At 45.7% G+C, this 67,928-nt stretch overlaps 3 protein-coding genes across 3 annotated transcripts; all 3 read left to right on the top strand.

Annotated features, from left to right (window-relative positions):
* The first annotated feature begins 7,315 nt into the window (after positions 1-7,315).
* On the top strand, positions 7,316-13,298 carry polr1c (RNA polymerase I and III subunit C). The gene is made up of 9 exons (XM_034552856.1): positions 7,316-7,422; positions 8,396-8,467; positions 9,236-9,343; positions 9,478-9,610; positions 10,539-10,670; positions 10,780-10,932; positions 11,981-12,130; positions 12,371-12,487; positions 13,000-13,298. Exons 1-9 carry the CDS (start codon positions 7,351-7,353, stop codon positions 13,116-13,118), a joined length of 1,056 nt encoding a protein of 351 aa, XP_034408747.1. The 5' UTR covers positions 7,316-7,350; the 3' UTR covers positions 13,119-13,298.
* A 5,921-nt stretch (positions 13,299-19,219) lies between these two features.
* On the top strand, positions 19,220-24,140 carry fbxo28 (F-box protein 28). The gene is made up of 5 exons (XM_034552725.1): positions 19,220-19,413; positions 21,069-21,178; positions 21,721-21,859; positions 22,767-22,962; positions 23,049-24,140. The coding sequence occupies exons 1-5, from the start codon at positions 19,225-19,227 to the stop codon at positions 23,561-23,563; spliced, it is 1,149 nt and encodes a 382-aa protein (XP_034408616.1). The 5' UTR covers positions 19,220-19,224; the 3' UTR covers positions 23,564-24,140.
* Positions 24,141-34,076: 9,936 nt separating this feature from the next.
* Positions 34,077-67,358, top strand: si:ch211-250c4.3 (uncharacterized protein LOC100535981 homolog). Its single transcript, XM_034552176.1, has 7 exons — positions 34,077-34,197; positions 42,492-43,291; positions 54,974-55,135; positions 58,989-59,151; positions 62,777-62,904; positions 63,326-63,447; positions 65,647-67,358. The coding sequence occupies exons 1-7, from the start codon at positions 34,119-34,121 to the stop codon at positions 65,741-65,743; spliced, it is 1,551 nt and encodes a 516-aa protein (XP_034408067.1). The 5' UTR covers positions 34,077-34,118; the 3' UTR covers positions 65,744-67,358.
* Positions 67,359-67,928: the final 570 nt, after the last annotated feature.

The raw sequence follows: 67,928 nt of genomic DNA, 5'->3' as shown, positions 1-67,928 counted from the left end.
TGTTGACATGTTGTATGTGCATGTTGAATGTGTATGTTGACATGTTGAATGTGCATGTTGACATATTGACATGTTGTATGTGTATGTTGACATGTTGAATGTGCATGTTGACATGTTGACATGTTGTATGTGCATGTTGACATGTTGAATGTGCATGTTGACATGTTGAATGTGCATGTTGACATCTTGACATGTTGTATGTGCATGTTGACATGTTGAATGTGCATGTTGACATCTTGACATGTTGTATGTGCATGTTGACATGTTGAATGTGAATGTTGACATCTTGACATGTTGTATGTGCATGTTGAATGTGTATGTTGACATGTTGAATGTGCATGTTGACATGTTGAATGTGCATGTTGACATATTGACATGTTGAATGTGCATGTTGACATATTGACATGTTGAATGTGTATGTTGACATGTTGAATGTGTATGTTGACATGTTGAATGTGCATGTTGCATGTGTATGTTGACATGTTGACATGTTGAATGTGTATGTTGACATGTTGACATGTTGAATGTGCATGTTGACATGTTGAATGTGTATGTTGACATGTTGAATGTGTATGTTGACATATTGACATGTTGAATGTGTAAGTTGACATGTTGAATGTGTATGTTGACATGTTGACATGTTGAATGTGTATGTTGACATGTTGAATGTGTATGTTGACATGTTGAATGTGTATGTTGACATATTGAATGTGCATATTGACATGTTGAATGTGTATGTTGACATATTGACATGTTGAATGTGTATGTTGACATGTTGAATGTGTATGTTGACATATTGACATGTTGAATGTGTATGTTGACATGTTGAATGTGTATGTTGACATGTTGAATGTGCATATTGACATGTTGAATGTGTATGTTGACATATTGACATGTTGAATGTGTATGTTGACATGTTGAATGTGTATGTTGACATGTTGAATGTGTATGTTGACATATTGAATGTGCATATTGACATGTTGAATGTGTATGTTGACATATTGACATGTTGAATGTGTATGTTGACATGTTGAATGTGTATGTTGACATATTGAATGTGCATATTGACATGTTGAATGTGTATGTTGACATATTGACATGTTGAATGTGTATGTTGACATGTTGAATGTGTATGTTGACATATTGACATGTTGAATGTGTATGTTGACATGTTGAATGTGTATGTTGACATGTTGAATGTGCATATTGACATGTTGAATGTGTATGTTGACATATTGACATGTTGAATGTGTATGTTGACATGTTGAATGTGTATGTTGACATATTGACATGTTGAATGTGTATGTTGACATATTGACATGTTGAATGTGTATGTTGACATGTTGAATGTGTATGTTGACATATTGACATGTTGAATGTGTATGTTGACATGTTGAATGTGTATGTTGACATGTTGAATGTGCATGTTGACATGTTGAATGTGTATGTTGAATGTTCATGTTGACATCTTGACATGTTGAATGTGTATGTTGACATCTTGACATGTTGAATGTGTATGTTGACATCTTGACATGTTGAATGTGTATGTTGACATGTTGAATGTGTATGTTGACATGTTGAATGTGCATGTTGACATGTTGAATGTGTATGTTGACATGTTGAATGTGTATGTTGATATATTGACATGTTGAATGTGTATGTTGACATGTTGAATGTGAATGTTGACATCTTGACATGTTGTATGTGTATGTTGACATGTTGAATGTGCATGTTGACATGTTGACATGTTGTATGTGCATGTTGAATGTGTATGTTGACATGTTGAATGTGCATGTTGACATATTGACATGTTGTATGTGTATGTTGACATGTTGAATGTGCATGTTGACATGTTGACATGTTGTATGTGCATGTTGACATGTTGAATGTGCATGTTGACATGTTGAATGTGCATGTTGACATCTTGACATGTTGTATGTGCATGTTGACATGTTGAATGTGCATGTTGACATCTTGACATGTTGTATGTGCATGTTGACATGTTGAATGTGAATGTTGACATCTTGACATGTTGTATGTGCATGTTGAATGTGTATGTTGACATGTTGAATGTGCATGTTGACATGTTGAATGTGCATGTTGACATATTGACATGTTGAATGTGCATGTTGACATATTGACATGTTGAATGTGTATGTTGACATGTTGAATGTGTATGTTGACATGTTGAATGTGCATGTTGAATGTGTATGTTGACATGTTGACATGTTGAATGTGTATGTTGACATGTTGACATGTTGACATGTTGAATGTGCATGTTGACATGTTGAATGTGTATGTTGACATGTTGAATGTGTATGTTGACATATTGACATGTTGAATGTGTAAGTTGACATGTTGAATGTGTATGTTGACATGTTGACATGTTGAATGTGTATGTTGACATGTTGAATGTGTATGTTGACATGTTGAATGTGTATGTTGACATATTGAATGTGCATATTGACATGTTGAATGTGTATGTTGACATATTGACATGTTGAATGTGTATGTTGACATGTTGAATGTGTATGTTGACATATTGACATGTTGAATGTGTATGTTGACATGTTGAATGTGTATGTTGACATGTTGAATGTGCATATTGACATGTTGAATGTGTATGTTGACATATTGACATGTTGAATGTGTATGTTGACATGTTGAATGTGTATGTTGACATGTTGAATGTGTATGTTGACATATTGAATGTGCATATTGACATGTTGAATGTGTATGTTGACATATTGACATGTTGAATGTGTATGTTGACATGTTGAATGTGTATGTTGACATATTGAATGTGCATATTGACATGTTGAATGTGTATGTTGACATATTGACATGTTGAATGTGTAAGTTGACATGTTGAATGTGTATGTTGACATATTGACATGTTGAATGTGTATGTTGACATGTTGAATGTGTATGTTGACATGTTGAATGTGCATATTGACATGTTGAATGTGTATGTTGACATATTGACATGTTGAATGTGTATGTTGACATGTTGAATGTGTATGTTGACATATTGACATGTTGAATGTGTATGTTGACATGTTGAATGTGTATGTTGACATCTTGACATGTTGAATGTGTATGTTGACATGTTGAATGTGTATGTTGACATCTTGACATGTTGAATGTGTATGTTGACATATTGACATGTTGAATGTGTATGTTGACATGTTGAATGTGTATGTTGACATGTTGAATGTGCATATTGACATGTTGAATGTGTATGTTGACATTTTGATATATATGATAATATATATATATATATATATATATATAATAACCAAACCCCAAACTTCATTCTGTGACAACAATTAAAAATTTATTATTTATTATTCATATTACAAAAAAAGTAGTTTTAATTATTAAATCATTAAAGGCAATCCAGTAAGCAATAGTTAGAGTTACACTCTTTTTTGTCTTAAATTTAAACATGTTCTGTGTTCTTCGTGTGAGATATCCACACTCACTGGTTTTATTTCTTCTTCAAGGTTTTCCATGGCAGAGTCCAGGCGTCCTGGGTCAGAGCCGCTCCCACTAGGAGGAGCTGCTTCCTTGGACTCTACCGTCTGTGATCAGTCTCTCTTTGACTCCTCCAAGAGCTCTACACAGACGATAACACCCCCCAGACCGGCAGGAGGACCAGGTAGCACCTCCCAGGAGGAACCAAAGAAGGTTGTCAGAGAACATTCAGCTACTTCCCCGACCAGAGAAACCAACTGCAGCAGTCTGAGGGTTTCCGGCGGGCCTGGTGACCAAGAACGGGGGCCGCCCGAGGCTTCAAGCCCCCTCCATGGTCTGGCTGAGACACCTACACCCTCACATCAGGGAGCGGCCCCCCAGGCTCCAGTCAGCGGGACTCAAGAATCTGCTTACCGCGGTGGGAATAAAAGCATCCAAGAGATGCTAGCCTGCAAGCAGTCCATGCCAGTGCAGCAGCGCAACATCATCACCACCGTCTGCAGAGGGGAAGGTGGTGCCCAGCAGCCTCAGGGCCGGTGTGTCTGTGTCTCGTCCCCCAAGTCAGCACAAACGGGTCCTCTTCCCCCTCAATGTGACATGGCGCTCTGCTACGGCTCTTACAACCATCGCGTTAACTTTGAGGACACGTTCGCTGCCTACTGCCACCCCCAGCCCATCCCAGCCCCCCCCCAGCTGCTGCCACGCCCGGCCGGCGTGGAGCCAGACTACGAGGTCCAGTGTGCGGCGGCCCGTCCTTCAGCGACGTACCACCTGCCCCTCCCTCGCCTCATCTCCTCTGTCAGCGAGACGTGCCTGGATGCCAAACACCTGCTGCGGTGCTGCAACCTCAACTGCTCTTGGATCAGCTCGCTGCCTCCTGGTGCCGGGCCGCAGTCCCAAAAGCACTTTAGTGGGGAAGAGTGCTGCGTCAGTCCCGTTAGCCATGCCGGAACCGGAACTCGGGACGCGGGCACGATGACGGCACCCAAAGAGCTGAAGGATGTCGGCGTGCAGACGGGACAGGTCAGCACGCCTCATGTTTTCCCCCAGATCTGCCTGGCGGAGGAGAGCAGGAGGGAGACGTCCTGCAGCCGGAGTCTCAAGAAGCCGGGCGGCGCTCCCAAGTCACCGGTGAAGGAGGTGAAGTGGGATGCAGAAGGGATGACGTGGGAGGTGTACGGGGCCTCGGTGGACCCGGAGGAGCTGGGCGTGGCCATCCAGAAACACCTGGAGCTGCAGATCCAGGAGACAGCGAGCCATGCGGCCAAGCTGTTGCGTCAGGACGCCGACGCCTCCCAGCAGGTCGGGAACGGCGGCTGTCAGAGGAAGAGGAGCAGGATGATGGGCTCCATCCCGACGCCGACCTGCTGCGCTCGCAGCACCACGGCCGTCGACTAGCGGGACAAGAACCCGAACAGCGTTCGGTCGCGGGGTGAGGCTCATCTGAGGAGAACGCCCACCTCAGATGGAGTAATATACATACGAGGGCCGATGAAGATATGGCATGGCGATTAAAGATTTGTGGTACAAATAAAAAGCGCTGAGAAGGAAACAAACGATAACAGCAACATTATATTTCATCATTTTTTTGTCGAACGGTTCAACTCTCGGAGTCATGATTCCTGCAGCGATGCACTGCCAGTGTGTTCAGAGGGCCTTCAGGTGTGTCTCCATCACATCAGGACAACAGTACTGCAATAAGTGCTCCTCTTAAAAAGCTTATAATGAACGAGTGGGAAACGTAAAGTATTTCAACCCTTGGTCTGAGCCCCTGCTCCTCCTCCTCCGCCCGCCCCCTCCACGTTGTGGTCTTGGTGTTCCTCCTCCGAGCTACCTGGGGCTCCACGTGATGTGGCACCTGGCAGTCCAACCTCTCCTCACAGAGCATCACCACGTGTGGTGTGCTGTTGTTTTTAAATGGCACACGGCAGTAACATCCCATAATCAGTAGTAATACAGCGAGTATCGGTCAAGTGTCAGAAACACTGGAAAATACATCCTTTAAGAGATCTGATAAGTGAATGAAACATGTTCACGTCATAGAGCCACTGTGAGGCTGATCTGAACGAAGCGGAGCCTGAAACGTGATTGTGCATTAAGTGTTTAACACACTGTGAAACACACACATTTGGTCCAGTATTCCTCCTACTGGTGAAACATCATATTTTAGAGACTTTTCTGTTCATGATTCCATAACATTGTCATTAGGAAAGAAGCCTTGAATAATGAAACGATGAACAAGTTATCAGGTTTTATTTAGTGTAAAACATGTTGTAGTTTCCTCTATATAATACTCCTGTGGACTTATATGAATGTATCGCTGCTTCCTTTATTCAGTTTCCTTTCTGTCTGTTTCCACTCGTGTGGAGCCGGAGGAAACAGGAAGTCCTGAAGTCCTGAACACGACACACATGACGGCTGCGTGTGGCCTCTCTACACACACATCCTGGTCAAGGCGCTGTCACTCACCACGAGCTTCATTCCATGAGGACGCTTGAGAAGAGCCTTCTGGGAGAGCAGTTGTTTGCTTCTGATTGGCTTCAGCTGGACAGCCAATCAGAGTCCTCTTCTCTGGTGCGCTAAACACACAAATGGCCTGCTGGATGTTTTAATGGACAGTTTGCCATTCGGAGAAATCCGTGGGAACTCTTTGGCCATCTTCCCCCAGATGAGAAGATGCATATCAGTTGCATCTCTTTATGTCCAGTACAGAGACAGAGTGCTTTAGGAGGTGTTCTGCCTAGCTTAGCTTAGCTTAGCTTAGCAGGCCTCCATCCATCAACGGAGAAACATCTGGAACACAACATGAGCGTTACCTGATATCTGCAGCGGGCGACACCATTTTACAGTGGACCCGATGTTCTGTTGTGTTGAGTTCCTACGTTGGACTCACTTCTATTGTCTATTGTACACACTGCAGGGTGTTGTGTGTGTGTAGAGGCCATAACACACACAGGAAGTAGCGCCCAGCGTCACTGAGTGTTTGTCAGTTCAAAGTCTTGTTGTCTAAATTGTGTCGAGCAGTTTGAGTGTCCAAATGATAATACCAGCAATAAATGACTGAAACTCTGTGGTGACTGTGGATGAGTGCAAAGGTCAAACAATCCCAAACGTGTGAAATCTGATGGTTCAGCATAGAGATGAAGTCATAGAGCTGAAGTCATATAACTGAAGTCATATAGATGAAGTCATAGAGCTGTCATAGAGCTGAAGTCATATAACTGAAGTCATATAACTGAAGTCATATAACTGAAGTCATAGAGCTGAAGTCATAGAGATGAAAGAGACCGTGATGATGTCAGTGAACCGCTCTCCCCCGACCCGGAGATCGATGCACCGGGCTTTCAATCATTCAAGGATGATTCAATGATAATTTATTGTCATTATGCCAAAATATTGATGCACAACAAAATACAGTTATAGCCCACTTGTAACACAATGAACACACAACACACAAACACAAACAGTAGCACATTCCTGGAGAGCATCTTCTTAAATTAGCATCATAATGAATGTCAACATATTTAATAAAATACAGCCGACATCTTCACATTAACAACTCACATGGTCCATCACCTCTGACTCAGAGAGCACCAGCTCCTCTCTCTCTTTCTTTAAAAAGAGAGAGAGAGAGAGAGAGAGAGAGAGAGAGAGAGAGAGAGAGAGAGAGAGAGAGAGAGAGAGAGAGAGAGAGGGAGATCAATACTATACAGGACTAAAGATCACATTATTTAAAGGAGGAAAACACAATAAGCGTGTTATGGATTATTACACTCCATACCGATTGGTGGCAGTAATGTACCACGTGACCACATGTGAACCATTAAAACATGGAGCGGAAATGTGGGCGGAGCTAAACGGAGTCTTAGGAAAATGGCGGCGACCATGAGCAACGTGGAAGAAATTCGGACTCGAGTAATACTGGGGGAATATGACATAAAGAATGTAAGTCCGGTTTTATTAATGCTTTATGACAACATAACGCGCTAGTTGCTGCGTTCAGGGTCCTCTGAGCTGCTCACGGTCACCTCACGAGAGCTGCACACTGACCGTTACTGTCGCGCGCTCGAACGTGTTTGATGGGCAAGATTATGTCTCTTCATGTCACTATTTCACCAGTAAATACTGTGAACCTGAACGCATCTTCATGTCACTATTTCACCAGTAAATACTGTGAACCTGAACGCATCTTCATGTCACTATTTCACCAGTAAATACTGTGAACCTGAACGCATCTTCATGTCACTATTTCACCAGTAAATACTGTGAACCTGAACGCATCTTCATGTCACTATTTCACCAGTAAATACTGTGAACCTGAACGCATCTTCATGTCACTATTTCACCAGTAAATACTGTGAACCTGGACGCATCTCCATGTCACTATTTCACCAGTAAATACTGTGAACATGAACGCATCTCCATGTCACTATTTCACCAGTAAATACTGTGAACCTGAACGCATCTTCATGTCACTATTTCACCAGTTTAACTGAATTTTAAAGTATTTAGTTTACTGTCGTCATATTACTTTTTACTCAAAACATTCTGACTTGTCGGAACATAACTTGGTGTTATACGTTTTAAATTATTAGAACATGTTCAACGTGAGTAGAGTCTTTCTGACACACACACGGATTATTAAAGTCATACATGTGTAACATGATGTCATGTGTCATTGAGGTGAACAGGTGCCTGTAATATGGTCAGTTATATTTTGAAGCACCTGCATTTTCTTTTGAAGTTTTACTTAACATAAATAAAGACATTTCCATTGGTGCATAATACATATCCCCCCCAGACCCCCCACCATAAAACTTACCATTGACTCGAGGTGTGACGGTTATGACACCAATGCATAAATGTTCCCTTTGAGAACCTTCTGCTCATTGATTGGATGCTTATCTGTTGCTTTTAGGTCCACACGTCAGATTATCCTGGAAACTACCCCGGCTACGATGACACCTGGGACATGCGGAAATTTCAAAAGGTAAATTTTTGTTATATGAATCAAAGCCTAATATCTGGGCTCCTGTCCTAAGGGCCGACACAAGTCACGGGTTAGAAAGCACTTTACATCCATATCACTTAACATGCGTAGAGACTGTAAATGTACATCTCTAAAATTATGTTCGCACATAAGAAATGAGAAGCTAAGAAGAACATGAGAAGATTAGGATGGTCACACTGAAACATGATATGTTTTATGTCTGGAAAGAACTAATGAAGGTGTCTGTCTGTCTGTCTCTGTCTGTCTGTCTGTCTCTGTGTGTCTGTCTGTCTCTGTCAGTCTCTGTATGTCTCTGTCTGTCTGTCTGTGTCTGTGTGTCTGTCTGTGTGTCTCTGTCTGTGTCTGTGTGTCTCTGTCTGTCTGTGTCTGTGTGTCTCTGTCTGTCTCTGTCTGTCTGTCTGTGTCTCTGTCTGTCTGTCTCTGTCTGTCTGTCTGTGTGTCTCTGTCTGTGTCTGTGTGTCTCTGTCTGTGTGTCTCTGTATGTCTCTGTCTGTCTGTCTGTCTGTCTCTGTCTGTCTCTGTCTGTGTGTCTCTGTCTGTCTGTCTGTGTCTCTGTCTGTCTGTGTGTCTGTCTCTGTGTGTCTGTGTGTCTGTGTGTCTGTCTGTGTCTGTCTGTCTGTCTGTCTGCCTGTCTGTGTCTCTGTCTGTCTGTCTGTCTGTCTGTCTCTGTGTCTGTCTGTCTGTCTGTCTGCCTGCCTGTCTGTCTGTCTGTCTGTCTGTCTAATGCCGATGTCCTCTCTGTTGCAGAACTTCAGAGTTGACCTGGTGCATCTGAATGAGAGCAGCATGGAGTTCGACATGGTGGGGATCGACGCAGCCATCGCCAATGCCTTCAGAAGGATCTTACTAGCTGAGGTATGTGGACCCCACAAGACCCTTCAGGTCGACTCGTTTCTAGTCCTAATGTTCACAGATTGTACATTTTGTTGCAGTTTCTAAGAGAAAGTGGACATTTTAATTAATGCAAGTTGCATTATTCTTGGTTGTAGGTGCCGACCATGGCCATAGAGAAGGTGTTCATCTATAACAACACGTCCATCGTCCAGGATGAAGTCCTGGCCCAGAGATTAGGCCTGGTCCCCATCAAAGCTGACCCCCGTCTGTTTGAGTACCGGAGCCCAGGTAAACACCCCCTTAAAGCCACACGAGGGGCTTCTGGGTTGGATCGTCATCATCATCCTGTATCCAATCAGAATCTCCTCTTATGACTTGTGCAGTCTTTTCAACATTGGAGAGTAACTGAAGGTATAAAGACCAGAAAGATTGTGTTTAAGTGTGTATTCCATAATACAGAAACCCATTTTATTTAGATTTCGGTTGACGACCCGTAGCTCCAACTTGACAACCGAATGGACAACAGCTCCAAATACTGGAGTAGTTGAGTTTATGATGAGGGACGCACCGATGCCACTCGGTCTCAGATCACGTACGTGTACAATAACTTACATTTGGGTACTTTCCTATACCGAGTACCAATATGAGTACTTCATAATACCATGGCAGTCTTAACATTGACTTTGACTCCATGCTTTGTGCTCATCAGAAGGTCCTCATGATTGTTCTTCCTGCAGAATATGGTTTTCTAAATATTTAAATTATAAATAACTCCTAATCCAGTTCTGATTTAGTTTTATTTTTAATTCTATATATGTGTTTAAAATTAAGTATTTAGTCATGGAGAAGAGTATTGCTATAGTAGCTTCTTGTAGTAATACAATCCTAAAGATACTCTCTACCTGAAGGAAACTAGTTCTCTCCATGGACTGGGAGCTGGTTGCAATCTGAAACTCCCCACTAGGTGGCACTACATCTCAAACACTGTTCCTTTACAGATATATGGCAAACAACAGTTGAAAAGCTGTTATCATTAAATAACAACCACGACTTATGAGCTGCAGGGAGCTATATTGCTTTAGAATATATATGGTGGATCGGATCAAAGTAGAAAATCAAACGTTCTCACATCGGTCCATAGGCCAGATATCGAGATGCGTACTGAATGGTCTTCAGAGCAGAGTTTCACACCCTAGTTATGGTTTGTTTATTCCAGGTGACGAGTCTGCAGAGGAGGAAGGTTCAGAAATAGACACAATTCAACTGCAGCTGAAGATTAAATGCAGCAGGAACCCCAGAGCCAGCAAAGACTCCGCTGACCCTCGAGAGCTGTATCTGAACCACATGGGTAGGTTTCAGGAGGCACAAGGGAATGAGGACGTGCTGGTGATGTTTACAGACACAGAACCACAGACAGGAATGGACACTCCTGATCTCCCCGTGCTGTCTTGTCTCAGTTTATTCCAGCGACATCAAGTGGGTCCCCATCGGGAACCAGGCCGACGTCTTTGCCGACTCCGTCATCGGACCGGTGCACGACGACATCCTGATCGCTCAGCTGCGACCGGGCCACGAGCTGGACATCGTGATGCACTGTGTCAAAGGACTTGGTGAGAGTCTGGATGGAAGATCTGGCAAAGGAATGTTACCATTTAAGCACATGCAGTCATCAGAGTGTCTAATCATATGGTGGATGAATACAAAGATTAGTTATTAATATCAATTAATTTGATATAACACATTGCGCTATTTTTTTAATCAAAGACAGTGATTTGACACAATTATAAAACAGTCCATCCATTATTGTTTCTTGGTTGACTAACGAAGAAACAATAATAACCTCCCCCGAGGTTCTCATTGGTCGAAAGGAGTCGCCCCCTGGTGGTCAGGAGAGAGAATGCAGCTTTAACACGTGAAGCATAGACTTCTATACAACCAGAGGAGTCGCCCCCTGGTGGTCAGGAGAGAGAATGCAGCTTTAACACGTGAAGCATAGACTTCTATACAACCAGAGGAGTCGCCCCCTGGTGGTCAGGAGAGAGAATGCAGCTTTAACACATGAAGCATAGACTTCTATACCACCAGAGGAGTCGCCCCCTGGTGGTCAGGAGAGAGAATGCAGCTTTAACACATGACGCATAGACTTCTATACAACCAGAGGAGTCGCCCCCTGGTGGTCAGTAGAGAGAATGCAGCTTTAACACATGAAGCATAGACTTCTATACAACCAGAGGAGTCGCCCCCTGGTGGTCAGGAGAGAGAATACAGCTTTAACACATGAAGCATAGACTTCTATACAACCAGAGGAGTCGCCCCCTGGTGGTCAGGAGAGAGAATGCAGCTTTAACACATGACGCATAGACTTCTATACAACCAGAGGAGTCGCCCCCTGGTGGTCAGTAGAGAGAATGCAGCTTTAACACATGAAGCATAGACTTCTATACAACCAGAGGAGTCGCCCCCTGGTGGTCAGGAGAGAGAATGCAGCTTTAACACATGAAGCATAGACTTCTATACAACCAGAGTCGCCGCCCCCTGGTGGTCAGGAGAGAGAATGCAGCTTTAACACATGAAGCATAGACTTCTACCAGGTTGCACTCTTACATTTTCCAGTCCGTATTTTCTGCTGCCGGACACTGAAGCGTGACCTCTCTTCAGGTCAGGACCATGCTAAGTTCTCTCCAGTGGCCACAGCCAGCTACCGCCTCCTCCCAGAGATCACCCTGCTGGAGCCGGTGGAGGGTGAGATGGCGGAGCGCCTAAAACGCTGCTTCTCCCGAGGAGTGATAGACATACAAGACGTTGATGGTAAGAAAGCTAAGCTCACAAATCTGAAATCAAATAACAACCTGCTCTTCAGAGGGCATGAAGAAACAACGTAATACTATACATCTGTTACTCTGCAAGCATGCGGCACATTTCCACATGTTTTCTTTTATCTGAGCTTTTAAACAGACAAAATAGTATAACCTTCCAGTTAGAATTCCACATTATTATTCTGTGTTCAGTCTGCTGTGAGTCCCTTAACTGTGAATGTAACCTTCTCAGGGAGAAAGGTGGCCAAAGTAGTGAACAGTCGCTTGGATACATGCAGCAGGGAGTTCCTCCGACACGACGACCTGAAGAACGTGGTGAAGCTCGGGAGACTTCGAGACCATTTCATCTGTAAGTTCACCCTCACCCAGCCACCATAGAGCTCACAGGGTCTAGTGTCAGAATCAACGTTCTCAAAACCTTATTGGTTATGTATTTAATAGAGATTCCAATCAAGCGGCCACTAAAAGGAGGAGGAGTTAAACACTGCAGACCACTGATTGGTCAGAGAACCTTCACTTGACACAGGACCGTTTTTAATTAATGTGTGTGTATACTGTATATACACATCGGCTCCTGGTCAAATTCAGGATAGACTTTAAAATACTACTCACCACCTACACAGTCCTAAACAACCTGGCCCCTCCCTACCTTTCAGACCTCCTCCCCCTCCCAACCTGCTGCCTCAGGTCTGCCAGAGCAATCACTCTTAAGACCACCAGGACCAAGCGCCGGACCTGGGGCTACAGGGCCTTCTCAGCTGTATTATTATTGTTATATATATATATATATATATATTAATGTTGTCATGTGACTCTTGGGAGCGTCCCTGCAGTCTTAATGTGGTTCTTCCTCTCCTCCAGTTACCGTGGAGTCGACTGGCATCCTGCCTCCAGATGTTCTGGTCACTGAGGCCATCAAAGTCCTCATGGTCAAGTGCCAGAGGTTTCTCAGTGAGCTGGACTCTCCTGAGCTGGAGTGAAGTAATGACTCAGAACCACCACGCTGGAGCGCGTGTGTCGGGACGTGCTCCTCGTGGCTGTATTGATAAAAAGCCGACTTTGTCGTGGTCTTTCTTGTAAGTATGTAAATATACGGCTCCAGTATTTTGTGAACCCCTCTTGATTCCTCAAATAAACATGCTGAATCAAATAAACATGAACACTGGAGGTTTCTGTATGGATTTCTGACCATTAAAGCATTATTATTATGATTAATGTATTACTGGATGATCAGTATATATATATAGTATTATATAAAGACTCATTATCATAACTAGATGTGATCTCAGCGCTCTGGTTTCCAACATGACTCCTCTCAGATATACCAGACGATGTTCTAATTAAGTTTGTTCCTTCTGTAAAATGTCCCACTACGTGCACGACGGCCCACGTCAACCACCATTGAAGGATTTGACCAGACACGACATTTTGATCTGTAACATGTTGTGCCATGAAAATGTAAATTATTCACGGTTCAAAGCCTTCTTAAAAGTATATTTACATTTCAGTAACTCACATTATAGATTCAGTACACACTGGGTGATGCATGTCAAGTGTTTATTCTTTTAATGTGGATGATTATGGTTTACAGCGAATGAAAACCCCAAATTCAGTAACTTAGAGTATTGTGAATAAGTTCAGTATTGTAATCGGCTAATGAACTGAAAACACCTGCAAAGGTTTCCTGAGCCTTGAAATGGTCTCAGTCTGGTTCAGTAGGCTCCTCCATCATCAAGACCTCTGACCTGGTCCACAAGGAGGGTCATCCACAGCAGGTCATACCTGAAGAAGCTGCTCACAGAGTGCTGTATCCAAGCATATGAATGGAGAGTTGAGTGGTAGCAACAGGGATAACCACATCCTCGTGAGGCTTGTGAAGCAAAGCCATTCAAGAACCTGGGGGAGATCCACCAGGAGTGGACAGCAGCCGGAGTCAGAGCTTCAAGAGCCACCACATTCCTGGTGTCCAGGCCCTCCTGAACCAGAGACCACAACAGGACCGGACTGTTGCTCCGTGGTCCAAAGCCCTCTTTACAGATGAAAGTACATTCTGCATTTCATTTGGAAATCAAGAGAGTGGAGAGGCACACAATCCAAGTGGCTTGAGGTCCAGGGTGAGGTTTCCAGTCCGTGATGCTTTGGGGAGCCATCTCCTCTGCTGGTGTTGGTCCACTGGGTTCCCTCAAGTCCAAAGCCAGCGCAGCCGTCTACCAGGACATCTTGGAGCACTTCATGCTTACCAGCTTGATGGAGATGCTGATGTCATTTTCCAGCAGGACCTGGCACACTGCCAACGGTACCAGTACCTGGTTTCACGACCACGGTACCGCTGTGCTTGATGGGGCCAGAGAACTTGTCGCCCTGAACCCAAAGACAACCTGTGGTTTAGTGAAGACGAGCTGACGGCCGCTATCAAAGCCAGCTGAGCCTCCATAGGAGCCTCCATAGGAGCTCAGCTGGCCACGGGCTGATCTCAGGCAGTAATTCATGTAAAAGGATCCCCGACCGAGTAGTGAGTGCATACTGTACACCAGTGGTTCTCAAATGGGGGTACGTGAGATTACAACACATATACTTAAAATTAGCCTCCATTCCAACATCCATTAAAGATAGTTATTTAATAAATATTCAATAAAATATAAGTGTAAATCCATGAACTAAATTGAATATATTCTATATTAAATCAGACACTGATGGCACAGCGCTGTGTATTACATTTGTTCTTCCAACCAATGGTTAGGGGGTACTAGGCTGAAACCACTGTACACAGTACATGGACATACTTTTCAGTAATGAATATATATATATATATATATATATATATATATATATATATATATATATATATGGCCTCTAGTGGTGAGGTTGCAGATTGCAACCAAGTGAACACCCCTCTGGCCTTCAGGTGTCCGTTCAGGTGTGGGAGAGCTGCGGTGGCCTTCAGGTGTCCGTTCAGGTACTGGAGAGCTGCGGTGGCCTTCAGGTGTCCGTTCAGGTGTGGGAGAGCTACGGTGGCCTTCAGGTGTCCGTTCAGGTACTGGAGAGCTACGGTGGCCTTCAGGTGTCCGTTCAGGTACTGGAGAGCTGCGGTGGCCTTCAGGTGTCCGTTCAGGTGTGGGAGAGCTGCGGTGGCCTTCAGGTGTCCGTTCAGGTGTGGGAGAGCTACGGTGGCCTTCAGGTGTCCGTTCAGGTACTGGAGAGCTGCGGTGGCCTTCAGGTGTCCGTTCAGGTGTGGGAGAGCTGCAGTGGCCTTCAGGTGTCCGTTCAGGTACTGGAGAGCTACGGTGGCCTTCAGGTGTCCGTTCAGGTGTGGGAGAGCTGCGGTGGCCTTCAGGTGTCCGTTCAGGTACTGGAGAGCTACGGTGGCCTTCAGGTGTCCGTTCAGGTACTGGAGAGCTACGGTGGCCTTCAGGTGTCCGTTCAGGTACTGGAGAGCTGCGGTGGCCTTCAGGTGTCCGTTCAGGTACTGGAGAGCTGCGGTGGCCTTCAGGTGTCCGTTCAGGTACTGGAGAGCTGCGGTGGCCTTCAGGTGTCCGTTCAGGTGTGGGAGAGCTGCGGTGACCTTCAGGTGTCCGTTCAGGTACTGGAGAGCTACGGTGGCCTTCAGGTGTCCGTTCAGGTGTGGGAGAGCTGCGGTGGCCTTCAGGTGTCCGTTTAGGTACTGGAGAGCTACGGTGGCCTTCAGGTGTCCGTTCAGGTACTGGAGAGCTGCGGTGGCCTTCAGGTGTCCGTTCAGGTACTGGAGAGCAGCGGTGGCCTTCAGGTGTCCGTTCAGGTGTGGGAGAGCTGCAGTGGCCTTCAGGTGTCCGTTCAGGTACTGGAGAGCTACGGTGGCCTTCAGGTGTCCGTTCAGGTGTGGGAGAGCTGCGGTGGCCTTCAGGTGTCCGTTCAGGTACTGGAGAGCTGCGGTGGCCTTCAGGTGTCCGTTCAGGTACTGGAGAGCTGCGGTGGCCTTCAGGTGTCCGTTCAGGTACTGGAGAGCTGCGGTGGCCTTCAGGTGTCCGTTCAGGTGTGGGAGAGCTGCGGTGGCCTTCAGGTGTCCGTTCAGGTACTGGAGAGCTACGGTGGCCTTCAGGTGTCCGTTCAGGTACTGGAGAGCTGCGGTGGCCTTCAGGTGTCCGTTCAGGTGTGGGAGAGCTGCGGTGGCCTTCAGGTGTCCGTTCAGGTACTGGAGAGCTGCGGTGGCCTTCAGGTGTCCGTTCAGGTGTGGGAGAGCTGCGGTGGCCTTCAGGTGTCCGTTCAGGTGTGGGAGAGCTGCGGTGGCCTTCAGGTGTCCGTTCAGGTGTGGGAGAGCTGCGGTGGCCTTCAGGTGTCCGTTCAGGTACTGGAGAGCTGCGGTGGCCTTCAGGTGTCCGTTCAGGTGTGGGAGAGCTGCGGTGGCCTTCAGGTGTCCGTTCAGGTGTGGGAGAGCTACGGTGGCCTTCAGGTGTCCGTTCAGGTGTGGGAGAGCTATGGTGGCCTTCAGGTGTCCGTTCAGGTACTGGAGAGCTACGGTGGCCTTCAGGTGTCCGTTCAGGTGTGGGAGAGCTGCGGTGGCCTTCAGGTGTCCGTTCAGGTGTGGGAGAGCTACGGTGGCCTTCAGGTGTCCGTTCAGGTACTGGAGAGCTGCGGTGGCCTTCAGGTGTCCGTTCAGGTGTGGGAGAGCTGCAGTGGCCTTCAGGTGTCCGTTCAGGTACTGGAGAGCTACGGTGGCCTTCAGGTGTCCGTTCAGGTGTGGGAGAGCTGCGGTGGCCTTCAGGTGTCCGTTCAGGTACTGGAGAGCTACGGTGGCCTTCAGGTGTCCGTTCAGGTACTGGAGAGCTGCGGTGGCCTTCAGGTGTCCGTTCAGGTACTGGAGAGCTGCGGTGGCCTTCAGGTGTCCGTTCAGGTACTGGAGAGCTGCGGTGGCCTTCAGGTGTCCGTTCAGGTGTGGGAGAGCTGCGGTGGCCTTCAGGTGTCCGTTCAGGTGTGGGAGAGCTACGGTGGCCTTCTGGTGTCCGTTCAGGTGTGGGAGAGCTACGGTGGCCTTCAGGTGTCCGTTCAGGTACTGGAGAGCTGCGGTGGCCTTCAGGTGTCCGTTCAGGTGTGGGAGAGCTGCGGTGGCCTTCAGGTGTCCGTTCAGGTACTGGAGAGCTGCGGTGGCCTTCAGGTGTCCGTTCAGGTGTGGGAGAGCTGCGGTGGCCTTCAGGTGTCCGTTCAGGTGTGGGAGAGCTGCGGTGGCCTTCAGGTGTCCGTTCAGGTGTGGGAGAGCTGCGGTGGCCTTCAGGTGTCCGTTCAGGTACTGGAGAGCTGCGGTGGCCTTCAGGTGTCCGTTCAGGTGTGGGAGAGCTGCGGTGGCCTTCAGGTGTCCGTTCAGGTGTGGGAGAGCTACGGTGGCCTTCAGGTGTCCGTTCAGGTGTGGGAGAGCTACGGTGGCCTTCAGGTGTCCGTTCAGGTGTGGGAGAGCTACGGTGGCCTTCAGGTGTCCGTTCAGGTACTGGAGAGCTACGGTGGCCTTCAGGTGTCCGTTCAGGTACTGGAGAGCTGCGGTGGCCTTCAAGTGTCCGTTCAGGTACTGGAGAGCTGCGGTGGCCTTCAGGTGTCCGTTCAGGTGTGGGAGAGCTGCGGTGGCCTTCAGGTGTCCGTTCAGGTACTGGAGAGCTACGGTGGCCTTCAGGTGTCCGTTCAGGTGTGGGAGAGCTGCGGTGGCCTTCAGGTGTCCGTTTAGGTACTGGAGAGCTACGGTGGCCTTCAGGTGTCCGTTCAGGTGTGGGATAGCTACGGTGGCCTTCAGGTGTCCGTTCAGGTGTGGGAGAGCTACGGTGGCCTTCAGGTGTCCGTTCAGGTGTGGGAGAGCTACGGTGGCCTTCAGGTGTCCGTTCAGGTGTGGGAGAGCTGCGGTGGCCTTCAGGTGTCCGTTCAGGTGTGGGAGAGCTGCGGTGGCCTTCAGGTGTCCGTTCAGGTGTGGGAGAGCTACGGTGGCCTTCAGGTGTCCGTTCAGGTGTGGGAGAGCTGCGGTGGCCTTCAGGTGTCCGTTCAGGTACTGGAGAGCTGCGGTGGCCTTCAGGTGTCCGTTCAGGTGTGGGAGAGCTACGGTGGCCTTCAGGTGTCCGTTCAGGTGTGGGAGAGCTGCGGTGGCCTTCAGGTGTCCGTTCAGGTGTGGGAGAGCTGCGGTGGCCTTCAGGTGTCCGTTCAGGTGTGGGAGAGCTACGGTGGCCTTCAGGTGTCCGTTCAGGTGTGGGAGAGCTGCGGTGGCCTTCAGGTGTCCGTTCAGGTACTGGAGAGCTGCGGTGGCCTTCAGGTGTCCGTTCAGGTGTGGGAGAGCTACGGTGGCCTTCAGGTGTGAGCCGCTCCCTCTGAGACATGGAGGCTCATTCTAAGCTCACGAAAACACAAGCTTTCAGTTCATTATACACAAAAGAAAACCACAGTTGAATATTACATTTCTCACAACTGATTCCCTATCACACACTGGACCTTTAGCCCTATAACAATGCAACACCACTCTACCCCGACGGGCTGGTGGAGCACCAAGCTCGCCATCTATTATTGGTAGGACTGGGATGGCCACCCTCCTGTGGTCCTTCTGCACTGCTGTCATGGGGTCCTCAGAAACCTCGGACACCGATGGACTTGGTGTTTGGGGCCCCCCTGAACCTGCCCGGGGAAAGGAAATGGATTACTACCGCGGGCTGAAAGATTGCCTACAGGTGGTGCATGTCCTGACTACACCTGTGAGGCCGAGGCCAACTCAGGGCTGATGACACGCGGTGCCGGGGGCCAGGCCTTCAAGCCAGGGGACAAGGTATGGGTGTATTGCCCCGTCTGCTGGGGGAAGCGTGTACCGGTTGCACATGCCGGCCCGTGCTTTTAATATGTATGTTATTTAGAAAACATTTAACATTATGAGAGAAATGGAGCACCTTAAACTACCTTCATGAAGACAAACTGGAAGAATAGAATAAGTATATACATGTAAGTAGTTTCTAGTAAAATAATCTTTTTAATGAACTAAGCCACGCCCCCGGTCCAGTGTCTCGCGGACCCTCAAGGTTCCCCTCGCGCTCATTTGTTTACACTTAGCTCCTCTCTCAATCGTCACTTCCGTCTCCTCCTTGGCGAAGCAAGATGGCGGCCGTCGTAGAGAGAGTCGATGGATGTGTCGGGTCCTTGGACTCGGACGCGATGTCGCCGAGACAGTGCAGCCCTCCGCCGGACCAGCCGCACCAGAACAACCCGCTGCTGGGTCTGCCCATCGTGGCCATCGAGGCCGTCCTCAACTTCCTGTCGTACGACGAGATCAGCCTGCTGCGCTCGGTAAGGACGCGGCGAAGCTAACGCTAGCCACATGCACTCATCTTCATGCCGTCACGGGCACCGCGTCGGTATTTAAAGCCGGTGTGACCGCGCGGCGGCCGTCGCCCCGTTGGCCCGCCGCCGACACACGCATGTTGAATTGTTGATGAGAGACGGCATGAAGCGGACTGGTTTAGTCCGCTGGAGGGGGGGTCTCGTGCGGTTCCTTCCCGAGGAGGTCGTTCGTGAGGTTCGCTGTGGACCGGCCGCCGCCTGCAGGGAGAGCCGTCAGGGCTTCGGGTCCTCAAGGTCACCTCGACGGTTGTGTTCCTTTTTTATTTCGAGTTATTGACGTGCAACGCGTTCAGCCTCAGTCTGTGTTGCATGGGCGGATCAAGAGCAAACGGGCCCCTGGGCAAAGACGGGGCCCGGGGCCCACCCCCCCTGCCCCACGTTGTGCGCGTGTGTGTGTGCGCGTGTGTGTGCCTGGTGTTTTGCAGGTTTTACCGACACCATTAAGTGTTGTTGAAACGGTTTGTTTACAGGCGTCAACCTTCGGTTCTGCAGAGGTGTCTTACAGCTGCATTCTCTCCTCTGACCACCAGGGGGAGGCGGCTCTGTTTAGAAGTATTGACAACAAGACTGTTCATTTGGTAAATGATGGTCCATTTAGAGTCAAATGGACCATAAAGCAGGGTATGCTTTAGGGCGGGGCTCCAATGTGATTGACAGGTTTCTACCAGAGACTTATGGGCTATCCTCCACATTCAAATATGGTACATTCTGTTCATTGGTTTCTTTTAATGACATCCACACAGTGTGCATGTTTTGTCACTGCAGTGTAATTTTCCAGGTTTTTTTGGAAGAACATTTCCAGAGCCTCTCGATATGCAAAGTCAGAAACGTCTGGCCCATTTATTGAGACCTGCAAGCAGGCGGCCAGATGGTCTCCTTGCAGCCTGTTGCGGATGCTTTAAAAGTGATGGGGCTTAAAATAGTGATGGCTTAAAGCAGCAAATCCCATTGTGAAAAGTGTGTGTTACCCCGAGTCCCTCTCACAGTTTACCCTGCTGACGCGACTGTCGGGGCAGTGGCAGCCAGCAGGCTCACTGTTGGGTACGAGACGCCAAACTTCTCATATTTTGAAGACAGTTTATTTATCATTAGGGTGCCCCCCCTAATATAATGGTAGCGGAAACTGCTATGCACATAATTTGGGAAAAAACGTGAAATGATGATCCAATTTGGTATTTAATGTTTCCCCAACTGTCTTCATCATTCTGAAACCATAACACATGCTGAGGGTGCCTTGACGATGCCAAGTTCAATTACATTTTTGTATCTTTTTACAAACATTCTGCAGCGCATTTTCATCACATGTACAGATAATTTGCATCAGGAAGCAACATCACAACCCACCAGTCACTGCACTGATCCGTAGTAATACATGCTTTCACTTAAGTTTTGAGTTTTACTGGAGGGAATATATTTGAGTTAACCAACAGACAGTAGCTTCAAGCAAAGTACACAGTTTACACACTTTCTGCTAGTCTTTGCCCGCCAGCTGGCACCATGTGTGACGTAGCTTGTTTGTGCCTGATATTTGTCATAGTGCATCGTTGTCATATATATGGACATACTCTTGTTGTTCACCTGTTTTCTGTTGTCTTCTCCAGGTGAGTAAGCGTATGGACGTGATCTGCCAGCGTGTCCTGAATCAGGGCTTCCTGAAGGTGGAGCGGTACCACAGTCTGTGCCAGAGGCAAGTCAAAGCCCAGCTGCCCAGGTCAGTATCGCCCCAGTGCCAGCTCTGTGGTGAGGTGAAGCCACAACATGTGCAGTAACATTGGCATCACGCATTTGCACCGGATTAAACATCAACCTCATGTTAATTTTTTAATAATTCAATAGGAGACTGCTGCTGCCCAGGAGCTTTCTGAATCCAGTAACACTTAACCCAAGTCAAAGCTCTAATGAATATTTAAATCCCGCATGACTAAATTATACAAAAATGTGATTTTTATTTTATACCAGCTGATTGCCGGATAGGCCTTTCCACCTAGACCCAGTGTTTGTGTGTAAGTGACTAAAGGGAATAACTGCTTTGGCAACCGGTCCAGTATTGGTATTAACGGTATATATCCATTTGTAATTGTCTCACAAGGCATCTCAACATTTGGTTACATAAAAAGTATGAAAGCAGTCGACTACTACTGAACCCTCTTAATTCTGACGTGTGCGTTATTCCCTCTTTTTGCTGATGCGCATTGCATTGTGGCACCAGGGCCCGCCTCCTGACCGCTGCGCTTGTCATGAATTTGTCTGCAGGCGAGAGTCGGAGAGGAGAAACCACTCGCTGGCCCGCCACGCCGACATCCTGGCTGCCGTGGAGACGCGCCTCTCTCTGCTCAACATGACCTTCATGAAATACGTCGACTCCAACCTCTGCTGCTTCATCCCCGGAAAGGTTAGCAGCATGAGTAGTACAGACGGAGGGTGCAAGGCCTCCGGAGAAAGCTTCTTTTCCTCAGCAGGAAGCTCACGTTCATGTCCTGCTTCGTAGATTACTCCCAGTGGAGGTTTGGGTCCAGCGTAGAAGACGCATTCTAAAGATATATCGACCACTTTTCCTTAATAGTAAAAACCTAGTTTCAGCTAACATCCTCTCAACTTGAACGTGTCCTTCATGCTTCTTTCATAACCAGCTGGTCTGAAGCGCATATGCTCCACAGTTAACAGGATTGTTGATTATTGACTACACAACAGGAGGTTAGTGAGGGTGATTCAAACCGCCCACATCATCTTTGGTACCCATCTCCTGAGCTTCTGTGATATTGGTGACAAGAGGAGCCTGCAAAGGGACGCTCTAAGAAGTGAAACAAACAAGGCAGGGGTCATGTTTGTGGGTCAACTCTACACCTGGCAGTGTATTGGAGGGGTCAGAGGTTAAACCTGAGAGCACGTATGGCTGTAGAGCACCACTGACTACCAGTCAACAACCAACAGTTCTCCTCTACTCAATATTCTCTCAGCTCCTCTGGTATACGGTGGTGTCTCTGCTGTCTGCGTGGAGACTGTAGAGGTCCAGTGAGTAGCATTTAGATGGATCTAGAATAACTAGAATATGATATCGGTGTGTAACAGACAAACCAAACCCTGACTCTAGATCAGGCCGTCCTCCGTAGCGCTGCTTGGCACGTTTCAGCCGTTAGATGCTGCAGGACCTTACAAACCGGACCAATCGGACTCCTGCAGCATTCTCAGACCTGGCCACCAGGGGAACAAAAGCCCTCAGTGTTGTCGGTCTTCTTTCAGCCTCACCTGTTGTGCGTTCTGTTTTCCCCTCTTATTTGCGATGTTGTGTGTCTTGTCAGGTGATCGATGAGATCTACCGCGTGCTGCGCTATGTGAACTCCACCCGAGCCCCCCAGCGAGCTCACGAGGTCTTGCAGGAGTTGAGGGATATCTCCTCCATGGCCATGGAGTACTTCGATGAGAAGATTGTCCCCATCCTGAAGAAGAAGCTGCCGGGGGCCGACCTGTCCCACCGCCTCATTGGCTCTACACCAGGTAACGCACAGCAGGATCTCAGCGTTCTTCTTTGTGTGTCGCCGTACGTTCCCGACGCCCTCTGAACCTCTGCCCTGTTCCCTCAGTGGCAGGCCCATCTACCTCCCTGACCACCATGTCCCTGCTGGCCAAGAACACGCCGTCGCGGTCCGAGATGACCAAGGTGCAGCAGCAGGTGAAGATGAACGGGGCGTCGATGACGGTGCTGCGGAGGGAGATGCAGGAGATCCGGGTGAAGCAGCTGGAGCAGCAGAAGCAGCTGCAGGACCAGGAGCAGAAGCTGCTGGAACAGACCCAGGTGATCGGCGAGCAGAACGCCCGCCTCGCCGAGCTGGAGCACAAGCTCCGCGAGCTGATGGACAGTAGCGCCGCCGCCATGGGAGGGCCCCGGCCCGGCGCGGCCGCCCCCGCCACGTCCAGCGGCGCCACCGTGTCTTCCACCGTGGCCACCGGCGCGTCCGGCGCCGTGTCGGCAAGCGGCGGCGTGGCCACGGCCTCTCTATCCAGAGAGCCGGAGGGCGAGGGCTCGCTGTCACTCAAACGCACCAGAAAGCGCTCAGACCTTCCACGACAGTCCAAACGGCTGCGCAGCAAGAAATAAGACTCAGTGTGTCATTTAGTTAAAGCTTTCTGTTTGGTTTCCAAGTCCGACTGATCACACCCCCCCACACACCAAGAGTCGGGAGTATCTCTCTTCTTCCCCCCCCCCCCCCCCCCCCAAATCAGAATATAGGCAGGTGGCCGCCCCGTGCGAGACTATTTATTGAAGCTTGCATACAATGACTGTATTGCTTTAACGTAGAAGCTTTTCTCGGAGGCTTCGATGCTTCCAGAAACTTTTGGTATGTCTCCACCAAAATTCAGGTGGTTGGTAAAATTGGTCAACAGCTGTCAAGTTGTACGTGTTATTAATGTAATCCCTGTTTCTGGGAAAAGGAAGAACAAAAAGATCTGCCACGATATTTTAATTTCAGAAACGTACACAATTATATGAATTGTCACAGTGAATCATGACGGTCCTCAACTCGAGTTCGAACCTCATAATAAACCAAACTGAAGTTGCATGTTATGGGAAATTAGTGATCTCCTTTCCATTTTCACATGGGCAGGAACTCCACGAGCGTTCATTTCATTTCTTCTTTCTCTGGCTAAGTGCAATAAAAGTCATCTGAAAAGTACGCCGGGAGTCATATTCCTTGATAAGGTCCTTGAGTCGGCTGACCCGGGGGATGGGGGGGGTCTGGAAGAAGGAAGAGTTCAGGTGGCGTCGGTCCCGTGTTTCCAGGGAGCGCCGGCGCCAGCTGTTCATACCAGTGCTCCTCTGGTTGTATAGAAGTCTATGCTTCATGTGTTGAAGCTGCATTCTCTCTCTTGACCACCAGGGGGCGACTCCTCTGGTTGTATAGAAGTCTATGCTTCATGTGTTAAAGCTGCAGTCTCTCTCCTGACCACCAGGGGGCGACTCCTCTGGTTGTATAGAAGACTATGCTTCATGTGTTAAAGCTGCATTCTCTCTCCTGACCACCAGGGGGCGACTCCTCTGGTTGTATAGAAGTCTATGCTTCATGTGTTAAAGCTGCATTCTCTCTCCTGACCACCAGGGGGCGACTCCTCTGGTTGTATAGAAGTCTATGCTTCATGTGTTGAAGCTGCATTCTCTCTCTTGACCACCAGGGGGCGACTCCTCTGGTTGTATAGAAGTCTATGCTTCATGTGTTAAAGCTGCATTCTCTCTCCTGACCACCAGGGGGCGACTCCTCTGGTTGTATAGAAGTCTATGTTTCATGTGTTAAAGCTGCATTCTCTCTACTGACCACCAGGGGGTGACTCCTCTGGTTGTATAGAAGTCTATGCTTCATGTGTTAAAGCTGCATTCTCTCTCCTGACCACCAGGGGGCGACTCCTCTGGTTGTATAGAAGTCTATGCTTCATGTGTTAAAGCTGCATTCTCTCTCCTGACCACCAGGGGGCGACTCCTCTGGTTGTATAGAAGTCTATGCTTCATGTGTTAAAGCTGCATTCTCTCTCCTGACCACCAGGGGGCGACTCCTCTGGTTGTATAGAAGTCTATGCTTCATGTGTTAAAGCTGCATTCTCTCTCCTGACCACCAGGGGGCGACTCCTCTGGTTGTATAGAAGTCTATGTTTCATGTGTTAAAGCTGCATTCTCTCTACTGACCACCAGGGGGTGACTCCTCTGGTTGTATAGAAGTCTATGCTTCATGTGTTAAAGCTGCATTCTCTCTCCTGACCACCAGGGGGCGACTCCTCTGGTTGTATAGAAGTCTATGCTTCATGTGTTAAAGCTGCATTCTCTCTCCTGACCACCAGGGGGCGACTCCTCTGGTTGTATAGAAGTCTATGCTTCATGTGTTAAAGCTGCATTCTCTCTCCTGACCACCAGGGGGCGACTCCTCTGGTTGTATAGAAGTCTATGCTTCATGTGTTAAAGCTGCATTCTCTCTCCTGACCACCAGGGGGCGACTCCTCTGGTTGTATAGAAGTCTATATAAATGACTCTACTTCTCTTGATTTATTCCCTCAGTAAACATTGTAAACATGAGTTTATTGTCCCAATCTCTAGTTTCAAGTCTTCTTCAATACAGCGTGATGTTCATTTAGTAAATTATGGTCATTTAGAGTCAAACAGACCATAAAGCAGGGGATGCTTTAGGGCGGGGCTACAAGGTGATTGACAGGTTGCTACCATGGGGTCGACCATGTTTTTCGTCTTAGAGCTTAAACCCTTTCAGTGTGTTGTTCCAACATGAAAGTTAATTGGAGAATGCGGCGTTGTAAAATGTCTCTGTGGTTCTTAGCTCCACCCTCTTGTGTCACTTCTTGTTGCCAAAAACACCAAAATGGGACGCTTCAAAAGGAGGACTGGGGTAAAGTGCCATCCTCCTGCCTCGAGGAGTGTGCTGCTCACCTGGAACCTGTGGTTTTGGGAGCTCTGACTCCATCTAATGACAGGCCCCCGGTCCAACAAGCTCACACACGCTGCAGCAACACACACGCCGATGTAGCCGCTCATGTTCCTTTGATGCTCGGCGCTTTTAAAGAGCGGTTATGTGTGAGGAGCAGATGTCCTCAGGATACATTTACTGTGTGCTCTTAAGTCAAAAGTGGAGCCAAATAGTGGCTTTGAAAGCTGGGACCTTGAAGCCCTCCTTGGTCTTTTCTCTTCTTTAAGGGTGTCAATTTGATTTAGATCTCTTATTTTTATTTTTCCAACACACTTTAGATGTTGATGAATCCAGAGAGTTAGGCGTTGTTGTGTTCTATGAAGCTCCAGATGAACTGGGAAGAATCACAAAGTCCATCAACCAACCTCCACTCTGCCGAGGAGGCATTGTGAGTATCTGTAAACTCATATCTCTTATTCACGGACTACTTTATGTACACGCCCTGTAAAGAAACGAGTCACGTATGTATTACACTCATTATAAATACACAACGGCTGAATATCCTAAACACCATTTGGAAACAGGGAAGGTCTGAGGGGGAGTGTGACACAACCCGACCAACAACAACCTGTGATGTCATCAAGGCCTGCAATGAAACAATGACAGCATGCGTCGGCTCTGTTATTGTGAATTGTTCACATTGCCTCACTCACCACTAGCAATCCACTCCAGACAGGATGCAGTAAGACTTTGTATAATATTTCACCCACTAATATACAAACGGATTAGTTCTTAAGTGGCGTTTAGGAAGGATTTTGGAGAACTTGCAATATTTCTCTATATGAACACAAGTTGTTCCAGGAGGACTCGTGTGCTGTTATCGAAGTCCAATATATTTGTACTAATGGATAGTATATTTCATTACTTTGAAACCCTGATATAAATCACACTTATAATGATGTCCTGTTTATAGATTGTTATAATTCTAAATGTGTTCAGAGACCAATGATCTGGTGATGTGGTTTCTGTAGATGGCATTGCCCTGGCATCCAACACCATGTAAAGAGTCTCTAGTTATCTTTGACCGAGACTTGTCCTTTAACTCCACGTTAAGCAAATCTCAAGGACTGCATTTTATCATCTACGTAACATTTAAAAAATCAGACACATCTTGTTCCAAAAAGATGCAGAAAAGCTGGTTCACACGTTTGTTACTTCCAGACTAGATTACTGCAACTCCTTATTAAATTCTTCTCCTCACCTCCAAAGCCTTGATTGGTGATGCACCATCATATCTTAAGGAGCTTGTAGTACCATATTGCCCCACTAGAGAGCTGCTCACTAAATGCGGGGCTACTTGTGGTTCCTAGAGTCCTAAAAAGTAGGATGGGAGCCAGAGCCTTCAGTTATCAAGCTCCTCTTTTATGGAACCAGCTTCCACTTTCAGTCCGGGAGGCAGACACAGTCACCTCATTCAAGAATAGACTTAAGACTTTCCCCTTTAATAGTCCTTATAGTTAGGGCTGAATCAGGTTTGCCCTGGTCCAGCCCCTTGATATGCTGCTATAGGCTTATAGGCTGCTGGGGGATGTTTTAGGATACACTGAGCACCTATCTCCTCTTCTCTCTCTCCTTATGGATGAATTTCTCCATTGCACCTTATTAACTCTGCTTCCTCCCCGGAGTCTTTGTGACTTCACGTCTCATGGGGTCCATTGGACCTGGAGGTGTCTGAAGCTGGTCCTGGGTCCTGACTCTTTGCCCCTGCTTCCTGCATCCAGCCCCTGACCTGGGCCTGGCCTCCTTCCTAATGGCCCTGCCTCCTTCTCTGTGCCTCCTGCCTCAAAGGCCTGGCCTCATTGGTCCGGCCTCTTTCGCGATGCCTCCTGCCTGGTGGCCCTGCTGACGTTTTTTCTGTTTTTTTTAGGACTTTTTCCTGATCCGATGTGAGGTCAAAGGTCAGGGATGTCAAGTACAGATTGTAAAAACAAATTTGTAATTTGTGATTTTGGACCAAATAAACTGAATTGAATTCATGCAGCCTAATGATATTACCATCAATGTAATGGTTGGTTTTGTATAATGCTACAATATCAATATGAATATCTTAAAATAATTTAAACCTTCCTGTCATGTCCTGTGGCGACACGATTTTCATATGGAAGCATCGCAGTGACATTACGACCCTCAGGTGACACAGCATTATGAAAGCAGGACAATATATAGAAATATAATGAGAGAAATATAATTTCTCTCAACATTTAACAGGTCATATCTGCAGAAAATGTTCCCATTCCCATTTGTGAATATGTCTCTTGAAGAGCTTCCAAGCAACACTTTGAACTGTTCTGTGTCAGCACACACAGAATCGTACTCGTGTGAGTTCCCTCACCACAATCCTATTTATGTTGGCAGTCGTATGCATGGTCCATCATCTCATACGCATTACGACCCCAGCTCAGGCCAGAGGGTAATGGAGTGACTACGTTTACATGCACACAGACTATTATTCTGTCTATGACACTCTTCCAATGTTGATATGGGTCATGGGTCAGCGCTCCTTTGGATATTCTGAATTAGGCTTTATTCCAAATGGAGCATTTTCAAAATGAAGACATGTGGGATGTGCCAGTACGATTGGGGTACTGGGAGCATTCTGTGGACATGTATTTAGTTCCCAAATGGAAAGGGTTTGTCCCCTAGTTACATGAATGTGTTCAGTCAATTTCATTCAAATCCGTCCATCAGATATTGAAGTGGACATCTTGGCCTGATGGTGGTGTTAGAGGGTCATTCAGGATTAATCCTCTGAGGTCCTTGATTATTGTAAAGCCAATTTCATGAAGATGAGGCCACATGAGGACAGTCAAGTGGACATTTTGACCTGGTGGGTTTTGGTTTGAGTGAAATATCCTGAAAGCATGTTGCACTTTGTGTGTGGAGATTGTGTATCTTGTTCATTCAGGAATAAGCTGTTCCTCAGTCTGCTGGTGCGTGTTTTGGGGGTCCTGTACCTCTTACCTGAGGGCATGTGGGTGTGTTGAGACTTCCCGAGACACCGCTCGGGTTACAGCAGGCCGGACCGCTCACATCCACTTATGTGCTGGTGCAGCTGCCATTGTTGGGCCTTTTTTATTCCAACAGTTGGGATGTGGCTAGCCCATGTCAAGTCCTAATGTGCCCCCAAAGTCCACAGCTGTGTGGAGGTGATGCTGAGGACGAAGCCCTGTGGCGCTCCTGAACTGAGGGTCAGGGAAGAAGAGGTGAGGTGGTCCAGATCCTTGAGCTTACTGACGGGCCTGGAGGGCTCTATTGTATGAAACGCTGAGCTGTAGTCCAAGAACAGCATGAGGGGTAAAACCTGGCGTAAAAGGAATACAGTTGGTCTGGGAAGGTGGGTGTAGGTTTGTGATTTGTTGCTTTTCTGTAATAGTTTGGAGTCCCTGCCTCAGGTTGCTGGAGGAGAGCTGGGACTCCATCTCTGTCTTTAATTGCTGTTCTTAGTGTGAAGCCAGTGTACTTACGTGAAGGCTGCGGTCCGCACCAACCTTCATGCAGCTGAGAGCTGATTGCTCGGTCCTTTGGGCTTCCTGTCTGGACAAAGGCCTGATAATATTTGAATATAAAGACCGATGTAAACTCCTGCAGTCCCAGGGCGCGAGGGCTTGGTCAGGTACCTCAGGACCAACAGGTCTTGAAAGAGATCCGGTAACATGCTGGGGGCTCATTCGGACCAGGACTCCAGCTCGCTTGCCTCTCCTCCTCCACTGGGAACGTTTGAGAGGGATCCGGAATGAGAAGGTCTTGGCTCGTACCCTTTCTCTGTTGTAGGTGATCCAGTGGTTGCTTGTTGTTGTTGTCGTGAATTCAGACCAGGGCTGAGTTCCTCAACTATTAAATACAAAACTACAGTCTCTGGCCGTGACCTGTTTTCCTACATTCCTGTGTTTCTCTTTCTCGGTGTCTCCGCCTCCTGTCAGTCACTGTGTCTGTGTCCTGGGGGCGCTAATTATGATTCATCCCCACCTGGCTCACCTGCACACCTGGCTGCAATCACCTCATCACCTCCAGCATAAAGTGTCCAGTGTTCCGCCTCCTCTGTAGTGTTGTGGCTCTCAGCCTCTCAAGTATGTCGCTAGTGGGTTTTGGTGGTTCCCCCTAAGGTCTGCGTCCTGTGCTTAGGTCTCGGGTCCACTCTCAGGTCCTGTCCCGATACTTGACTTAAAAATAACCCGTTAACTAACTTTTTAATAAAAAGCTTTAAATTAAATAATGTCCAATTTCACAGTTGTGTTGAGCTCCTGGCATTCTTCTTCAATAATTTACATTTGTCCACTAACTGTCAGTCCAATATACATCACTTCTATTGTTTTGTGCCCATTGTAATAGGAGATGCAGTTTAATACAATTTAGTTATTTCTGTAGTGTTGTCTTATTTATTAACACTGTACTCATCAGTTTAATGTAATATAATATGAGAATGCAATGACAGTGCTAAAAAGAAGGCATCCAGAAAACAATCCATTAAACATAAAAAAAAAAAGAAAAAATACACAAATAGATCAAATTAAGTAAATCAATAAATTAAGTAAATAAAGAATACCCCCACCCAAGCAATCCCTTTTCATCTCTGACCTGTCGGAGCCGTCCTTTTTGCTTAGGAAGGTTCCTAACTGAGTAAAATGGTTTAGGAACTGGGTCATGCTAAAAAGCAACATTTAACCGAATGGTTGAATCTACATTATTACACAAAGGAAATGTTGATTTTTAACAGTTTCATTGATATTGCTGGATTGAATTGTCAGTTTCTACTGATTGTTAACTGAGACAGCAGCAGGATAAAGGACCTCTGGTCTCTCTCCACCACGAGTGCACCGGCCTCTCACCGAAGGAGCTTCTTATGTAGCCTGCATGCAACACTAGAATAGATTTAGTTGGGATGTGTTTTTCTTTTTGTAGTCCTTCTTTGTTGTAGTTTCGCCATGGCAGACCTCCGTCAGTGGCATCTGCCTTTGCATCATAATGACGTAGTTTAGTGAAAGCATAGTAGGACTCTTTTCCTAACTCCTCGTGAATTCTCTGTTACACCTTTCCTTGACCCCATGACCTTTCCCATCGAAGTCAAGTAAAAGTGGCTAGGAATGGAGGTTCCGAGTTAAGCAGCCCTGGCTCTGGCCGATCCGGTGACCTCGGCAAGACTTGTGCTGCTGCTCCCTGCATCACAGCCAATTCCACCACCCACCATTGTGTTCATGCACTCACACAGAAACTGCTTCATGTCTTTGAGATCGAGCGCCGCAGATCACACTTAAAATATAAAAACAGTTTCTCAAAATGGTTTTAATGAATTTATGGTGGGAGCGAATGACGTTAACTCAAGCTATTTATTAATTGTGTTGTAGCGACCCTGGGTCAGGAAAGCAGGGGAGGAGCCTTCAGTACACAGGCTACTGTGGGCGGAGCCTTCAGTACACAGGCTACTGTGGGCGGAGCCTAAAGTAGACACGCTACTGTGGGGCGGAGCCTAAAGTACACAGGCTACTGTGGGCGGAGCCTAAAGTAGACACGCTACTGTGGGGCGGAGCCTAAAGTAGACACGCTACTGTGGGGCGGAGCCTAAAGTACACATGCTACTGTGGGCGGAGCCTACAGTACACAGGCTACTGTGTGGCGGAGCCTTCAGTACACAGGCTACTGTGGGCAGAGCCTAAAGTAGACACGCTACTGTGGGCGGAGCCTAAAGTAGACACGCTACTGTGGGGCGGAGCCTAAAGTAGACACGCTACTGTGGGGCGGAGCCTAAAGTACACATGCTACTGTGGGCGGAGCCTACAGTACACAGGCTACTGTGTGGCGGAGCCTTCAGTACACAGGCTACTGTGGGCAGAGCCTAAAGTAGACACGCTACTGTGGGGCGGAGCCTAAAGTACACAGGCTACTGTGGGGTGGAGCCTAAAGTACACAGACTACTGTGGGCGGAGCCTACAGTACACAGGCTACTGTGGGCGGAGCCTACAGTACACAGGCTACTGTGGGCGGAGCCTTCAGTACACAGGTTACTGTGGGCAGAGCCTAAAGTAGACACGCTACTGTGGGGTGGAGCCTAAAGTACACAGGCTACTGTGGGCGGAGCCTAAAGTACACAGGCTACTGTGGGCGGAGCCTAAAGTACACAGGCTACTGTGTTAACATTACTCTCGTCTAAAGTAAGCTAGCTTCACTCTTCACTAGGTTTCCTTGTCTTTTCCACACATGTACAGGACCTGAAGGCCGACTGACATCACCAGGCCACCAGGCGGGGCAGAAGGAGGATCCGTTAGCTTCACACTGGTCGTAGAGAGCCGTATGTGGGCGTGTCTGCATTCCACAACTCAGCTTTGTTTTTCTAGTTTGTGAAGTGAAAACAAGGTGATAATGTTTCAAAAAGGCCAGGCGAGGGGAAATCCAGGAAAGCGTCAATATTTGGAAGGAATGTGATATTGAAACAACATTGCTAATAGAAATAAAGTGCAGGCCGCTGGGGGAAGACAAATGTTCAGGCACACAGTTTGACGCAGTTTTTTTTTTCACGTTTGTTTTTTTCTAAAATGAAGTAATAATGACACCGTCGTGAAGTCAAATCATCTGATACATACTCTGGTATTTCCTGGCTTGTGAGAGTTAATTAAAGACAGCGTTGCTCAATGCTTTCAGTGATGCTGTCGCTCTGTGGCTCCTACGCGGACACCTGCTGAAGACAGAAAGCAACGCTCAGGACAGTTTGTATTTCTGCTAGGGATCTCAGCTTTCCAACAGTTTTAACTCCTAGAATGAAGTTATTATTTGGGTTGATATAATTCAGAATAACCTCAATTCAGATGATGTACACCTACAGCACGTAACTTTAAAATGGTGTCAGTTATAAGAGGACATGGTCTGATATGAAATGAAAGACTTCATGGCTTTTTTCTTTTGAACCCCTGCCACCAAGTTTTAAGAATACTGTATAATCTCTGTATTTCCTGCTAATTAGCAAATGTTAGCGCGATGACATGTTCAGCTAAGAATACAAGTGTGAAGGACAATATTTGCTCACTCGTTGCCGCAAAAAGAGATTTAATGATTTACCAACGCTGGTAAATAATTAAATCCTACGGTATTTTTCGTCGTACTTGTACAGCAACTCTCCAACGCCGGTGTGCGCTCTTCCTCTTTTTCATCCCCAAGAAAGTTGACAGTAATATTATGACGAGCATGTTAGATGCTGATGTTAGCGTTTAGTTGAAAGCACCGCCGTGTCTTCACATCAGCCTGAAGATCAGTTTAATTCTATCCAGTGGAACACTGTCATACATCATTTCATTTCCTCTCTACACATCTCTGAATGTGTACAGTTTACACATGTTAGCTCAGTCAGAGAGCACATCTATTTCAGCTCTTCTTTATTGGCTCGGGGACATTTTAGAACATCATTGATCACTTTTAAGACCTAAGTAAATCTCATATCACCTGACTGCTTTTCCTTCTTAAAAACATATTTGTATAAGTGGTTTGTGTGCTCTGACTGAACAACTCCACCCACTGAAGACCAGCCATGTGGCCGAGAGCTCCTGAAGAGGCAGTAGAGATGTTGTCCAACATGTTTACTGTTAAGGACAACATGCTATGACTCAACCCAAAGTGTTCTCGAAAAACGTGTGTGGTTGTTTTTGACATATTTAACAGTAACAATGAAAATGTCAATCATGTCCTCTGTATAATATGGTTGTGTTTCTCACAGCTTTAGTTCGACCCTACACCGGCCATTCCCTGTATCATTGAACCCATTCTTGCACTTCCTCTTGTTGCTCCCTGTTCGCCTTCAGGCTATAAAGCTCAGTCCGTCTGGAGACTTTTCCTTGCTCCTCCTCTCTCTCTCTAGCCGGCTCCTCCTCCTCCTCCTCCTCCTCCTCCTCCTCTCTCTCTCTAGCCGGCTCCTCCTCCTCCTCCTCCTCCTGTGGAGCCCAGCCCCCTTTAACTTTTCTCAGCTGGAGCTCCTCACACACTCACACAGAGCGCTCTCCGTCCAGCAGGCGAGGAGTTACAGGTATCATGACCCCGCTCGAGGACCTCCACACCGAACAGCTTTTCAACTGAACTTCAAGGCAACCTCTTGAGCAACATGCCGAGGACTCTCTAAGGAGGGTGCGGGGGGGTGGGGGGGGGGATTTCATCTTTCTGCAACTTCACCACATTTGAATTCTCCTCGACCTCGGGGATTGTTACGGGAAGATGAGCGTGAAGAAGAAGAAGGCCGGGCTGGTCATGAGCTGGCAGAAGTCGTTCTCCATCCTGGCTCCGTGGAGGAAAGGTACGGTCACCTGTCTTCCCACAGCAGTATGTGTTGTCTAACCCTCCCACCAGCCTCCTGTGAGGAGGAAAGGTACGGTCACCTGTCTTCCCACAGCAGTATGTGTTGTCTAACCCTCCCACCAGCCTCCTGGGAGGAGGAATGCAGCAGTCATTTCAGCCACAGGGTGTTTATTGGTGGAAAAGCCTTCAGAAGTGACTTCGCTGTGGGTCTACGGGGACACTGGTGGGTCTGCAGCTCCATCGTATGAGTCTGTTTAATGAACATTTCATTGGGTTCTCAGCCAATTCACTTGTTCTTCTTAAGGGCTATAAACATTCAGGGGGAACTTTTACTACCAACGTCTTCATCTTCTCTGGCACCTCGTCATAAAACGTGTTCACTGAAAGACAGGACTTTAATGTGGGGCTTGTAAATGTTGCGTCTGGCCTGGTGGCCCCCCCACCAACACAGAACCCTCCGTAGACCTCCATCAGGAGACATTCAGCCAGGGAAGCTGGAGCTCCGTATCCATGTGTCGTGTTACTGCTGCATTAAAGAAGCCTTGTTTGTAAAGCTAATAGCTTTAATATAATAATTCTGGTAGTGTGATTCATCATTGTGTAAAGATGCATTCATTGTTTTGGGGCATTTGGAGGCAGCAGAACAAAACAGATGAAGTTATTGGTTAATGTGCGTTGAGTTGGTGAACTCTCAAATCCAAAAGCAACGCGACACCACAGCGAGAGTCCTCTTCCTCATCCCTCTTCCTCTTCCTCACCCGCTTCCTCTTCCTCATCCCTCTTCCTCACCCCCTTCCTCTTCCTTATCCCTCTTCCTCTTCCTCACCCCTCTTCCTCTTCCTCACCACACTTCCTCTTCCTCACCCCTTCCTCTTCCTCACCCCCCTTCCTCTTCCTCACCCCACTTCCTCTTCCTCACCCCTCTTCCTCTTCCTCACCCCCTTCCTCTTCCTCACCCCACTTCCTCTTCCTCACCCCTCTTCCTCTTCCTCACCCCCCTTCCTCTTCCTCACCCCACTTCCTCTTCCTCTTCCTCACCCCTCTTCCTCTTCCTCACCCCCCTTCCTCTTCCTCACCCCTCTTCCTCTTCCTCACCCCTCTTCCTCATCCCTCTTCCTCTTCCGGCATTCCACGAGCCTTTCAGACATCGACGGTACGACACACCTGCCGAGTGGCAGATCCTCCGGCCGTGTTGTTGTTGTTGTTGTTGTTGTTGTTGTTGTTGTTGGGGTAAAGCGTTGCTCTGCTTGACAGCGGTCACATGGTCTGCCGTGTTACTCGGAGGAGGAAGAAGAAGACCAGTGTGGCTGTGGGAGCTGAACTGTTTGTTCTCCAGAACCTCTGGAACCTCGTGCTGTGTTTCAAACATGGAACCTCTCTCCCTCTGAATAATACCTGACATTCAGAATACTCAGTGGAATTCTGTAAGATTACAATTACAACAGAGAGAGCTATTGTCAGATATTCAGAGGTTATGAATTGAGGGGAGTAAAGTAGTACTTATGTCATGTGTGACACAGAGTAGGTTTCATCCAATGGTACACATGGAGGGGTCAGGCATCTGCTCCAAGGTCAAAGGTGTTTGCTTTGGTTTGCTATGCCTCACATCCCTTATTGAATCAATGTTTATCTGTCAACAACATGTCCATCTGAGTGGGACACGACGAGAGAGAGTGTAACTCAAACTATGATGACTTTATCATAGCATATTAATCATCAGTCAGTACTTTTATTTGAATACATTCCTTCATTAAGGTTTTGAATGCACAGCTTTAATTGGAGTATCACACCACTAATCATGTGTTATGCAACACATTCTCACACTCTGACTCTCTACTAGGTCACTTAGTCCTGATGCATTGATGACATGTAGCATGACAGCGCATAGAGTCCATTTAGCATTCCCCTCTTTATTGCTCTTGATACTACGTGACCGGACCTCCTTCACGACCGCCGTAGATCAGAGTTAGTACAGGGTCACTGGCTAAGCTGGCTGGCATGTGGAACTGCTGGATATGTTCACACGTCCCCATGTACCCATAATTCCTTGCATTTCTGAATATGTTTTTCACATGAACCAAATGAAGCCCCTGTACGCTCCATGTGAACGCACCTGGAGCGTGTTGTGGCTACACAGTGTTCAGGAGGGATGGGAAGTCAAACAAGAAACTGTCAGAGGAAATTAGTCGAAGGAGATTTGACTTGAGTTACAGTGCTCCTGCACATTCTTGCCTTATCTTAACGGTTTCTGAGTTGGGGGGGGGGGGGCGTTAGCGATGATAAACAGGGAGTCTGGGTATTATCCTTAAGGTTGATGACGCCACGGTCAAGAGAGAGGTGGAAACCAGAGCAGGCATCCCAGCTGGGCCACGTGTTGAGCAACGAGTCCAGAGGGTGGTGATAGTCTGTGGGGGTGCAGTGGTATGTCCCACCTCATCACACGTCTGCTTTAAACTCCTCAAAGGGCTCCAGAACCTTTCAGTACAAGAACCAGAACATGGACTTTACTGGAAAAAGGTGAAAAGAACACGCTACCTGAATCTTTTCACTTACAACGTTGGAGTTTCAAGATTATATTTTTGGATCCTCATTATTAAGCAACCCAAAAAGATTTGAAGAAGCACACAAATAAACACTCATGCCGATCCTCCCCAAACGGACCACTCGGTAACGCCTCTACTCAAAGCCTCTTATCTGCAGCCCGAGCACACCAGTGGTCAGTCTCTAACAGGAGCCTGGCATACCCATAATCCACCTGGGCTGTAAAAATAACCGCCGCGTCACAGCCTGTTTATGGCCTCTTGTGCTCAGAAGCTGAGAGGCCGTTTAGCCCGAGAGCTTCTGGAGCTGCTGCGTCCTGCGTTGAAAGGGAGAAGCCTCGACCCCCCGATAACAGAGGGTTGTGTACTTCTCTTGATACATGAGCTGTAAATAAGGTCACAAACACTCCTCTTAAAAGAAATAGTTCCATGACTCATTAATATCTCATGTCCCAGTGTTGTTTAGTGCATGCTAGTGCATGTTAGCGCATGTGAGCGTGCATGCTAGTGCATGTTAGTGCACGTGAGCGTGCATGTTAGTGCATGTGAGCGTGCATGCTAGTGCATGTGAGCGTGCATGCTAGTGCATGTGAGCGTGCATGCTAGTGCATGTGAGCGTGCCCCACTGGTTAGCTCGTGGTCACTTTTTCTCCCCGGGCCCTATGGAACATGCGTATTGAGAGCACACGACCTCCCAGCATCCAACAGAAGGACTCATTTAAAAGCCATTACCCATATTCAGGATGGACCTGAGTATTGAGAGCCCCCATGGGCTCCCCCTAGCAGCTGGGCCCCAGAAAGCTCATCTGGAACGGGGCGGGTCTGCTCAGAAGTGTAGCTGAATTTGTGTATGATAAAAAAGTACCAAAATTGATGCTGCAGAACGAGAGATATTTTCTTTTTTATGCAACAAATTCTTCTTTCCGGACAAAACCCGGCACCTAACCACAATGCACTGCATCCACTGACAGACGAGTGTGTTATTCTATTGGTAGCAAATATAGCATTGCTTGGATCAGAGAGGAGGGGTTTGTCTGGAGCTCGGTGCTGTTTGGTAGCCCCTGGATGTGGGCGCTGTTTCCCTCTAGCCTTCAGGCAGCTTACAGCTTTGTTCTCAAGGTGTCCATTAGAGAGGCCAACAGGGCAACCACTTAACCCCTTAGTCCTGAAGCCTCTGACTTAAGGAAGGTAAGGAATTCCCTTGATTGACAATGCTCGCAGCACCTGGAAGGTGAAATGAGCGTGATGGGAAATGTCTGCAGGACGTTTTTAGACAGAAAAGAGGCTTTAAGATGGGTGGGGGAAGGGGGGCCGGCCCTCTGTAATCATATGTTGGGGTTCTTAGTCAAAGCACAGAGACTGGAAATGCTCTGAGTCAGCCGGTGGGGACAATTACAGGATAGATGTTTGTGTTGTTGAGGGATGAGAACAGCTGGTTCCGGGGCCGACACCTGTCCGGCTGACGCTGGTTGCTGAGAGCGGATTGATTCACAATAGCAAGAAGTGGGATTACAGTTGATTTGGCTGGATGATGCTGGTGATTCAGGGTCAGGACGGCACTGAGAACCACATGAGAACCAACGTCTGATGTTTGATTCACAGGGAAGCAATCTGCTCTGATTCAGCCTCATTTCATCATTTCAAAACGTGCACATTCCCATCTGTTATGTTTTTACAATTTTCACATTTCTTGGAAATAAATACTGTTCAGCAGCTGAAAATAGATCGTCTCCTTCTGTTTATTGAGAAAAGATGACACGGCGACACCACATTTGGTCTTACTGCCTACTTTACTCTTCCTGTTGAGAGACAACGTTCTGAAACAAGTGATTGTTTGATGGGAACAATCTTATCTGCTCGACCTACATTCTCTTGTTCAGTATCTTGCTCCAACGTTCCTCGGTTCATTCATATTCCTGGAAAGGTCCGGTCCAATGTCTTGTTGCGTTATTGAGATTCCGCCCCGTGAGTCACTGTTTGATTTCTTTGTTCCAGGAGAGTCCAGTCCTCAGGTTGTTAAGGAAGCTTCCGGGGTTAGAGAACACAATGCCTTCAATACAGTGACCCAATAAGATCTGTTTGCTAGGAACTGTGTTTGTGTAGGACAGTTTAACATCCCATGTCTGGGCCAACAGACCACGGCACTCAGGCTGAACCCTGAATGAAGCAGCCAGAAAGGTCCCGACAGGATTCACCCAAAACAATGAAGCTGCAGTTGCTCAAATATCCACCTGAGGCTCTCCATCTCTTCAATGCCCACAGACCTCCACGTTATAATGCCTTCACAGCAGAAATAATCATGTTTTCAGCCTGCTACAACACGGCTTGGGTCTCTAAACTAAGACAATAGGTTTAGATTATATTAAGGCTTAAAGTTACGTAAAAAGAAAAAGGGTTCTGCTTAGTGTCACCTAATTTGAGTCACTAAACTTAACCTCTCTGTGCTTTTGGTGCCTTTTGAGAATGTTTTATGCCAATATTGTTAACATAATAAGGCTTGCTGTGTAGTTATTGTACGCTGGGCTCAGGGATGAGCTGAATACCATACGGCGCCACTCAGACAGGAGTACATCTCACTGGTGTTTTAATGGCACCTCGGTAACTACACGGCTATTAAATCATCACATATTGCTGCATTACTTCTTTCTATTCAGGTTGACCTTATTTAGAAAATACTAAACCTATCTGAGTAAAGCGGTTCATTTGCTCTCCATGCCTTCCTCCAGTACAGCTAATGTAGCACGTGTTAGCATGCTGCCCGTGACCCTCTGGGTTGGTGGGCGTGAACCTCAGCAGCTCTCCTGACTGATTACACACTGACTACACTCTGACATGTCATGTATACATACAGCCAATTATGAGAGGACCAGGAGCTGCTGCCGGAGACCGGACACGGGTGTTACGTCTTTCTATCTCCCCTCTGTTTACAGTCCTGTCAGAGTACAGTCAAATGTTGAGAGACGCCTCCTTTAGTTCATTTCAATCATGTGGTGCATTGGTGATGCTCTTTTTTGCTAAATCCAAAAGTACGTATTCATGTCAAAGAAGTGGTCATCTGTAAGTAAGTAAAAGTAAGAACAATGTATTTATATTGTTCTTTTTACAGAGGTCACAACTCAAATGAACACAATGTGACAACAAGGGGCAACACATCACAAGAAAGGGGGCTTTATATTAAAATGGATGTTACATACATATATGATTATAGCTTACTCAATTTAGGAACATTGTTCACAGTAAATTGGACAGTTTGTGGTTGGTAATAATGAATGATTAATTTGCCTCTGTGAGCTAATCCTCTGTCTGCATGAGAAACATCAGGAATACAAGTCAAGCAGATCAATGTTTTTATGAATAGATAATGCCATGGATTCATTTCATGACCATTGTTTTGCATTGCTGGTCACTCATTAGACTTCCCACTCTGGTCAGAGGTATTGCTCAAGAGACAGTCAACACTGATGTAGGTTACCACACAATGGGTTTCACTCAGTACAGTGAGGTCAGGGAGAAAAACAATACGCATCAGAGGTGACCTGCTGAGCATACCAAATAAATGGGTGTACGCATTCTTCTATTTTTTTGCAGCTTTTGGCAATAACAGGAAATTAATTTGTAGAAGAGAAGTTAATTTGGGAGTTGAACTTTCTAAAAAGAAGAACAAGAGCTCACCACATCACAACAGAGTCAATGTCATACATCATCTATCAGTGTCTTCCAAAACTGTCTTTACTCTGATTATGAATCATGGATGTAAACAAGTCTGTTAAAGTTAGGGAAATATTGTAGTGTTGGGCTTTAAAAAATACTCAAAGAATCCCTCGTGGACATTCTGTCCTCATAAAGCAGGTAAATGTGTCATTTGAATGAAGAACTGATGCTAATGTGCACATTCTTTGTTTGTGCTGTTCATTCGTCTTTGAAGGAGTTGAGTTTGCAACATTCTGACCAAACGAGCACAAAATAAGGACTTAAAACACGTCCGCGCTCTTTGTTTTTGTGTTGAATCCCAGACTCAGTTCCACAGGAAGAGACCTGGTTTAGAGGCTGAGGACCAAACATCGTATTATCAGTGTGTTGGCAGAGCTGCTCCTTTTCAACACCGGGGTTACAAAAACAGTTCATTTCCAGGAAAGCGCTCCATCAACATGGCAACATAAATGTGGGTGTGTTGCTGTTTTGGGAGCTTTGTGAGCTAAATGTTCTGTATAAAAACATAAGCTTCCTTTATTTTCACCAATTTAATACTTAATCAAAAGAAAATATTGCATTGTTTTGTATGAACCTAGTTTAAAGATATTTTTCATTTCGTGAGTCCGTTCCAGTCGAAGTTGAAAACCCAATCAGCTCCAATCAGCTAACATCCTGTTTTTAACTAATCACTAGTGCATCATTCATCATTCAGCCTTCACAATCACAACATCCCCTTTTGGATCATCCAAACCACAAAACACTGCTTTTGCTTTTGCTGAGCCTATTATCAATACACCAAAGTCCTCCACTTTCATTCAGATTCTCACAACATGCTTTGGAAAGAAATCCCCTCCAAGGACTCCCTCCCCCAGCGTTCCCCTCAGAGAGGATAAAAGCATCGGATTTACCACTTCAAAGAACTTTTAATCTCATATTTGCCTCGGCAAGATCTCCAATTCATGCGGCAGGAAGTCGCCCGAGCTCCATTATTGTCGAGGTGTGATACACAACTCTGGAATTATATCCCAAAATGCTGCTTAGCTGCAGTTTTACTTCAGGCATTTGACTTAACAACCATAACAACCCCTGAGCTTAATCAGGCATTCTCCATATCCTTTCTCTGCAATGGTTAGAAGGTAAATGTCCATTTGATTGACAGAGTCATATCAAATGTCCCACAGTGAGAAAGAGGAGAGGACACATACGACTGCTTCGTGTAATGGTCTTAACTGGAGCTTCAGATCAAAGCTGGACAGGTGGGGCACACTGGCACATTGTATGGCCCTGTGGTATTTGAGTTATATAATGCAGGATTACGGAAACATCTTCAAGCATCCAGTCGTGTCTCTCCTTTTGTGATGGTGCATATGATCCATTCATAGTCAAAAGACTGGATCCAGTCCAGAATTAACCAATTGATGCTGGCAGAATGGTTTAAATACCTGTGCTTCTACGGTCTTTTATTTTATTCTGAAAATTAATTATAGTTGTACATCCGCCAGGTATTATATCATTTGGCTATTTGGTAGCCCTAAGCTACACGTTGGCTTAACCTCAAGTATTTCAAGGTCTTTCATTTCCTTTGAGGCATATCAGAGACATTTCACACTGTGTGAAAACAAACTGGCGGCCCAGGTATGAAGAACAGCTGCGTCAGTCCTTCAGCAAAGGCCCAATAATGAAGGAAAGCCCTATCGCGGCCGTAGGGTCAACGCACGGTGGGACACAAATGATGTTTTTCTCATGTTTTATACCGACAGTCAATGCTGGTTTCTTTCATCTCCGACCAAAATACTTTGCAAATCTTAACCAATACGATGAATGCCCACTCACTTTAATCAAGTAGATAGTTCAACCCAAACCAAGTCTTCCTCTGAGCCTCAACCTAACCAAACCTTAACCATCGCTGGTATCAAAAACCCTTTCAATGTCCAGTCAATGTCGTCCTGCCAATAAAGGCACCAGATCAGAAAATACTTTACAATTACAAACTACATATTACTGAGGGACCTGTTGAGATGGGGCTTCTAAAATCTATATGTTCTTGTCTGTTGAACAGGGAAAGGAGACAGAGATGCGGTCCTGGACAGTGAGGTTGTTCTGACCAAAATGAAGCTCTTCAGTAACTTCCACGAGAAGCTCCTGACGGCCGACGACTCGGCCTCCACCATCTCAACGGTCTCGGTTTCAGAGCAGGACATCTCGGATCCCACCAAAGCTTCTGAAGGGAATTCCCATCTTGATGACAAGTCCGGGCAGCTTCAGATGGAGTCTGGCTCAGACTACCTGTCTGTCATTTTCTCCGACTCTCAGCTCACGAGGTTGTACAAGTTTGAGTCGGAGGACTCTGGAGTGGAGCTGCCCAGTGGCGCTAACTCTCCGTCCACCCAGACAGGCTCTGAGCAGAGCTTCATGCTCCACAGTCGGGAGTCCTCCTGCAACTCCTGCAACCTGAACTCGGACCCTTCCACTGTGCCTGATGAACAAGTCACATATGCACAGAGCTCTGAGATCAAACAGGCACAGGACTCAGTGGGTGATAGTCAGAGTACAGCAGTGGATACTCTGGATAATGTCTTCATACACTCAGAGGAACTTAGTTCAGCTGTGGGTGTGGAACTGTACATAGGTGAGGATGTGGATGGGGACCAGTGCCGGGCTACAGGAGTCAGCCCTGATGGAGATGAGGACATGATGTCTGGACAGCTGGAGGTAAACTGTGCTGTGATTGAAAGGACCTGCTTAGAAGGAGGTTGCGATGACATGACGGCCACTGACTTTGAGCCAGAGCCGATAAGGAGGAGTGACACCAGTGACAGCCTGGAGGAGTACATGGACGAATGCTGCAGGCTGAGTGAGGTAAGAATCCATCCATCGATGTTCTTTATGGGCGCCGGCAGAGCGCATAGATGTCCTTCTCCCTAGCCCACATCCTCCAGCTCTTCCTTGGGGACCTTCCTCCCTTGTTCCCAGGCAAGATAGGACAGGTGTTATAACCAGTCTGGCAAGTTATTTGTCTCATTACATTACATGACATGTCATTTAGCTGACGCTTTTATCCAAAGCGACTTACAATAAGTGCATTAAACCATGAGTCCAAACTCAAAACAACAAGAATCAAGCAAGTACAATTTATTCAATAACGTTAAACTACAGAGTACTATCAGTAAGTGCCATTTAAGTGCTACTAAAGTGCTAAACAACAAAGTGCTATCGGTAAGAGACATTTAAGTTCTACTAAAGTGCTACTACGGCTCTACCTTCCCTATTCAAGGTATAGTTGAAAAAGATGTGTTTTTAGTTTGCGACGGAAGATGTAGAGACTTCCTGCTGTCCTGATGTCAATGGGGAGCTCGTTCCACCAATGAGGAGCCAGCACAGCAAACAGTCGTGACTTTGTTGAGTGTTTAGCTCGAAGTGAAGGAGCTACAAGCCGATTGGCAGAAGCCGAGCGAAGTCTCCTTATGGTCTAGAAAATGTTTTCTCCAAAAATGTTATGCTCAAACATTTGCAAATCTAATTTCACACAAAATGCTCTAAATGTACAAAAACACATTTTAAAGGGCCAGAATGTAGAATTTCAGTGGATCTATTGACATAAATGGAGTACCATATTCACAATGTTTTCATTAGTGTATAGTGACCTGAATGCTTGTGTTTTTGTTGAGCCCTTCATATCTACAGAGGGAAAGAATCCTCTTCCACAGAGTCCATCATGTTTCTACAGTAGCCCAGAATGGACAAACCAAACACTGGAGGCCACCGTAGTTCTCTACACGCTGTGATGCCGTCTGACTGCAGGAGTGTTAGTTTGGTAACAGCTGTTAGTATTCAGTTGGTTGCAGCCACAGCGATAGACAGTGACATCGTCAGCATCTGGCTTTAGCCACTGAGGCTTTTGGTCTAGCCCTGAGTCTTTCTGATGGAAGACAAATAATCTTTAATCATCAGGAAATGTTCAATTCAATTCAGTTTATTTTGTATAGCCCAATATCACAAATTACAAATGCCTCAGAGGGCTTTACAATCTGTACACATACGACATCCCTGACCTTTGACCTCACATCGGATCAGGAACAACTCCCCAAAAATAACCTTTGACAGGGAAAAAAGGGAAGAAACCTTCAGGAGAGCAACAGAGGAGGATCCCTCTCCCCGGATGGGCAGATGAATAGATGTCATGTGTACAGAATGTAATTCCTGACCACCACAAACTTGCTGCTGCTGGACAAGAACACAAGCTAGCTCAGCAATAGGAGCACTAGTGAATACATATAGAATACAAGATTTAAAACAACTATTCATAATATTGTTACAATATGATAAAACATTGAAATGAATTAAACATGTTAAGTGCTTTTCAGTGCAAAAACAAAACAAGGACTAAAGACATTCCTCTCCGTCAAAGGCTCCTACAGATTAAGTTTGACAGAGGAATTCTACTAATATAACTAATCATAACTAATCACATACCATTAACATGTTTTGCTATACAATGCCTTAGTTTTGGTTCAATAAGAACTATGAGCAATAACATGTAATTCCCTATTAATGACTGATTCATCCGTGGGGCTCTGCAGTCCAGCTGTGCTGCAACGCACAGCTTCTGACTGATGTCAGAACTTAGTAGTTATGAACCTGTTGCGTTCATGTTGGACAACACATGTCCTGTGATTGTATGAGCTGTGCATTCAAAACTGTTGATAAGGACAATTATGGCTCCTCCCTTTTGGGTGAGCCACAAAAACATGTGATGTCATCATCCCTCACTTCAAACTCGTTCCCTCTGTCACCAGGTCATTCTTTCACTGCAACGTATATATGATCCACGAGTCACTACATTGTGCATTTATAGGTATGATTGACACATGGAAGTCCTGAGAGTTTTGTTCTAACTTCAAGAGCACTGACGCCGTCCTGTGCTTGAATCCTCTTCCAGTGCCAGGACAAGACAAAAGAGCCACTGTACTCATTCAGGAGGAACTGCACGGGCATGTTCCATTCATGTGACAGGAAGAAAAGGAGATATTTTCCTGTTCACATCCAAAAGGAGAGACCAAAGTGGGCTCTACGGAGAGAGCACCTGACAGCTGTGGAAGCTGCAAAGTCATAGTCAGCTGTTAGATGTTGCTGAACACATAACTATCATAACATATTGATACACACAGTCAAAGTACTCAAATGTTCACTTCATGTGCAGAGGGACAGAGACACGATGTACTACATGTACTTGACGTTTGGATGATGCTGGATGGTTTCATGAAGAATACAAATAATAATGCATCATTTAACTTGTGTCGAATTTGAACGTAGCAACGTAAACCGTAACATTTCTCTGTCGGGTCAAATGTAGTACTACAATGAGTAGAAGTACACAGTAAGCAGAATACAGTGCTTTGAAGGCCTTTTGTTATTTGAGTTATTTAATGGTACAAAGAGTTTGAATAGTTACATATTTGAGTATTTTTTATTTTATTTATTTGCACAATTCAAACAATAAAATTACAACAGACATAAATGAATATCACAGTGCAGGAAGAGACAAAAAGCCAACTGGGATTATTTGAAGCCTCCACCTATATAATATTTAAAACTTTACAAAATTACAAACATTTAACATTTTACAAAATAACAAACATAAAATGAAAAATGCACAAGATAGACAATATTTAAGGGCAATAACAACTGTTTAAGGGCCCCAGGCTCAGGTTCATAACAATAAAGTGTGTCTGCAGTGATGCAGCTATTTCATGGTTTCTCCAGAACACCTCAGGCCCAACAAGATGTCTGACTCAGATTATGAAAAATAATTGATCATGAGGGATCCTGCGTATTTAAACATCATCCATAGCTTACACAAAATACAATTTAAAAAAGCAGTGATTTATATTACGTTGAACCATTGTTATCTTATGCTTGAATCATCTGGCAGGCCAATGGGAACCCTACGGAGCGCTGGTCCCACAGCTCATGGCAATCTATCCAATAGTGGTCTACCACATCCTCCTCGTCTCCTCCTAAAGATCTTTAAAAACAAGTCCCTTCTGAAGATGAGGCTTTTATTATGGCTGGCCCACCGGGCGAACCCTGAGAGACAGAGGAAGTACGGTGGGAGTGCGTACGTTACAGTGCTCGGCAGCTTTCATGGACTCACATGTCACGCAGCACCTGTTCATCTGTGCAGAGGGACGGGAGATGTTTCTAGCGATACTGTCGCTGACCACCTGCTCTTGTCTCATCCGAACCCCCGCCCCCCTGCTTTCCAAACCCAGAGCTTGGCGGCTTACCTGGATGCATCAAATACGTGTCAAATATCTCAAATGACTCACATATTTACGCAGATAAAGGCTCTTTGATAGCTCCCTGGAGCCGCTGTGAGGTAATGGTGTGTGGCAGTGGCTTTTAGGGGCCCGGCATGACAGACTCTATAGGTGTACTTTGCTGACAGGCAGTCAGGTAGGGTGGCCCCCATGGTCATCATCACTCCACAGCTAATAATGTAATTCCTTACCCTCCTAAATGGGGCTCTGTAGTCCGTGGCGGAGGGATTTGGGATTTCTCTTGGACACTCTCTCCGTGTTTATCCGTGAGCCTCATCTCCTCTACTCTGTTCATCTGTCCTCCTCCCTCTGTCTCCATGTCCTCTGTCCTCTGTTGTTGTTGAGTACTATACTAACCAACAAATAAAGAAACAACTTAAATGTGACGAAACGTAGTCTATTTTTTCACGAGAGGACCAAAACCAAGTCAGGTGCTCCAGGACAGTGTCCAACACTGGACAGAAGGACAGCTCCAGTAAAGTGTCCAACACTGGACAGAAAGACAGCTCCAGTAAAGTGTCCAACACTGGACAGAAGGACAGCTCCAGTAAAGTGTCCAACACTGGACAGAAGGACAGCTCCAGTAAAGTGTCCAACACTGGACAGAAGGACAGCTCCAGTAAAGTGTCCAACACTGGACAGAAAGACAGCTCCAGTAAAGTGTCCAACACTGGACAGAAGGACAGCTCCAGTAAAGTGTCCAACACTGGACAGAAGGACAGCTCCAGTAAAGTGTCCAACACTGGACAGAAGGACAGCTCCAGTAAAGTGTCCAACACTGGACAGAAGGACAGCTCCAGTAAAGTGTCCAACACTGGACAGAAGGACAGCTCCAGTAAAGTGTCCAACACTGGACAGAAGGACAGCTCCAGTAAAGTGTCCAACACTGGACAGAAGGACAGCTCCAGTAAAGTGTCCAACACTGGACAGAAAGACAGCTCCAGTAAAGTGTCCAACACTGGACAGAAAGACAGCTCCAGTAAAGTGTCCAACACTGGACAGAAGGACAGCTCCAGTAAAGTGTCAAATACTGGACAGAAGGACAGCTCCAGGACAGTGTCCAACACTGGACAGAAAGACAGCTCCAGGACAGTGTCCAACACTGGACAGAAAGACAGCTCCAGTAAAGTGTCCAACACTGGACAGAAAGACAGCTCCAGTAAAGTGTCCAACACTGGACAGAAAGACAGCTCCAGTAAAGTGTCCAACACTGGACAGAAAGACAGCTCCAGTAAAGTGTCCAACACTGGACAGAAGGACAGCTCCAGTAAAGTGTCAAATACTGGACAGAAGGACAGCTCCAGGACAGTGTCCAACACTGGACAGAAGGACAGCTCCAGTAAAGTGTCAAATACTGGACAGAAGGACAGCTCCAGGACAGTGTCCAACACTGGACAGAAAGACAGCTCCAGTAAAGTGTCCAACACTGGACAGAAGGACAGCTCCAGTAAAGTGTCCACTACTGGACAGAAGGACAGCTCCAGTAAAGTGTCCACTACTGGACAGAAGGACAGCTCCAGGACAGTGTCCAACACTGGACAGAAGGACAGCTCCAGTAAAGTGTCCAACACTGGACAGAAGGACAGCTCCAGTAAAGTGTCCAACACTGGACAAAAGGACAGCTCCAGTAAAGTGTCCACTACTGGACAGAAGGACAGCTCCAGGACAGTGTCCAACACTGGACAGAAGGACAGCTCCAGTAAAGTGTCCAACACTGGACAGAAGGACAGCTCCAGTAAAGTGTCCAACACTGGACAGAAGGACAGCTCCAGTAAAGTGTCCAACACTGGACAGAAGGACAGCTCCAGTAAAGTGTCCACTACTGGACAGAAGGACAGCTCCAGTAAAGTGTCAAATACTGGACAGAAGGACAGCTCCAGGACAGTGTCCAACACTGGACAGAAAGACAGCTCCAGGACAGTGTCCAACACTGGACAGAAAGACAGCTCCAGTAAAGTGTCCAACACTGGACAGAAAGACAGCTCCAGTAAAGTGTCCAACACTGGACAGAAAGACAGCTCCAGTAAAGTGTCCAACACTGGACAGAAAGACAGCTCCAGTAAAGTGTCCAACACTGGACAGAAGGACAGCTCCAGTAAAGTGTCAAATACTGGACAGAAGGACAGCTCCAGGACAGTGTCCAACACTGGACAGAAGGACAGCTCCAGTAAAGTGTCAAATACTGGACAGAAGGACAGCTCCAGGACAGTGTCCAACACTGGACAGAAAGACAGCTCCAGTAAAGTGTCCAACACTGGACAGAAGGACAGCTCCAGTAAAGTGTCCACTACTGGACAGAAGGACAGCTCCAGTAAAGTGTCCACTACTGGACAGAAGGACAGCTCCAGGACAGTGTCCAACACTGGACAGAAGGACAGCTCCAGTAAAGTGTCCAACACTGGACAGAAGGACAGCTCCAGTAAAGTGTCCACTACTGGACAGAAGGACAGCTCCAGGACAGTGTCCAACACTGGACAGAAGGACAGCTCCAGTAAAGTGTCCAACACTGGACAGAAGGACAGCTCCAGTAAAGTGTCCACTACTGGACAGAAGGACAGCTCCAGGACAGTGTCCAACACTGGACAGAAGGACAGCTCCAGGACAGTGTCCAACACTGGACAGAAGGACAGCTCCAGTAAAGTGTCCAACACTGGACAGAAGGACAGCTCCAGTAAAGTGTCCACTACTGGACAGAAGGACAGCTCCAGGACAGTGTCCAACACTGGACAGAAAGACAGCTCCAGTAAAGTGTCCAACACTGGACAGAAGGACAGCTCCAGTAAAGTGTCCACTACTGGACAGAAGGACAGCTCCAGGACAGTGTCCAACACTGGACAGAAGGACAGCTCCAGTAAAGTGTCCAACACTGGACAGAAGGACAGCTCCAGTAAAGTGTCCAACACTGGACAGAAAGACAGCTCCAGGACAGTGTCCCCAGGTGCTTCCTGTGAAAGATGGCCAGAAAGCCGGCCTGTGTGTTGAGACGGGTCCGGCTGGGAGCAGCAGCCTACGTGCTCACCTCGTACCTTCCTCCCTATCTGGATGCTCACACATCTGGTGCTCCATTCCTTTCCAACACGGTCATGTTTAGGAAAGCATTACAGGGGCAGATAGTGAGTCAGAGAAGGCCTGAGTTTACACATAGACCTTGGATGTTATTGTCTTATCATGCTCTTCTTTTGAATATGGGAGGGGAAAACAACAGAAACAGATTTTCTCTACAAAAAAACAAGTCTAGTTCTAGCAACTAACCACTGTAGTAAATAACATGCTCACTCATTGAAACACATTGGCTCTCAGTCAGTTAGTCCGGCCACCACTTTGGTTAAGACTGAAACATCTTAACAAATATATGCATTAACTGTCATAAAAGGCACCTTTTAAAAATATTGAGCAGGTGGTTGGATGAACCATCTGTCAATCAAACTCTTCCTAAAGCGAGTCAGGAGAAGAGAGAAAACATCTTTTCCAATGAAGAAATACTCTCCGATTCTGATAGAACGGATGCTACTGCAGCATCTAGGCTAACCTCTTCAGTAATCGCCATTGTTGTCTAGAACAAACAGCCTCTCTGTGTCGCGTCACACACACATAAGCCACGCCCCGATTGGTCTGTACTCTGGCGTACTGGACCCAAAGGGGTCACTTGAAGTCTGACAAGATGGATTTCTGCGTGATCGTGTAACATTGCGAGAATCCGACTGCCATGCAAGGTCCCCAGAGGATGACCCCTGTTATACCATTAAAGCTGTAGTTTGTGCTTGGTGCTAATTAATAAATGTTAAATGTTTGATGTACGCTCCAATTTATGAGGTTAAATTCAGACATGAATGAGACTGGATGGTGCTTGAAGACTTGAAGAATTGAGACCTCTGCTCCTTTGAGCCAGGACTCTCTGTGAAGGTATTTCTGGGAATTCCCAATTGGGAAGCAACGAGTTGGCCCTGAAGTTACTGGACAGATTATGTAACCCACCTGGACTGGGATTGCCTTGGCATACCCCAGAAGGAGTTGGAGGACGTGTTGAGAGGATGATGCAAACTTAGCTTAGCTTGCTGTAGCCAAGACGTGGACATTACGAGCTGAACATCAGCAGGTTATGTAATTGTGACCATGTCATCATGCAGAAGAGCCTAAATACAGCTTCCCAAGGCTGTTGACTCTTCTTTAGAACGTTTAGTTCTCACTAATTATCTGCAATTTTGTGAAATCCTGTAACGATGTTGAGACATTGCCATTGGTCAACTAACCTGTAGAACTTCCACATGTACAACAGTGACAGGAGTAATTTCCCCTTCTTTCCCACTTCCAGATTCTGGAGTCAAGACCCTGATGTTTAGGCTTTAGATATTCCTGAGCTGCATCATATAAATGACCCTCAGATGAAAACACATGACGGATATACATTTATGCTGGCTTTCTTCCACCCACAAGGCTTTTTAAGATCTTCCTCCTCAGACTAGTTGGACAAATGGGATTCTTGATCCGACTCAGCCACTAATGTTCACCTCAGAGAACTCCAGCATTATCAAAACTTGATTCATTGATGTTCCCATTCTAGTGGCCTAGTGGTCAGTTCCATATGTGAGACAATATTGGCCCTTTATCAGGGAAACTCAGAGGAAGTGCAGCAGGGTGTGTGCGTGTTTGTTTGCATTTTAAAATGAGGTTGTGCACGCACAACTAGGCATTCCCAAATCTCAGTCCCTATTCTCGGCTTTGGATCACTCAGTGGTCTCCGTGGGGCCGTGGATAAGATCTACCCCAGGCCTGATGGCGTGCATGTCTCAGCAGGAAGGGATTCTGGTTACAGACCCTCCCCCTCATCATCAGCTACCCCTGAGGAAGTGAGGGTCATCTCGTGGAAGGAATACCCTTTCTTATCTTAATTAGCCACCAAAAAAACACGAGAGGTCTGGTCGCTAAAGAGGCTCTGTGGAGTCAACAAAAAAGGAAAAGCAACTGATATTACATTAACCCTCTGAACCTATTAACGGCATTTGGTGTCCAACACTGAGAGCAGAGAGTGAACCAAAGCCACACATGTGCTAAAAGATGCTAAAACTCTCTGTAGAGCTGAGGAGGTTGGTTTATTTATCCTTGTGACCCATTTTTTATGTAAACATATGGATTAGTGCAGCTTTATGAATACATATGTTTCCTTTTATATGTCGTGCAGGTGTATCTTAGATTTGACAATAAAAGATTGTTTTGGTGTGAGGTGCTTATTTTTGGGGATATCGGCTATAGCATCAACATACATTGTTTCTTGATTTCATTGCTGTTAAGTTTGTATTTTTAGTCTCTTTGAGTGGCACCTAGTTTTATTCAATTGGGGAGAAAACAGACATCTCTAGGGCTCATATCTCCAAAACCAGGCAACATAAGAGGAAAATATTTCCTAATTGGTTTGGGGGTGAACTATCCCATTTTAAATATTGATTTCAGCTAAACATATCTAGACATTTCTGAGCTATAAATTAGCAGATCCTATTTGTCCCAGCTCCAAATATGATGAATATCCTATAATGTACGATGACACAATGAAAGTCTAAAAGAAAGCTCAGTGTTGCATGGGAACGGGTTCATGGTCAAGAGCCTGTGTCCAATAGAGGAAATGAGTGATGTCAGTCCTCCAGCCTGTTATGGCTGCTGGCCCATTGTTTGGCCGGTGTTTTCCATCAGGACAGTGTCAGCAGCACGGAAAAGAGGGGGTAAAGACCCGACCGAGCTCACATCCTGCTTTTGTTGGGACGCTTTCAGGAATATTGATCATTGGATAGATATTTGCTTAAAATTCCAGTTTTTGTATTGTGTTGACAAACTGTAGCTCCTGGGTGAGCAGACACATAAGCACAACATCCTGGTCGGGGTTATTATGTGATGTAGCAAGTTTAATTAGTTTCCTCTTAGTAGCAGTATGTGTACGATAGAATATATCTGAGCATCTATGTCCAAGGTGTTCCAGATGAATTTCAGAGTACAGAGTTCCAGTACAGAGATGAGTCCTTTATCAGCACTAAGGTCTAACAAGACCAGTACAGAGATGAGTCCTTTATCAGCACTAAGGTCTAACAAGACCAGTACAGAGATGAGTCCTTTATCAGCACTAAGGTCTAACAAGACCAGTACAGAGATGAGTCCTTTATCAGCACTAAGGTCTAACAAGACCAGTACAGAGATGAGTCCTTTATCAGCACTAAGGTCTAACAAGACCAGTACAGAGATGAGTCCTTTATCAGCACTAAGGTCTAACAAGACCAGTACAGAGATGAGTCCTTTATCAGCACTAAGGTCTAATAAGACCAGTACAGAGATGAGTCCTTTATCAGCACTAAGGTCTAACAAGACCAGTACAGAGATGAGTCCTTTATCAGCACTAAGGTCTAACAAGACCAGTACAGAGATGAGTCCTTTATCAGCACTAAGGTCTAACAAGACCAGTACAGAGATGAGTCCTTTATCTGATGCAATTAGGAGGTCATTAGTAATCTTCACCAGTGCTGTCTCTGTCTCTGTGGTGTTTTCTAAATCCTGACTGAAACTCCTCAAATAAACTATTCTGATGTAGAAAGTCACACAACTGATTTACTTTCTCAAGGATCTTAGAGAGGAAGGGAAGGTTAGAGATCGGTCTGTAGTTAGCCAACACCTCTGGATTAAGAGTGGGCTTTTTCAGGAGAGGTTTAATTACAGCTACTTTGAAGGAATGTGGTACATTGCCTGTTAGCAAAGACACATTAACAATATCCAGCAGAGAGGTGCCAATTAAAGGCAACACGTCTTTAAGCAGCCTCGTTGGGATGGGGTCTAAGAGACAGGTAGACGGTTTAGAAGTAGAAACCGTTGAGGACAATTGGTCTAGGTTAATGGGAGAAAAGCATCCAAATATACACCAGGGCATACAGCCGTTTCCAAGGCCACTCCACTTGAGGACAGATCGGCACTGGTTGAGGGCAAGAGATCATCAATCTTGCCTCTAATAGTTAAAATCTTTTCATTGAAGAAGTTCATGAAGTCATTACTACTGAGGTCTATAGGAATACACGGCTCCACAGAGCTGTGACTCTCTGTCAGCCTGGCTACAGTGCTAAAGAGAACCCTGGGGTTGTTCTTATTTTTCTCTATTACTGATGAGTAATAGGCTGCTCTGGCATTACGGAGAGCCTTTTTATATGTTTTAAGACTATCTCTCCAAACTAAACGTGATTCTTCCAGATTGGTGGAACGCCATATACTTTCGAGCTTTCGTGAAGTTTGCTTTAGGTCACGGGTCTGAGGGTTATACCAGGGAGCAAACCTCCTTTGCCTCACTGTCTTTTTCTTCAGTGGGGCTATCGAGTCTAGTGTCATTCTCAGTGAGCCTGTAGCACTATTGACAATATGATCAATCTAGGACGGACTAAAGTTAGCACAGGAGTCCTCTGTCACATTGAGACGTGGTATTGAATCAAATGCAGAAGGAATCTCTTCTTTAAATTTAGCTACAGCACTGTCAGTTAGACATCTGGTGTAGAAACTTTTGACTAACGGTGTATACTCCGGGAGTATAAACTCAAAAGTTATGAGGTAATGGTCTGACAGAAGAGGGTTCTGTGGGAAGACCTCCAAATGCTCAATGTCAATGCCATATGTAAGAACAAGGTGGAGGGTGTGGCCAAAGCAGTGAGTGGGTTTCTGTACTCTGACAGAAGCCAATCGAGTCCAACAATGAGATAAATGCAGCATTAAGGCAATCATTGTCAATATCCACATGAATATTAAAATCTCCTACAATAATAACCGTATCAGTTTTAAGGACTAAACTTGATAGAAACTCTGAAAATTCAGATATAAATTCTGAATATGGACCTGGTGGCCGGTACAGTATAACAAATAGAATTGGCTGTAATGTTTTCCAGGTTGGATGTGAAAGACTAAGAACAAGGCTTTCAAATGAGTTGTAGTTTAGTTTAGGTTTAGGATTCATTAATAGGCTTGAGTCAAAGATGGCTGCTACTCCACCTCCTCGGCCGGTGCCTCGAGGAATGTGAGTATTAATATGACTTGGAGGAGTTGATTCATTTAGGCTGACATATTCTTCATGGCTCAGCCAGGTTTCAGTAAGACACAATAAATCATTGTGATTGTCTGATATTAAATAATTAATGAATACGATTGGATCTTTCTTCTATCTTACTCCTGGTATCCTGATTAACCTGCACACCCTCTGTTTGTGCAGGCTCAGCAGGCGAGTTCCAACCCTCTGGGTTCAGGCCTGGGTTATCTGGATCACATCTGCCAACTCATCGAGAAGATTGGCCAGCTGCAGGAAACCAACCTCCAGCTGCAGAGGCAGATCTGCAGCTTGCAAAAGGACGACAGGATGACAACGACCAAAGAGGTGTGTTCTTTGTGGGAATGTGGAGGTCAAAAGAAAAGAAAAGGGTGTATGAGAAAAACCGAGAGTGTCCGTGCTGCCAAGCCAAACAGTCATGGATGAGGTGAAAGCTTTCATTGATCGTTTGTGAGTTGCTGATGTGTCTCCCAAGAAATGTGTCCGTGCTCGTTATGGGTTCTCATGCGATGCGTATGTGGGACTCGTGGAGGAGGTTGTGCTTGACATCTATAGTGTGTTCTTGTGTTTTAGAAATGTAGAGCTAGAGGTTGTAATCAAGGCTCCACGTGGTAGCATGGACTACCTGCTCACTGTCTTCATTATTGTACGTTATGAGTCTAATGATGGATGTGTTAGCATATCTCCTTATGTCCGAATGGTGACTGAGGTGTGGTGGGATGTGAAGGGATTTATATTGCGGGAGAAGAGGCAGGGTGAAAGGTCATTAGACTGTTCTGAGGTCAGAAAGGCTATTCGTCTTAACCCTCTGTTCAATCCAATTCAATTTTATTTATACAGCCCAATATCAAAAATTACAAACTTGCCTCAGAGGACTTTACTATTGGCGCTGTAGGCAAACTGATAAACATCCATCAGAAGGATGGTGATGGATTTCAAATAAGATAGGATGATGCATTTAAACGCCGTCATCATCACAGATGAAGTTCAATCAGGGAGAGACCGTTTAGATAAAGACAGGATGCATGTTTATTGTTAACAGATGATATGAAATGATGAAGTCTCAGAGTCTTTGGCGCTTGGACTCTATGGGGAGATTTGCAATTGAGGGCCGACGCCCCGATCAACAACCAGATAGATCCCCCCGTGGAGTCCAGACCTGGTGCTGATGAGCTGATGGAATGATGAGTTGATGAAGCTGATGGATCCGTGGAGACTGGGCGGAGATGGGGAGGTGGAGGAGATGGGGAGGTGGAGGAGATGGGGAGGTGGAGGAGATGGGGAGGAGGAGGAGTTTGGGAGGTGGAGGAGATGGGGAGGTGGAGGGGTGCGTAACAGCAGCATGAAAGAACTGAAGACAGTCATATTTAAATGAGACAGCACCAAGATGATTGGCTAGCCGTGTCATTGTTTCCTTGTGCTGATTGGATAGAGGGGATCAGCTGATCTGCGCAGCTGGTGTCATGATTGACGGTGCAGAACAATGACAGCAAGTAAACAATGAGTGAGCATGCTGAGGAATGATTGGCAGGAATGTGAGGAATAGATGGCGGGCTGAGGGGTCTGGTCTTCCTGTCTGAACTCCATTTGTTGATCCAGGAGATCTCGGTGGAGTCCTTGTAATGTGTGTTACTGTATGGAGGGAGGGGGGGTGGGGGACATGGTGGAGGCAGTTAAGCTGCACTGTGATTGAGTACAGCTGGACTGATCCGGTCCGGGCCTGCTTCTTTCCTCTTGAGGAAACGAACGGGACCCTCGCCTCTTCCTCCTGAATGTAGAATGGAAGGGTGGAGAGGAGGAGGAAGAGGAAATATGCTGTGCTTTAAGAATAAAACTTAAAAAAAGATTTATTTTTTCATATCTGAGTATCTGATACTATATTTGAGAACCTTTTTGTGGCAGTGTAATCATCACTCCTTTCCCACTTCAGGGTTCACTAAACAAGGGGAATGTTGAGTTCAAGGACTTGGCACAATATTAAGTAACAAGGGTATTCAGAATTCCTGGACTGACACTAGTGCAGTCAGTTTTGGGCTCAGAGGCCAGAACAGCTTTCCACTTGGGCACAAGCTGAAGCCAGCAGGAGTCAAGGACTTCAAGTGAAGAGAGTGACAAAGAGAGAGAGAAGAAAAGCTCTTTGACACATATTTAATTCATACAACCACCATTTTAGAGTTCATGAATCATCATACCTTTTCATTTGTAACTAATATTCCTTCATCCACCTCCAGACTGAACATATCTATGTATTGACTCCTGCTGTGATGTATGAGTCTCTTTGGTTATTTACGGACAGGAACAAATGGAGAGGGCATTCATCATTCATGCTGTTTCTGTTCCTCCTTGACTGACTGTTTAGTACCTCAAACAGCCTTATCGTTTGCTTCAGGGTTCGGGGTCATTGGCTCACGGTGTCTCCTTTGAATCCCCAAAGATGTGATAAACTCCTGTGTGAGTGCTTCCCATAAAGATAGGCTCAAGATAAGGCTCAAAATGACAAATGCACAATAAATATATGAGCAGGGAGAGCTGGTATGACAACAACAGATAACGTTACAGACAGGAACACATTATTGATGTATCAATACCAGGTGTTATTTTGTACATATGTACAATGACTTCTAGCTAATTTGACTTTGAATGGACGTTGCACATTCTTACTTTTGACCCTGTCAGTCGAGATCAAGGAGACGTATTATAGCGTCAAAAGTAACACAAAGTAACGCTATGAACGGGAGTGAATTCATTTTAATAGTGTTTTTTCTCATCATGTCTGACAATGTTCTTGTTAATGCTAGTGCAGCACATGATAACCTTTATCCAAATAAACTATTTAATAGAATTTTCAATTGAATCAAACCTTTCACAAAAAACAGTATGAACAGTAAACTGTTAAAGAAATGTATCAATATAACTGTCATTCAGACAACTTTATTGATACAAAAGAATAAACAATGGCTCCTAACAGTCTACTGAATAACTTGACACGACAAACGTCCAGATGTGCTGAAGTACTAACTAATCTGATCACGACTCATGAAACAATAAACACAGTGACAATATGAAGTATCAATGTGATTGTTAGTATTTCTGGTGACTTGTATGGGCTTGGAGAACATCTTTGCATGACTGTTCTCTCATCACTATGTGGAGTTCCTTGTGTGTTAATACTACAGTTTCTTACTTGAAGGTACTGAAAGGAATGCTTTCCATCATCAAGCGTTTCTTTGTAGATCATCAAAAGAATAGAATACTTCCTTGTTACAGAAAAGACTGTTTGCTCAATTTTGGTAATCTGGTAAACTAAACACATTTGGTAAATGTAGATGTTGTCATGAGCATACAGATAAAAAGGAGCACAACCATATTTCATGAGCGTCGTGGACTCCTCTTCACTGCCCGGTGGGGCTGCACGGGATCAACATCTAGCTGGGATACAAACAAGTTCTGCCTAATCTGAAGGCCTCGTTTTGCCCTTTATTGAGGCTCAAAAACTGAGATCCATGAAAAAGTTTGGTCTCATTTTGCAGATTATGTCCACACCCGATATGTTATGATCCCAAAAATGTATTCACGATACAACATTACCAAATCCCTGTTTGTTTGTTTTGGTCTGCCATCTTGACAGCCATTATATATAAAAAGAACATTGATATTGTTCATGTTTTTTATTGTGTTACCTCATTCTGTAATCAGATGCTTCATAAATAAATACCGGAGACCTGGTCGAACCCTGAATACCCAAAATGATGAGTCGTGGAATATGAATGTAGTGGTTATGTAATGAAGCTGAGAGGGCTCTTTGTGTTGATATCAGGAGGGAAATGTGTGTGTAGGCGGATGTGCACTTGGATGTGTTGCTCTGAAGACCCATTGGAACCTTTCCTCCACTTTAGGAGAACTACTTTTGAGCATGGGGAGAGATTATGGGGAAATATTCAGGAATTGACTTTATATAATGAGCCACTTGGATTGCATGATGAAGTCATGCATCTGTACACCTACACTGTTTCAACATGATACAAAAGAGCCGAAGAAAACACGTCTCAACGCGGCTGTAATCTCCTCCAAGTGATGCCGTTGTCATAGCGATATGTCTTGAACATTTATTTGACTTTCTTTGAAACTTTCCATTTAAAATCACATCATAGAGACATGTTTGTGTCTTCTTCCTGCACAGGACTTTTTCCAGCATCACTGCAGCTGTGGTGCAGCCAGCATGGCTTTCCAGGACATTCAGAAGAGACAGTCCAGAAGTGAGTGTCTGTCACCCAGTGGAACCCTCTCGGACCTCTCCACCATCCACGAGGTCACCCGGCTTCCACTAGTACCGACCAGAGGAGGTAATGTTGTGGCATATTTTACTTGATTTGCTGGAAAAAGAAAAGACATTATACATAAATGACAGTCTTCCTCTGGGCTGGCTAGAAACGGGGAAAGAGAGAGGGGTACGATGAGGGGTATGCAACAAAGGTCCCAAGGACAAGACAGGTAACACAAGCATGTAAATACATCCAAACTCTCATTCGTATGTAAGGTCTAAGGTTCATTTATTGCCAATGTAGAACAGGGTTTTGCAATGAAATCCTATCTTGCCATCTCCTGGGTGAAGCGGCTGTGGTTTTGTCTTTTAATATCCTTTGGGCTTTTGGCAGGCACCTCTTGTCACCAATATCACTGATGTTCTGCAGATGGGTACCAACGATGTTCATCCCACTTCCTGCTTCATCTTTGACCTATTGTACTTCAGAATTAAATAAGATAGACAGGTACTGCATTAACTAAATGCCGGCCTGAATAACAGTTCAAATACCAGCATCAGGTTTTAATGAAGACATGTTGGTTGAATGTTAGATGCTGCATGCAATGCGGCTGCAGCTCAAAGCTAGAGCTGGTCCTCCTCCAGTCCGCATGTCACAGTGTACTGAGGGAAGATACTGAACCCCAAATGGTGTGTCTGAATGTGCATCAGTTATGATCCTGACGAGCAGGTGACAGCTTGCTTGGCAGCCTCTGCCACCAGTGTATGAATGTGTGTGTGAAGGCAAACTGCCATATGAATGCATTTACCATTTAATGGGAAGCCAGTTCAGAGCAACAGCAGGATTAATGTGCTCTCTTTTTCTTTCTTCCGTCTTTATTAAAAGTCTGTTGGGAGACCAGCTGCATTTTTCTTTTCACCGTCTGGCGCAGAACTCCTAAAATCGTCCATAAAGGAGGTTTCAATCACTGTGCTCTGGCTAAGTGTGATAGAAAAGGACAAGTGAGTACAAGTAACTCCTCTAGATTCACTTCATTCTTTAGTGGACAGACTGTTTCTCTGAGACATAGAGTCGTTGTTTTCTCTGGAGGTCACTGAAACCAGCCCTGCTTAACCTTTAGCATTTAATTACTAGTAGGATCAACACTTAATAACCTGCCCCAGTGGGATGTGTCAACAAACACACGTGCACAACTGCGTATTAATGTTTTAATTTCAGTGTTTTCCTGACATGTTCCTCAATTGGATCTATTACTGTAGGTATGTTATTAAAAGCCTCGAGCAGCGCTTAAGTTTCATGCCATCATTATTGTTTTCGGAGCAGGTCACCGTGGCTGACAGCTGGGTGGTCCCGTGGGGAAGATGAAATTATGACTCAAATGGGACGCAGGCGGAATTCCCGGCATCCTGCTCATGGCAGGAACATACGATGTCCTGTGGAATCTGAAATGCCTTAGTTCTTCCTCTCATAGGCAGGAAACTGCATCTGGAGAAGAGGTTGAGAAGTCAGCAGAGAAAGGGGGCCCAGCTTAGTGCAGTAAGTGGAGTGGATAGCTGTGACCGGGCCATGGTTAAATGGTGTACACTCTTAGAAATAGAGGTTACTTGTCTTGTTACCATAGGATGAACCACTTTAGGGCTCCTGGCAAAACCTTTGGTAAAGGTAAGGCTTAGGGTTAGGTTAAGGGGTACTTTTGGGTTGTTGCATTCACTGACAAAGAGGAAAAGACGATGGTGAATGGACAGATATATAGCACCGTTCTAGTCTTCAAACCACTCAAAGGGCTGTACACTATAAGTCAATATTCACCATTCACACACATACTAATGGCACAGTGTTCAGTGTCTTTGTACCATATTCCTCCCAATGATGGTCTTGCACTTGACTGGTGATTTCAAATGTATTGATACATTTCCAAAACCAACGTAAGAGCTGTGTACAAAGGCACAAAACGATAATTATGTGTTAGCTTACTCCTCGGTAGCATTAATATAGCAGCCAAAACTTAGGCTCATTTCCTTGAAACATACAGTTATTACAATTATGACATTTATTACAACTTAAACTAACCTTGTGCCTCTTCGGGGGAGTGCTAATACCATGACCGTCTCTGTTTTGCATTTAAATCGAACATATTTTCCGTACCCTTTACGCTCATGGGGAGAGTGGTCATCTTGAGACCACAAGGTCGCCGGTTCGATCCCCGCTCCTTGAGCACGACACTGAACCCCCAGTTGCTCCCCGGGTGCTTCACTGCAGCCCACTGGTCCTAAGGATGGGTTAAATGCAGAGAACAAACGTTATCTATATATGTAAAAATGTGTAATATGACAATAAAATATGGAATTTATTAAATCTGCGCACAATGCGACTTCCTTTTTAACTCCGTCAGCCGCCTTAAAAACAAAAGCATCTTAAAACAGGAAACAAGATAAATGACAAAAACAACAACATTGATTGAAACAATTTTGAAAGCCAAAACACAAATTCAATTCAATTCAGTTTATTTTGTATAGCCCAAAATCACAAACTCCCCTCAGAGGGCTTTACAATCTGTACACATAGGACATCCCTGACCTTTGACCTCACATAGGATCAGGAAAAACTCCCAAATAACAGAAAAAACCCTTTCAGGAGGAAAAAAGTGAATTGGGTTACTTACATTCCTGCCAAAGGACACTTCGACATGCAGACTGGAGGAGATCGAACTGTCGGCGTTCAGATTGAGAGACAACCTGCTCTGAGTGAGTCACAGCCCTCCCAATGTAAAAGTTCACTCTGAAATGTTCCAAATGCGTATCGACTGACTTTCATGTACTTCGGCTGCACTCACACCAAATCCTGTTTTATAGCGGTTAGTTGACGTGACTCCAAGCTAGTGTGCCGGCTCTGTGAGGGACTCTCTGCATCCATGGATTGAAATAAACACATTTACTTTCAATAACTAACCAGGATGCAAGGCCGTTCAAAGCGGTGCTTTGTGCACTGGAGCTCAGGGCCAAACAGAGTGACTCAACATGGAACCGAACGTTACACTCCATTGGGTTCTGGTTCTTCATGCCGCTCTGCTTCTTATAGCCAGTGAGGTGATTGGCGATCTCAGTGGGGCTTTGTGTTGGTTCTGTTTGACTGGCGCTTTTACTGCAATGCTTTATTTGATGTGTAGCCTTTCACACACAACACGAGAGACTGGAGACCGGTTTTATACGTTTCCTTGTCTAGCAGAGCGGCGTGATAAGTAGAAACTGCGAGCCCACGTGATGAGGGGAGGTGTGTTTACATGGACGTGGGAGAACAGAGGCAGAAACAGGCCTGTGCTGAGTTCCATCACCATTTGTCATAACAGTCATCACTCCCTTTCCAACATGCAAGCAAAGGATCCAACATGTGAACCAACACTTTCCCTCAGAAAACCAAAAACTAGAGTAAGTGGGTACATGTGACACGGATTGTCTAATATTTAATCAAAACCACAATCTTTTCTCTAAACCTAAGCCTAACTGCTCTTGGCCACAGGAAACACAAATTCCAGTCTCTGGTGTCAAATTCCTGTGCTATGTACTCCCAATGTCCACAGGGACCACCTCCTTTAGGCCTCTGTGGGTTCAATAAGATACGTGCCTCATGAACTAGATAATAATTGCCACTGAACATAACCCAGCTACGCACACACACAGCTACCCTCTGTTTGTGATTTGTGTTTCAGACGCGAGTAGTGCGGGTTGGACACCCGTCCCCCTGTGGAGGAGAGGCTTGTACCGAAGGAGTTACACTGAGGGGGAGGTCCCCTTCCTCGGGGACAGCACCGAACATCTCTCCATTCCCCAGCGCAGGGTGAGTCACGTGCTCAAGCTATCGGCTCACTGCGCGAATCACACTCTGCAATGTCTTGGTAGTGTTTAACAAAGGACCTGTCCATGTGAAGACATATGGAGCACGACTTGAAAATGCATTGCAGCATCACAAATGTCCAAAGACAGGAGCACAAACACGTTTGATTTCCGATGAGCGGCCACAAACACGCAGTCAGTGCATCCATCGCTAGCTAGCGTACAGCTCATGGACATTTGGTACATTTGACTTCACAAACGGACTTTGCACGAATGACCCTTCCCTTCCTGTCTGAACACACCTTAACAAACATGCCGGCCTGTGGGCGCTGCAGGTCTCGAGAACCTTTGTCTAGAAGTCACTTTGTCACAGCTTGAAAGTCCATTCTTATTAAATGGTCGTCCTTGTGTGTCTTTGTGTTCAGCTGAGTGAAAACTACACATGGGGCCGAGTCAAAGACCTGGTGAGGAAAACTAAGATGAGGAACCAAAGCAGGCTGGGGCTGACTTCCCACTCACTGAAGATGTCCTGCCCACAACTCTACATGTGAGGAACACACTCCTTTCTTCTTTGCTGTGTAATCGCTATAAACTGTGTATGGACCATAATACTACATCAACCCATGACCCCCTCTCCACATACTTCCATTTATAGGGAACTGTTTGTTTCTGCTTTGGAGTAGGCCACTTGCATCCATCCAGTGCAGAAGCCTGCTTTTGGTCTTTTCAATCAATGAAATATTTGGAGAGTTGTTCCTGATCTGATGTGAGGTCAAAGGTCAGGGATGTCGTATGTGTACAGATTGTAAAGCCCTCTGAGGATAATTTGTGATTCTGGTCTATACAAAATAAACTGAATTGAATTGAATATATATATATATATTTTATTTATTTGACCGTTGACTCAATGGTTGAGGGCAGGCACAAAGCCAGGTCCATAAAGAAATGCTTTCCAGTTTTGTTTGGAAGAACTTGACTGACCTAAACCCCATCACACACCTTTGGGATGAACACTGACTGATTTGTGTCAATCAGCTGGACCGAACAGGTGGGTGTTACTACCTGCTGGACATTTCTGCCTGTCCACTTCACCGTTGGACTGTTGGAGGTGGCACGGTTGTTGTTTTTGGCCCGTCTGCTGTACACAGAGGGGGGCGACCGCTTCGTTACTGAACCACTGATGGAGGTTCCGGCGGCAGGGCAGGGTGTCATAGGATGCCCAGAGAAGGAAGCTGAGCCCGACTGGCGCGATCTTCCACAGGTTGGCCCAGTGAACTGACCCAGTGTCCTCCCATGTCACCCAGCCTCCCTGTGATCATGTGACACTGCTTTGATGTCGTATCCCGAGCCACAGCTGCCCGTGTGTGCATGCCTCTTCCGGCCTGTTCAGACAGGGACATCTGCACATCTCACTTCCGGTTCGGGGGACCCCCTTTACTCCTCCCTCCTTTACTGCCTCCCCCTGCTTGTAGGGGGATGGATTGGTTCAGCAGCTGGTGAGTCACAAAGGCAAACTCACTCCAGCTGCGTGTTAGAGAAGCATCTTCGGATTCTGTCCATCCTGCTGGATGCTGATGAGGGTATCTAGTACATCTTCAGGGTGACGATGTGACACCACTTTTACTCTTCTGCGAGTGGTCTCCGGGGTTGATTCTCTTTTGGTTTTACAGCCCTCAAATTATACCCTCATTTATTTTTTTTAACAGCTAACTGATAGAGCTGCTTATGCTAATTCTGGATCACACGATTTGTACTTTAAGTGTATACCACACTGTTTGGTGTCTTATTTAGATTTACTCTAAACAGAAAGGAAGATGAATATTAATGATAGATTTAGAACCAAACTGAAGACTTTCACAACAAATCTTCATTCTGACACAATGTCAGTTTGATGTGAAATGTCCAAACCGCCTCAAATTTCAGACACACAGATTGTCATATTTGATTAATTGTGTGGTAAAAGATATGACAAGTATAACCATTTCATCCCGATTTCCCTTTATTCTAGATTCAAAGAAGTATGGAACATTGAAAAGTCTTAAATCTGTCACCAGATATTTCACTGACAAAGGCATGGGTCATCCATTTGGATTGAAATGGCAAAACCCTTGAAAATGAGCCGTGCCTGTTTCCTTCGTTTCATAAAGAAAACCTAAAAAAACCCAGAAAGAATGACGGTAATTTGACTGCAGTGAAAATAAGCCAGCGTGGAGGGAAAGAAAGGCATTTTTGGCGTGGAAAAGTGGTGACAGCTTCAGTGACTGTTGAGCAAGAAGAAGAGAGTGACGGGTTCCTGGCAGGGCGACTTACAGGGAGCTATTATTTTTGACCGAGAGAGGTGGGGTCTGAGTGTGGATGAACTGTGGCTTTCCTTTTTTTGAGAGGTTGAGCAGTGTAGGAATCTGTTGGGAGGTGGAGGGCTGCCGGCCCCTCAGCCTCTCCCCGTCCTGCCCGGGGCTTGGCACGGACCCAGCAGACAGATGAGGGGGTTGGAGTCTCAGGCCGGAGGTATGCCTGGAGGAGTGGGAGATTTACCCCCTGGATTTAAGCTCAGTCATGGTGAGATATGGCTGCAGTCCAGGATTCATTTGAAAGAACACCACCCTCCTGCAGCGCTTCTGACTATGTGGCAATCACGGACAGTATATGTTCTCTCACACTCCCAGGCTGAGCTGCCCTGATGTCAACCAGGAACCCTGTATAGAGCCTGTAGCTCACAGTCATTTCTGTCTCCTCTTCTTTACAGGCCTGATCTGGAACCCGTGGAACCTGCTTGCAGAAACCGGAACTCCATGATAGCCTTGGGCCACCAGAGCAAACTGGACTTCCCTTGGCTACAATAAATCATTCAGGAAGACGATGAGTGCCGTCTCCAAAGGTCTAGCATCAGGTCTGGGAGAATACCCAGCATGCATAATCAACAAATCCTCACGTTTCTATTCCGGCAAAAGCTGTTAAACCGGGAAAATATAGGGAACGGGGTCCAGGCGAAGCAAAGAGTATCGAAGCAAAGAGTATCGAAGCAAAGAGTATCGAAGCAAAGAGTATCGAAGCAAAGAGACGCAACTCGGGTGCTTTTGAGTAAATCTCCACCACAGGGCGCTGCTGTAGCACTGCTGCCATGTTGAACTGGAACCCCAATGAGTCTGTGACCATGGAGGTATTCAGATACATGTGTACATCACAGGATGATGTCTTCCCAGTACAAACACTGAAAAAGCCCTCATTTAAATGTTGACGTCCTCAAAGTTCCAGAGTTATCTTCCTTGGCATAATGAGTGTTTTTGTGAAACTCATTAATTGTGTGTTGCAGTGTACATGAAAGGCATAAGTGATGCTGCCATGAATAAGACCATAAGTCCACTACATGTATGGAATGATCTACACTGTGACACAATTGACCTGCATTATACATTCTCGGCTGATACTCTTTACACTTCTATCGGTTTAAATTAGGATGCTGCAAAATCTGTAACAATACAACTAATGTGAAACATGTCATAAATGTTTTAAATGTGTTATTGACAAATTACTGATTTGCATAACCAGAGTGCATGCAGAGATAATGTGTATGAGGAGCGCAGGAGAAATACACTTTAACATCTTCAGCCCATAACTCTGATGACCGGATGTTATGGAGAAACAAGTATAAGTATAAGTGGTTTATTCAATGCACAGCTTGTGTTTGACACATTAAGCGCTGTGGTACATACTGAAACTCTGTCATCTCCCAGACAAGATACAGGATTCATAAGTCATAGTAAAGGAAAAGGGTGAGGACTAGTAATAATTTCATACGACGCTGTAAAGGCCACGTTCTGTCCCCGATGGCTGAATCCCAGAAGCAGTACAGAACAAATAACCAAACGCATGCTATTCCAAAGGTCATGCTTCTCATTATGAAGATCTGGAATGTTTCAATCGAGTTTTTTGGAATCCAAGTCCAACAGGACTGCTTGCTTGAGCTGAATGAGATCAGACGTTTTTTTAGGCTTATGAGTTGCAAAATAGATTCAAATCATGAAGAACAATTGAACCCTTCAATATATCTGTGTGGAAGAAAAGGTTTTTGAACCTAAAGAATGTAATGTATAATAATATGTTACTGTGTGGAACAGCAGCAGCTCACCTGAACTGTTGTAATTTTAATCTGATTAAGGTGAGTTCAGACTGGACAGTTGGCCGGTGTACAGACGTTAGCTAGTGAGCAATATAGCATCGATTGTTCTCAAAACTTACGGAACTGGTTCTTCCTGCTGTTTTACTCCTGATTGACTTTGTCAATAACTAAAATCAGGATTGTTCAGAATAATAAGCTCAAAGGTGAAATATTTCAGATCTTTGTCTCAGTTGTAACCATATGCATAAACGTGTGTCTTTGCATTGACTTGATATGCAGTCCAGTGTGATTTAGATTTAGTCTGAACACACCCTTAAACCACTTTGTACGTATATGTAGTTGGCTATATATATATATATATATATATATATATATATATATATATATATATACACACATTGTTGGCCAACAGAGAGCAAAAGACACAACATTTAACAAGACACGATTGCATAATCACTAAATCACACTCCCCTCGTTGGTTCGAGTACAAAAGAAAATGGTAAAATTAACAATATTTTCTCTCTCTACAGAATAACCTGATGAAATACATTTTGATGACAAACTGAGTCAAGCAACAAATAAGTGTTAACTGCTTTGTTGATTAGTGCAAAGAGCTTCCAACTCACAAACATTGAGCGTTCCAATTCCACCATCATACCTGGTGTAATGCTTCAGCAATATTGTTTGGATATTATGATACTAAGGAATCCTCCATTACTGCATGCTATTGTACTCCAAAAAGGAAAAACAATGTCTTTACTGTAAACTGTACAAAGTAAAAGAGGGATTCTGACAGACAAGTTTTTAAAATAAATTATATCTGATGTTTATCTGCATGACATCAGACTGTTTATGTATTATATGTTGCAGTATGCATATTGCATTAATATTCAAATGTATTTTTCAAT

Source organism: Cyclopterus lumpus, chromosome 15 (assembly GCF_009769545.1).
Source record: "Cyclopterus lumpus isolate fCycLum1 chromosome 15, fCycLum1.pri, whole genome shotgun sequence".
Classification (NCBI taxonomy): Eukaryota; Metazoa; Chordata; class Actinopteri; order Perciformes; family Cyclopteridae; genus Cyclopterus; species Cyclopterus lumpus.
Note: the sequence above shows the minus strand (reverse complement) of the source record. Positions and strands in the feature narration are given on the sequence as shown.

Excerpts from the sequence above, each read along its gene's own strand:
- polr1c (XM_034552856.1), top strand. The coding sequence starts at position 7,351 with ATGGCGGCGACCATGAGCAACGTGGAAGAAATTCGGACTCGAGTAATA. Across the intron at positions 8,468-9,235 it reads ACATGCGGAAATTTCAAAAG|AACTTCAGAGTTGACCTGGT; the intron begins GTAAATTTTTGT and ends TCTCTGTTGCAG. Across the intron at positions 10,933-11,980 it reads GCACTGTGTCAAAGGACTTG|GTCAGGACCATGCTAAGTTC; the intron begins GTGAGAGTCTGG and ends ACCTCTCTTCAG.
- si:ch211-250c4.3 (XM_034552176.1), top strand. The coding sequence starts at position 34,119 with ATGAGCGTGAAGAAGAAGAAGGCCGGGCTGGTCATGAGCTGGCAGAAG. Across the intron at positions 59,152-62,776 it reads ACTAGTACCGACCAGAGGAG|ACGCGAGTAGTGCGGGTTGG; the intron begins GTAATGTTGTGG and ends TTTGTGTTTCAG. Across the intron at positions 63,448-65,646 it reads TCCTGCCCACAACTCTACAT|GCCTGATCTGGAACCCGTGG; the intron begins GTGAGGAACACA and ends TCTTCTTTACAG.
- fbxo28 (XM_034552725.1), top strand. The coding sequence starts at position 19,225 with ATGGCGGCCGTCGTAGAGAGAGTCGATGGATGTGTCGGGTCCTTGGAC. Across the intron at positions 21,179-21,720 it reads GTCAAAGCCCAGCTGCCCAG|GCGAGAGTCGGAGAGGAGAA; the intron begins GTCAGTATCGCC and ends ATTTGTCTGCAG. Across the intron at positions 22,963-23,048 it reads CCTCATTGGCTCTACACCAG|TGGCAGGCCCATCTACCTCC; the intron begins GTAACGCACAGC and ends CTGTTCCCTCAG.